Source organism: Pseudophryne corroboree, chromosome 7, assembly GCF_028390025.1.
Source record: "Pseudophryne corroboree isolate aPseCor3 chromosome 7, aPseCor3.hap2, whole genome shotgun sequence".
NCBI classification, from domain to species: Eukaryota; Metazoa; Chordata; class Amphibia; order Anura; family Myobatrachidae; genus Pseudophryne; species Pseudophryne corroboree.
Window position 1 is genome coordinate 437,065,223 of NC_086450.1, and position 67,468 is coordinate 437,132,690.

Here is a 67,468-nt window from a genome sequence, read left to right on the forward strand (position 1 = left end):
ATGTGAATTTGGCTCATACGGTGTGGCGTAATGTGAATTTGGCTCATACCATGTGGCATAATGTGAATTTGGCCATACCGTGTGGCGTAATGTGAATTTGGCTCATACCATGTGGCGTAATGTGAATTTGGCTCATACCATGTGGCGTAATGTGAATTTGGCACATACCGTGTGGCGTAATGTGAATTTGGCTCATACCATGTGGCGTAATGTGAATTTGGCTCATACCACATGGCGTAATGTGAATTTGGCACATACCGTGTGGCGTAATGTGAATTTGGTTCATACCGTGTGGCATAATGTAAACTTGGCTCATACCGTGTGGCGTAATGTGAATTTGGCACATACCGTGTGGCGTAATGTGAATTTGGCTCATACCGTATGGCAGAGGTTCCCAAGCATGGTCCTCAAGGCATCCCAACGGTCCTGGTTTTAAATGTATACATGCTTGGCCACAGGTGACTTAATTAGCACCTTAGTCAATTTGATTTAATCATCTGTGATGAGCCATGGATATACCTAAAACCTGGACTGTTGGGGTGCCTTGAGGACCGCATTTGGGAACCCCTGCTGTATGGTGTAATGTGAATTTCAGCTCACACTGTGTGGTGTAATGTGAAGTTCGGCTCAAACTATGTGGCGTTTTGTGAATTTCGGCTCATACTGTGTAGGGTAATGTGAATTTGGCTCATACCGTGTGGCTTAATGTGAATTTCGGCTCATGCTGTGTAGGGTAATGTGAATTTGGCTCATACCATGTGGCATAATGTGAATTTGGCTCATACTGTGTGGCATAATGTGAATTTGGCTCACATTGTGTGGCGTAATGTGAATTTCGGCTCATACTGTATTGCGTCATGTGAATGTTGGTTTCATACTGTGTGGTATCATGTGAATTTCGGCTTCATACTGTGTGGTGTCATGTGAATTTCGGCTTCATACTGTGTGGCGTCATGTGAATTTCGGCTTCATACTGTGTGGCGTCATGTGAATTTCAGCTTCATACTGTGTGGAGTAATGTGAATTTCGGCTTCATACTGTGTTGCATCATGTGAATTTCGGCTTCATACTGTGTGGTGTCATGTGAATTTTGGCTCATACTGTGTGGTGTCATGTGAATAAGGGCCACTACTGTCAGTAGCTGTGTGCATTGGGACATGTGTGACAAATGCTGGTGTCCTGCATGTATAGAGAATCTGAAGGCATAGAAACAGGTAAATATGGCTCTGATGGCAAGGTAAATTTTAGACTTGTGTTATGTTAAAACTCAAATTTCTCTTATGTCCTAGAGGATGCTGGGGTCCACATTAGTACCATGGGGTATAGACGGGTCCACCAGGAGCCATTGGCACTTTAAGAGTTTGAGAGTGTGGGCTGGCTCCTCCCTCTATGCCCCTCCTACCAGACTCAGTTTAGAAAATGTGCCCGGAGGAGCCGGTCACAGCTAGGGGAGCTCTCCTGAGTTTTCCTGGAAAAAAAGTTTTTTGTAGAGTTTATTATATTATAGGGAGGCTGCTGGCAACAGCCTCCCTGCAGCGAGGGACTGAGGGGGGAGCAGTGTCCACCCTGCAGGGTTTGAGCCACTGTATTAACTGCGCTCCAGAGATGGCTCAGCGGTACATGGTGTGGCGCTATGAGGGGCGCCCTGAGGCAGCGCGACACCCTAAACTGGTCCAGAAGCCTGTTGGGGTCCCCGGATCTCAGCCAGCACTAAATCCTCAGGCCAGTATAATCTGATGAAGAGCTGGAAGACAGCATCATTAAGGGGGCGGACCCAGCAGCGTTCAGCGCCATTTTCCTGCCTGCACAGCGCTGACAAGGAGAATCAGGTCCCTCCACAGCAACTCCAGCTATCTACAAACGGTACCAGGGGGTTGTAGAAGGGGGGGGGGGGGGGGGGCTGCAATACGACTGTGTATCCTACTAAGGTGCACAGTCAGCGCTGAAAAAGGGTCTCCCTTTGGTATAAAAGCGCTGTGTGTGGGTTGGCTCCAATCTCTGTGTCTCTCTTGCCATTCTTGGGGGGGAAACTCTGTCTGCCCTCCCATGTGTGTGTGTAGAGTGTTTGGTGGTCTCCTTTAGCTATGTCCAGGGACACTGTGTCATATGCTGCAGAGGATTTGTCCTCCCAGGATGATCCCATTCCATGTAATCAGGATAGCACTGGTTTAGCACAGATACCAGCAAGGGAGCCTGAGTGGTTTTCCTCTATGAAATCTTGGATTTCTCAGATTTCTGACAGGGTTGCAAGTAATGAATCTGCAACCCAGGTATTACAGAACTCTATGGCAGTATGGCCCGATTCTGGTACCTCGGGACGCTCCGCTATATACCCCCACAAACGTGCGCTTGTACATGTCACGCAGGATGACACGGATACCGATTCTGACACCACAGACAGTGATAGGGATTTGTTGCGGGGGTACGCATCTCTTGCAAAGGGGGTGCAATTGATGATAGAGGCTATCAGGGATGTGTTACATATTAATGATACCACACCTGAGCAGGTTGAGGAGGCTTTTTTCACTGAAAATAAAAAAGCCTCGCTAACCTTCCCTGCGTCAAAGGAATTGAAAGCTATATTTGATAAAGCATGGGAAAACCCTGAGAAAAAATTCCAGATCCCTAAAAGGGTCCAGGTGGCGTTTCCTTTCCCTGAGGAGGATAGGAAAAAATGGGAAAACCCGCCGATTGTTGACGCATCTGTGTCCAGGCTCTCTAAGAAGGTGGTTTTACCTGTTCCAGGATCTACAGCCTTAAAGGAGCCAGCTGATAGGAAAATTGATAACACAGGCCATATTACGTCCCACTATTGCTAGAGTATGGATTGCAAAGGCGATAGTAAAGTGGTTTGATACGATGGATAAGGGTGATGTTTAATTATTTTTACGCAACATTCACGATTCAGCAGGTTTTATGGTAGAATCCATGAAGGACCTGGGTTCCATGGCTGCCGGAATCTCTTCCACGTCTGTTTCAGCTCGTCGGGGACTGTGGCTGTGCCAGTGGTCGGCCGACGCGGAATCCAGAAAGAGTGTGGAGTCCCTACCCTATACAGATCAGGCTCTCTTTGGGGAAGCTTTAGACGCGTGGATATCCACGGGTACAGCGGGTAAGTCTCCGTTTCTTCCCTCAGCTGCACCTGCTCTGATGAAATCATTCTCTTCATCAGCAACACAGTCCTTTCGTCTTAACAAGCCTAGAAAGGCCAGACCGCCCAATACCTTCTTTAGGGGAGGTCGAGTTAAGTCCAAGAAACCTGCCGCTGCAGGTTCCCAGGAACAAAAGCCTGCTTCAGGTACGCCAAAGTCCTCCACATGACGGTGGACCGCGCGGCCTGGAGGTAGAGCCAGTGGGAGCGAGACTCAGATAATTCAGTCACGTCTCGGTATCGTCCGGCCTGGATCCCTGGGTGATAGATATTATATCACAGGGATACAGGCTGGAATTTCAAAGTCTCCCTCATCGTTTTTTCAAATCAGGCTTACCAGCTCTGCTGGCAGACAGCACTGTCCTACAGGAAGCTGTACAAAAGTTGGTGGAGGCACAGGTCATTGTGCCAGTTCCTCCTCATTCGCAAACCACAGGTTACTATTCGAACCTTTTCGTGGTACCGAAACCGGTTGGTTCGGTCAGACCCATTCTGAACCTAAAATCACTGAACCCCTTTCTAAGGGAGTTCAAGTTTAAAATGGAGTCTCTCAGGGCAGTAATATCAGGTCTGGAAGAGGGGGAATTCCTGGTGTCCCTGGATATCAAGGATGCGTACCTCCACATTCCGATCCGGCTGCCGCATCAGGCTTATCTCTATTTCGCATTACTGGACTGTCATTTCCAGTTCCAGGCCCTGCCATTCGGCCTCTCCACAGCACCAAGGGTGTTTACCAAGGTGATGGCAGAGATGATGGTTCTCCGCAAACAAGGGGTGAACATAATTCCATATCTGGACGATCTGCTGATAAAGGCATCGTCCAAGGAGAAGCTGCTGCAGTCCATTGTTCTCACGACGCGCCTCCTCAAGATCCACGGTTGGATCTTGAACCTTCCAAAGTCACATTTGGAACCAACCCAGAGGTTGTCCTTTCTGGGAATGATCCTAGACACAGAAGTGCAGAAGGTGTTTCTTCCGCAGGAAAAGGTGTTTGTGATACAAACAATGGTCCACGATGTCCTGAAGTCAGCCCGGGTGTCGGTTCATCAATGCATTCGCCTGTTGGGGAAGATGGTTGCCTCTTATGAGGCTCTCCAGTACCACGCTCGGGCCTTCCAACTGGATCTCCTGGACAAGTGGTCAGGATCTCATCTACACATGCACCAGAGAATACATCTGTCGCCGAATACGTCTGTCACTGGAATTATACGTCCAAATCACTGGAATTATACGCCCAAATCACTGGAATTAACTGGCAAAATCACTGGATTTATATTGTAAAAATCACTGGAATTATACGTCCAAATCACTGGAATTATACGTCCAAATCACTGGAATTAAATGGCAAAATCACTGGAATTATACTGTAAAATCATTGGAATTATATGTCAAAATCACTGGAATTATACGTCTAAATCACTGGAATTATACGTCCAAATCACTGGAATTATACGTCCAAATCATTGGAATTATACGGCAAAATCAGTGGAATTAAATGGCGGTACCACTGGACATATACAGAAGTGTCAGACAGGATGGCACTTTAAAAAAATAGTCCCCAAACAGCACATCATGCCAAGAAGTAAAAGAGGGCAATGAGATAGCTGTATGACTAAGCTAAGCGACACAGGTGTGCGGCACAAACACCTGGTCCATCTAGGGTTGGCACTGCAGTCCCACTGCACTAATGGTGGATACCGGACACACGTCTAACACCAACATAGTTGTTATGGCCTCAGTAATCTGCTGCTTTGCAACTGGGTGTGTATATATATATATATATATATATATATATATACACACACGGCAGTATCACTGGACTGGAGTTATACGCCAGTACCACTGTAATTATACGGCAGGATCACTGGACTTATACGGCAGGATCACTGGATTTATACGGCAGGATCACTGGATTTATACGCCAGTACCCCTGTAATTATACGGCAGGATTACTGGAATTATACGGCAGGATCACTGGAATTAAATGGCAAAATCATGAGGCACATGTCACTTTGAAAATCGACACTGCGGTGGGCAGTGTTCAGCACTATGGCACTTTACTCATTCCTATGAAGAAGCTAGTCGAAACAGCTGTCGGAATGTTGAGTATTCATTGATTTATTTATATGCTGCTATCATCATGTGTGCCAAATGCTTGCTACTCTTTTAAAACTTTGTGTTCCTTTGTGAACAGTAAAACACTTTTTGCATTTAAGTGGTGTGCTGGTTTTTCTGGGTCTAATCCCTCTGGTGGTTACTCTTGGAATTTTTCTATATATATATATATATATATATACACACGGCAGTATCACTGGACTGGAGTTATACGCCAGTACCACTGTAATTATACGGCAGGATCACTGGACTTATACGGCAGGATCACTGGATTTATACGGCAGGATCACTGGATTTATACGCCAGTACCCCTGTAATTATACGGCAGGATTACTGGAATTATACGGCAGGATCACTGGAATTAAATGGCAAAATCATGGAATTATACGTCCCAATCACTGGAATTATGCTGCAAAATAACTGGAATTATATGTCCAAAAATCACTGGAATTATACGGCAAAATCACTGGTATTAAATGGCAAAATCACTGGAATTATACGTCCAAATCACTGGAATTAAATGGCAAAATCACTGGAATTATACGTCCAAATCACTGGAATTATACGTCCAAATCACTGGAATTAAATGGCAAAATCACTGGAATTATACGTCCAAATCACTGGAATTATACGTCCAAATCACTGGAATTAAATGGCAAAATCACTGGAATTATACGTCCAAATCACTGGAATTATACGTCCAAATCACTGGAATTAAATGGCAAAATCACTGGAATTATATGTCCAAATCACTGGAATTAAATGGCAAAATCACTGTAACTAATCGTCCAAATCACTGGAATTATACGTCCAAATCACTGTAATTATACGTCCAAATCACTGGAATGATACGTCCAAATCACTGGAATTAAACGGAAAATGGAGGTTGAGGGCTTCCATCGTCATGTGAAGCTGAACCACTAGTCATGAACATAGGACAGGGCCTCAGCCATTCCTTGCCACTCCGTGTCGTAAATGGCATATTGACAAGTTTACGTTTTTCCTCAGACTATTTCAATTTATTTTTTTGGGTCTTTTTACTGAACTTTGGCTTTTTGTTTTTCACATGCCCTCTACTATCACATTGGGCATCGGCCTTGGCGGACGACGTTGATGGCATTTCATCGTCTATGTCATGGCTAGTGGCAGCAGCTTCAGCACTAGGAGGAAGTGGATCTTGATCTTTCCCTATTTTATCCTCCAAATTTTTGTTCTCCATTATTTTTTTGGAATTATATAACACAATATGCGGCACAGGAATGACTGATGGCTGATGGCAGGAACACTACCACTGGTCTGATGCAGCATAACACAGCAACACTGTAAGGGACTTGTTGTTATTGTTGTTGTTATTATTATTATAATAGGGCAGCAGTGGACATATAGCAGCAGCAGCGTATACCACTGTGACTGCCTGGTCACTGGAATGACTGATTGCCAGGACACTACCACTGGTCTGATGCAGCACAACACAGCAACACTGTAAGGGACTTATTGTTATTGTTGTTGTTATTATTATTATAATAGGGCAGCAGTGGACATATAGCAGCAGCGTATACCACTGTGACTGCCTGGTCACTGGAATGACAGATGGCCAGGACACTACCACTGGTCTGATGCAGCACAACACAGCAACACTGTAAGAGACTTATTATACAGCAGCACTGGACATATGGCAGCAGAGGACACCACCACTGTGACTGGTCACTGGACTGACTGATGCACAGGACACCACCACTGTGACTGATGCAGCACAACACACCACCACTGAACTGATGCAGCAGAGGACACCACCACTGGACAGCACTGGACATATGGCAGCAGAGGACACAAGCACTGTGACTGGACAGATTCAGCACAAGCTACGGACACTGAGAGAACGGAGACACATCCTCTCTCTACACTCTCCAATGCCGGAGTGAAAATGGCGGGGACGCGCGGCTCCTTATATGGAATCCAAACCCCGCGAGAATCCGACAGCGGGATGATTACGTTTTGCCTCGTGTTTCCGAGTCAGATGGGAAAACTCGAGCCTGGCTCGGAACCGGACTCAAATGGTGAAGTTCGGTACGATTCGGTTCTCTGAGAACCGAACCCGCTCATCCCTAGTTTAAAGGGATAGTATGTTACGCCTATCTATGCTGAACTGAAAACACATGTCAACCATATTGGTTGACCAGATATTCGTCTGTGTGGGCAGCATTAGACAGGTACAAATATGATACATACATTGTTTTTACCCTTTTGTTCTCAATGGTGGAGGATTAACACAAAAGGTCAGTATGGAGGAAAAATGGCACCAACAGCAACACCAGCAAGTAGTTTTGTCAGTGATATCCAGAAGAGTATACAGATAAAAAATACACCAGGTGAAATATTTATCAGACTAGGTTATTTTATTTTTTTTCTTGGATGGTTTGCAAATTGCACTATTTTATTAAAGTTAAACTGCAGAAAATCCGCCATTTTCATAGCCGCTACATTGCACATCATCATCCCAATTATTGCCATGGCAGGACTGCATACGTTGAGACTGATAAAGCTACGGTTTCATAAACTAAAGGGAATGCCTGCTGGAAAAGCGCCATACAAAAAAGGTTGTTGCGCGAGCGCCCAAAGCTCAAACCACAGGCAGTTAGCGCTCCCTTGTTAGTTCGCGTGAGTACACAACTTCAAAAAATGTTGGTAATACCGCACCGATCTGTCAGTCATAATATAGATACTAAAAACAACAGTAGATAACACTGGCCTATAGTCAATAATTTTTCAGTCTTCTTAGGGAAATTTAAGGGTGCTGATTCTGAATATGACATTGGTTTTCCCAGATTGGCTCTACTTTTTGAGATAATTGGGAACCCCATGAAAAACAGTAAAACCCATATTAAGTTTTGGATATGCAGAACCGTGTATCTTAGCATGTAGAAATTACCACAAATCACTTCAAAAGAAACTCAAGACACTCAAAATGAATATTTATTTGCTGAAACAACATATAAACATGGTAAACTTTTGACATTTATTGCTGCATGTATGATTTTCTTTTATAGGAGTGATTGTCACAGTCACGTATAAGACCCCAACAGTAGTCAGCCACCAAATGCCTGTCCCATCTACCTTGATACCTCTCCTCCATCACTTATATGTCCTAGTGAAATCTCTCACCTTGTTCCTCACTGTAGTCTCCTAAATTAACTGGGAATCTGTCCAGGTGACTGTGAAGAAAGTGCACCTTTACGCTCATTGGGGGTAATTCCAAGTTGATCGCAGCAGGAAATTTTTTCGCAGTTGGGCAAAACCATGTGCACTGCAGGGGAGGCAGATATAACATGTGCAGAGAGAGTTAGATTTGGGTGGGTTATTTTGTTTTTGTGCAGGGTAAATACTGGCTGCTTTATTTTTACACTGCAATTTAGATTGCAGATTGAACACACCCCACCCAAATCTAACTCTCTCTGCAAATGTTATATCTACCTCCCCTGCAGTGCACATGGTTTTGCCCAACTGCTAAAAAATTTCCTGCTGCGATCAACTTGGAATTACCCCCATATTTGCCCCTATCTTCTGCACATTTTTTAGCATGTTTTCAACCAATAGTTGATAATTCTCTGATTTCCCCCAAAAATTCTTAATGACAAACATAATTGGTCCAAGAAGAAGATTCAACAAGATTCATAGATTTTATAAAATTAGAATCATTCACAAGTTTTCGAATTTGTGGACCATTAAAAACACCAGCTTTTATTTTTTCAATACTTAATCCTGGAAATGACCTGCAAATATACTTGAAGCAATCACCATCTCTATTCAGGGCCTTAACAAATTGCTTCATTAATCCCGACTTTATATGGAGAGGTGGAAGAATGATCTTCTCTTGATCGATCAATGCTCTTTAATGATGTTTGTGAACGAAGAAACAAGTAACTAAAAGTGAGGAGAAGGAAGATATCTACTGACCATTCTCCTACATACTCGCTAGTGCCTCCTTTCTATTTTCAGATACTTAATATTCAGTAATCTTCCTTTTTATGTTGGGATGCAAGAAACCTAATACACTGGTCTTTTGGATGTGGACATCTGTGCAATATACAATTGGGATACAGTATATGGCAACTTGTAAATAATATCAGCAGTGGGAATAATTCTTTTATGAAAATATGCATTGCATTTTTTATGCTTTTATTTTATGTGATTGAATAAAATGTTTATATAGTAATGATCGGTATCTAGCGCTCTCTTGTGATATTGCATGTTTCACAATTACTCAGTATATAGTAGGACAGTGCAGCATTTTGATGACCAGCAGTATACATATAGTACAGTACAGTAGGCCATTGCTGTATCTTGCAGCTCTGTGTCACTTCTAGTATCCTGATCAGTGCTCAATATCTGCTGCATTGTTGTGACCAGTATGTATACTGTACTGTGCAACGTGTGTTATACACCTGGTGATTTTATACATCCTGTAATCTGTACTGTGTGATGTGTGAGATACACCTGGGGATTATACACCCTGTATACTGTACTGAGCGATGTGTGATGACACTGGAATAAGTATCAGGTGGCAGAAGACTGCTGGATGTGGTACAGTTGAAGATTATTAAAGTAAGACAAAGGATAAGCACATGAGGGAAGAGGGCCCTGCTTGTGAGAGCTTACAATCTAAAGGGGAGGGGTAGACAGACATGGGTGACACAGATGGGGTACATAGAGAACATGGAACAGAGGGTTAGGCTGAGATTTGGCTGGGTTTGGTGAAGAAGTGGACCCCCAGAAGGCACAAGTCAATACTTAACATTGCAACATTTTACTTGGCTATGTAGGAGAAAATTAAAAATACGGGGAAATAAAATAAAAAAAAAAGAATCGATAACTTCTACCGCTTTCAAAAAGGTAAATGGAAGCTGAAATAATGGACAACTACCTCATGGAAGCCAGATACAGTATACCAAACAGTACTTAGCAGAGTTAGGAATGAGTGCTTATGAAATACAGTAACATTTTGTCATAATATTTCAGAAACTGCATGGCTGGTCTCTTGCACGCTTTTGCTCTAATACACCACCTGCTTTAGGATTTATATTCAAAAACATTATGTCTTCATAATCCCAAAAACGTCAGTCTTCTTGGAAAGTGGTTTGTTCCTTTGTAAGGGAAAGAGAACAAACGTTCTCAAACAACGGTTTCTCAATTTCTTTTTCCTCTGGGAAGGGATTGTGGATTCGCAGGAATATCTGAGCATTTCTGTAATCAGAAAGCAGCGACTTTCTACAAATGTTTACGAATAATTCCAGTGATTTTGTCATTTACTTCCAGTGATTTGGACCAATAATACCATTGATTAGAACAAATAGTTCCAGTGATTTTGTCATTTTCTTCCAGTGATTTGGACCAATAATACCATTGACTAGAACGAATAATTCCTGTGATATTGAGGTGTTTGTGTCGCTTAGCTTAGCCGTCCAGCGACCACAGTGCACCTCTTTTTCTCTTTTCTTTGCATCATGTGCTGTTTGGGGCCAATTTTTTTAAGTGCCATCCTGTGTGACACTGCAGTGCCACTCCTAGATGGGCCAGGTGTTTGTGCCGCCTTCTTGGGTCGCTTAGCTTAGTCATCCAGCGACCTCGGTGCAAATTTTAGGACTAAAAATAGTACTGTGAGGTGTGAGGTGTTCACAATAGACTGGAAATTTGTGGAAATTGTGGTTATTGAGGTTAATAATACTATAGGATCAAAATTACCCCCAAATTCTATGATTTAATCTGTTTTTGAGGGTGTTTTAAAAAAAAAACCACCCGAATCCAGAACACACCCGAATCCGACAAAAAAATTTCAGGGAGGTTTTGCCAAAATGCGTCCGAATCCAAAATACGGCCGCGGAACCGAATCCAAAACCAAAACACAAAACCCGAAAAATTTCCGGTTCACATCTCTACTTATTAATAATCTTTTCTCCTGTGTTACTAACTATGAGAGTAATTTGTAACCACACAGGAATATTAAGGTAAACTATTTCTTTTAGTCACATTATTTTAATGAAATAATTAAAAGTTAAATTTTACTACAGGTTGAGTCTCCCTTATCCAAAATTCTTGGGACCAAAGGTATTTTGGATATCGGATTTTTCCGTATTTTGGAATAATTGCATACCATAATGAGATATCATGGTGATGAGACCTAAATCTAAGCACAGAATGCATTTATGTTACATATACACCTTATACACACAGCCTGAATGTCATTTTAGCCAATATTTTTTATAACTTTGTGCATTAAACAAAGTGTGTCTACATTCACACAATTCATTTATGTTTCATATACACCTTATACACACAGCCTGAAGGTCATTTAATACAATATTTTTAATAACTTTGTGTATTAAACAAAGTTTGTGTACATTGAGCCATCAAAAAACAAAGGTTTTACTATCTCACTCTCACTCAGAAAAGTCTGTATTTCGGAATATTCTGTATTTCGGATATTTGGATATGGGATACTCAACCTGTAATAACGTTTACAAGAGTACCCCAGCACAGAGTCTTTCTTTCTTCTCTTTTTTTTGTTCATGTATTTCTACTGACTCTGGGAGCACCAACGACACTTTACTATCACACAAAGTGAAAATTATGAGTATGGTCGGTAACAGACTATCATCAATTATAGGTCTTAGTCTGATATGATAACCTGTTGCGGAACTATCCAATTTGTGTCTAAGTAACTAAAAATATCAGATGCAGTAAGTACACAATGAGGATCAAACCACAGCTACTAAGACAAGCAGGTCTAAAGCGCTTATGGGAAAAATGCAATTTCCGGGTATATGCAATAGCTCACAAAATAGAGCCAATCTGGGAAAACCAATGGCATATTTGGAATCGGCACCCTCAAATTACCCTAAATTCATTCAAATATCCTTGACTATAGAATATATTTTTTTGAGCAGTGTAATAGATGGGACAATCCCTATTTTTTATCACATTGGTGGTGCGCCCAGAGTCAGTGGGTAAACTTGTATAGACAAAAATGAGAAAGAAGACTCTTGTGTGGGCGCACTCTTGAGGTTAATCAATGATGTTGATTAGTAGGTGAAATTAATACAAATATGTTTTATTAGATATCATTAAAAAAGGGAATACTTAGGTGTATCCAAAGAACAAACAAACAACATGGAGAAGACTACACATATGATTAAAAGTTAAGTGTCGACGGTCTATAAAATTATATGAATATCAGTATACTGAGTTGTGATTTACCACCAATTATTGCGACCAAATAGACAGATATTATCTTTAAGACCAGTTAGGTCTAATAATAACTCACGGGTATAATTTGGATGAATATCTGGTAATCAGATGGATGAATATCCGGTAATCAGATTCCACAGGTTGTATAAATACCCGGATCAACTCTACAGGTTATCTGTGTACCTCTTCATTTTTAATCACATAAAAAAGGATTTACATGACACATGGGTGCTTATTTGTAAAGTGAATGAATAAAGGAGAGTACAAATGGTGAATCTGCTATCAGTGTTAGGCACAGAGAATACCTTTGGCTCCAATTTCTACTAAACTGGGTCTTCCCAGGAGGTATCCCATCCAAGTATTGACCAAGCCCAACACTGCTTCGCTTCCAAGATCAGACGGGGTCGGGCGTTGACAGTGTGGTATGATAGTAAAAAATGTACTCTCTAACTCTGGGATCATTAATGAGAGTTCACCTAGCAGGTAGGTGGAAGGAGTAAGAGGAAGAAAGTCGGAAGAAGTCAAGAATGGATCTGCTGCCAGCGTTAGGCAAAGGAAAGAAAATTTGAGGAGAAATACCGGGTCCTACTTATATACCAATGGATCGCTGGTGAGAGTCCATTGAAATAGACAGAAGATAAAGTTGAGAAGTGAAAAATCCTTTGTGATCTGTAATTATGCTTACTGGATACAGTTTTTATCTTTACAAGTAAATACCAGTCATATTCAAGAAACTAGCAAAAATTGCCTTGTTATTTGAACACTGATCAAAATAGGGTGTAGTATGTTATACCGGCGCTTGGGATCCCGGCACCCAGCATACCGGCGCTGGGATCCCGACCACCGGCATGCAGGCAGCGGGGTGAGCACAACAGAGCCCCTTGCGGGCTCACTACGCTCACCACGCTGTGGGCACGGTGGCGCACTATGCACCCCATGCTATTTGTTCTCCCTCCAAGGGTGTCGTGGAAACCCCAAGTAGGAGAATAGTTGTCGGTAGGCCGTCTGTCAGGATTGGATTCCGGTATCGGTATGGTGAGCGCCGGGATCCCGGCAAGCGGCATATCAAATGTCTCCCGTCAAAATATGCTGACCTCTGCAAGAAACAGCAGTACCAACAATTCAATGTACAATAATGTTCCAATGTGATATTTCAACAAAGAGGTATGCCAATATTTAGCCAATGGTCTAAAAAAAGGGGTGTCAGTCAATTATTTCTCACAGATAAATGTTCTCTTACCCTTAATTGATGAAAATGGCAACAGATGCCTAATTGTGTGGTATTAATACGTATTGCCGGAAATAATAAAAATCCTCCGAAATTTGTTAACCTATGCCAACAAAATGTACAGTGTCAATGGATAAGTTGAAAAACAGTGCTAGGGTAAAGTGACCCAACAATTAAGCCGATGTTTTGCCGATGTTTCAGTACTTTTTAAAGGTTAAGCAACACTTGTATGAAATCCATTGCAGGTACCAGTAATAATTCAATCCACTAAGTAAACTGCATTCACATAGAACATTGTGAATTCACTTTGGACCGTGGTCTGATGCACCCTATATTACCTTATATGGATAATTATCACATAGTATATACCTGAGAATCCTTAATCAGAATGATATCCCTGGTAGTGAATAGCATAGGAAGAAAATGAGTGCTTCTCATGTTAGGGAATTCCCTGAAAAAAAACATGATATAACCAAAGTCTACATTTGCTTTAGACACGGTGCTGCAGACACTTAGTACAAGTTAACTAAGTATAATGAAGAGATCCCTGATTACCACAGTACATGAATGCCTGTGATGAATAGGCAGCAATATTACCCGTGGTTGTCAGTAGGGAGATGACGGAAGACGCGTTTCGCACGTGACGTGGGCTTGATCACTTCCTGAATGTTCGGTCCATCACCCAGGGGCTTTCTGAAACTCTCTTCAAATGGCCTCCGGCCAATCAGAGCAGTGGGCATGGGTGGTTAGCAATCAGAGCAGTGGGCATGGGTGGTTAGCAATCAGAGCAGTGGGCATGGGTGGTTAGCAATCAGAGCAGTGGGCATGGGTGGTTAGTCTCGGTTGCTAGGCAACCAGGATTCCTGCTCCAATCCGAGCCGTGGGTGCCGTTAGTAAGTCTCGGTTGCTAGGTAACTGGAATTTGTGTCCATGTGTGCTACCGGAAGTTAGTTTTACATGCTCACCGGGTTCCCGGCTAAGAAGTTCCCTATTGTCAGCAGCCATATTATTAGCGGCTGCTAGGGAATCATGTTCCCAGCACATACGGCTTAATAAAATATCGGTAAAAAGATACGAATTCATAATAACCCATGATCCTTCAATCGGCCTACGGCCAATCAGAGTGGTGGGCGTAGTTTATGACTCTCGGTTGCTAGGCAACTGGGGTCCGTATCAATACATATTGCCGGAAATAATAGAATTACTCATAGAATTCATAGTTATGAAATTACCTTATTGTCCGCAGCAATATTCATAGCAGCTGTCAAAAAATTAAAATAATATTAAAGGGGTCAGGGCCGGCTCTACCATTAGGCAGCTTTAGGCGGCTGCCTATGGGCGCCAGCTCCTGGAGGGCGCCATTGAATTCATCTAGCAAAAAACTGAGGGATGTCTCTGTATGCGTCCTCTTCCGTTTACTCTGCGCTGGCTGCTGCTGCGGGTCTAATCAGGTGCAGCTACCACTATCAGGCTGTACCACATAGTGTCTCAGCTCTTCCTCTGCTCTGTGCGTAGCATCAAGTCATATGAAGGCACATAGGAGGCGGATGTAACTATGGCTCCCGAGGTGTGCCCCCACGCCTGCTTCTCATAGCCCTGATGCACCTCCTGCAGGGGGGTTGCAGGTTAGGGGGCATCAGGTTTAAGCTTTGTCTAGGGTGCATAGAGACCTTGCACCGGCCCTGAAAGGGGTATATATCTTAGTGAAACTGATTGGTGTGAGTGAGCGTTGATGCCGAATCAGTGTGTAGGTGTGTCCAAATCCTGAATAACAAACTGATTCCGGTACCATCAGTAAAAAAGTACCAGATTCGAAAGATATTTGGGACTAGGTCTCAAGTAGGGTGTAGATGTAATAACACAGTTGTTTAGGAATCAATTGGTAAATTAGATATTATGAATAATACACAAATAAGTAATTATAAATAGTGAGTAACAGATATTGTGAGTGTTTATCAGATTAAAGTATGCTATTGCTAGGATTGCGCCTATACTGATTATTATTCTATGATATATCCCTAGTAGATAAAGATATATCTCCTACATAACAGACCAGATCTGTGACTCTGTGCCTGTGCGTATAACGCTGGGCGTGGCTAAGAGCTCTCATTGGGTTAGCAGCAGGTCTATCACACCCAGTCCACAGTTGATTGGGTGAGAAACGCCCTCCCACTGTTAGGCGCCGGGGTCCGCTTGTCTGCGCGGCCCGGCGCCTAGCAACTAGAGACGCCGTGCGCGTACAGCCGCCGGCTCCCTAGCAACGCTAGACGCCGGGCGCGCTGAGCCGCACGGACCCTAGCAACGGGGACGCCACTGGCGGACCGCGTTCCCCGTTACTAGGCTTTAGGAAATTAAGATATTCACCTGCTCTCTGGCCGTGCAGCAAGGCAGCTGCACGGCATTTATTCTAATCAGCCTTTAGCAGCTGATTGGAGGACTCCTTGTTAAATACACTCCCAGGGCTTCTCACAGACGCCGGTAATAGCTTCCTGCATGCTGCCTTTGTTTGCTGAGAGTCTGTTTCCAGTCCTGCTGTATCCGGTCATTCCAGTCCTCAGAAGTCCGGTATTCGGGAGTTGTCATCTCATCCCAAGAGGTCGTTTGGTTCCCTGGAGTCCTGACTGATCACCGTTTTATATCCAGTGGTGTTCGTGAGTTGCGGCTTTGCCGTGTGTTGCGGCTCAGCCGCTTTACCTTTTATATTTTGTGTTTGGAGCATTTGCGGAGGGTTCCGCTTCCACAAGTCCTCTCTGGTACTCGGCGGTGCCGGGTAGGAGAATTGGACAAGTGGATATTTTGGTTGTCCTTTTCCCTGGCGGTTTCTCCGAACATATTATAGTTTTGAGTTTGCTTAGCCCCTGGCCTGGTTGTTTAGTTAGAGGGCCTCTTGTTATCACCCTGTCTCGGGTTTCCCTTTGTCTCTCATTAAGACCGGGGGGCATCGAAATTGGGCAGACATAATCCGCCCTTCAAACGCGGCTGCCAAGGGCTCAAGAAACCATAGTCTCGCAGGGGATTTCTGACAACACGGGTGAGACAACAGAGTTAGGGCGCCAGGGGCTATTTTCCTGTCCTGCTCCCTTCCCCAGCATTCCGTTCCAGTGTTCCGGTCCTTGCCATAAGATCTCATCTGACCAGAGTGCTGGAATCATAACATTATTACCGCCCATACCAAAACTTAAAATTAAACGGGGTTTAATTTTTTCTCATTCAGTTTTGTGAGAGTTTATCGGCCTCATGAATCCAACAGGTTTAGGGCCAAATCCTGGTCAGCTCTTAGTCAGCCAGATTCAAGAACTTACTCAGATGGTTCAGGATCTTTCTCTTCGGGTGAAGTAGCAGGAAGATCTTTTGCGAGCTTCCCCAAGGGTAGTCCCTGAACCAAAGATGCATTTGCCTGACCGTTTTTCTGGTGATAGAAAAGAGTTTTTTAATTTTAAAGAATCCTGTAAACTTTATTTTCGTTTAAGACCGACTTCCTCGGGTACTGAATCTCAGCGGGTCGGGATTATTATTTCTTTGCTCCAGGGGGATCCTCAGACCTGGGCATTTGGTTTAAGAGCAGAGGATCCGGCATTGTTGTCAGTTGACGCTTTTTTTGAGTCTTTAGGGCTCTTGTATGATGACCCTGATAGAGAGGCGTCCGCTGAAAGTCAGTTGCGCGCTCTCAGACAGGGTAGAAATCCTGCGGAGGTTTATTGTACGGAGTTTCGCCGTTGGTCGAACGACTGTGGCTGGAATGACCCAGCCCTGCGCAGTCAGTTTTGCCTCGGCTTATCAGAGTCTATAAAAGACAGTCTCCTTCAGTACCCCGCTCCTGAGACTCTCGATATACTCATGGAGCTTTCTATTAAGATTGATCGTCGTCTCAGAGAGCAGAGGGCTGAAAAAGGAGCACCTGTAAGGTCAAGTCCGTGTGTATATTCCATTCCTGAAGACGTAGAGGAGCCCATGCAGATGGGTCTCTCCCGGCTGTCTCCTGAAGAAAGAGCCAGAAGGCAAAATTCTGGTCTTTGTCTGTACTGTGGGGGTAAGGGACATTTTGCTCGTAATTGTCCGAACAAGTCGGGAAACGCTTTGACCAGGTGAATTGTGAGGGGGTTCACCTAGGTCTGCAGCTTATCTCCTCGAATAACTCCCTTTTAGTCCCAGTTAAAGTTTCCTTTGGCAACCTCAGTTCTTCGGTGTCGGCTTTTGTTGACAGTGGAGCTGCAGGAAACTTTATGGATTTAACTTGGGCTAAGGCCTTAGGCATTCCTCAGTTACCTTTGGGTAGGTGTGTCACCATGCATGGCTTAGATGGGAGTCCGCTGTCTAATGGGATTATTTCTCTCCATACACTCCCTGTACTACTTACAGTAGGAGCTCTACATTCCGAGAAAATCGAGTTCTTTCTTACACATTGCCCAGCAGTTCCAGTTGTTCTGGGTCACCCTTGGCTGGCCTTTCATAATCCCACCATTGATTGGCGGTCGGGGGAGATTTCACAATGGGGTACTTTTTGTGATAAGGAATGTATCACGTTTCCAGTCAGAGTAGCAGCTATCATTCCAGAACTCATTCCGGTGGAATACCAGGAGTTTGCTGATGTTTTCTCCAAAGGCAATGTGGACATTCTGCCTCCCCATCGGCCTTATGATTGTGCTATTGAATTAATTCCTGGTGCCGCATTGCCAAAGGGAAGATTATATGCATTATCCGGGCCAGAAACTGCGGCTATGAATGATTATGTAAAGGAGAGCCTTGAGAAAGGATTTATTAGACCATCAAAATCTCCTTTAAGTGCAGGCTTCTTCTTTGTGGAGAAAAAGGATGGCTCGCTTAGACCTTGCATTGATTTTAGAGCCCTGAATAAGATCTCAGTTAAAAACACCTATCCTTTGCCGTTGATTTCTGTACTCTTTGATCAGTTACGTTCTGCTATGATTTTTTCTAAAATTGACCTTAGAGGAGCGTACAACCTCATCCGAATTAAATCTGGAGATGAGTGGAAAACGGCCTTCAGTACTCAGTCGGGTCACTACGAATACCTGGTGATGCCGTTCGGCCTGTCCAATGCTCCGGCAGTTTTTCAAGACCTCATTAACGATGTGCTCCGTGACTTCCTAGGGAAATTCGTGGAAGTTTACTTAGACGACATCCTGATTTTTTCTGAATCAATGGAACAACATGTTACCCAGGTGCGCCTGGTTCTTCAAAAGTTACGTGAGAATCATTTATATGCCAAGTTGGAGAAGTGTGAGTTTCATGTCACGGAAGTATCTTTTTTAGGGTACATAATTTCCCCTCAGGGATTTTCCATGGAACCAAAGAAACTTCAGGCCATCCTTAGTTGGGCGCAACCCACCAATTTAAAAGCAATTCAGCGCTTTTTAGGGTTTGCGAATTATTATAGGAGGTTCATTCATTCTTTTTCTGACCTGGTTGCTCCCATTGTAGCTCTGACAAAGAAAGGAGCGGATCCTACCAACTGGTCGCGTGAAGCTGAGTTGTCCTTCCGGGCCTTGAAACAAGCCTTTGTCTCGGCTCCAGTCCTCAGACATCCTAATCCAGAATTGCCCTTTGTGGTGGAGGTTGATGCCTCGGAGGTTGGAGTGGGGGCTATCCTTTCTCAAAAGGATCCGGAGTCTCTGGAGTTACATCCTTGTGCCTTTATGTCCAGGAAATTCTCCTCCGCTGAATCCAACTATGACGTTGGTAATCGGGAGTTACTGGCGGTAAAGTGGGCTTTCGAGGAGTGGAGGCATTGGCTGGAGGGAGCAAAACATACTATTTCGGTATTGACTGACCATAAGAAGCTGCAATACATTGAATCGGCTAAGCGGCTTAATGCCCGGCAGGCACGTTGGGCATTATTTTTTACGCGTTTCAAATTTATAATCACTTTCAGGCCTGGTTCCAAGAATACTAAGGCTGATGCCCTGTCACGTAGCTTTCTTCCGGTTCACAATAACAATCCTGTTACCCCCATACTTCCATCTTCGGTCATCTGGGCGGGCCTCACACAAGATTTATTTACCCAGTTAAAACAGCTTCAACACCAAGCTCCTAGAATTACTCCTGCTGGTCGTCTTTACGTCCCTGAGTTTTTGAGAGCTACTGTTTTAACGGAATTCCATGATAACAAAGTTTCAGGGCATCCAGGAGTCTCTAAGACATTGGAGTTAGTCTCTCGCTCAGTATGGTGGCCTGGTCTTTCTAAAGACGTCAAGGAATTTGTTTATTCATGTCAGGTTTGTGCACAGCATAAGGTTCCCCGTTCCTTGCCCATCGGGCAACTTATGCCCTTAAATGTTCCTCTCAGGCCGTGGTCTCATATTTCCATGGATTTTGTGGTTGACCTTCCCCTTTCAGCCGGATTCCGAGTCATATGGGTGGTAGTAGACCGTTTTAGTAAAATGGCTCATTTTATTGCTCTTCCCCGATTGCCTTCTGCCCAAGGATTGGCAGTTTTGTTTCTCCGCCATGTATTCAGGCTTCATGGGTTGCCTACTGATATTGTTTCTGATCGGGGTCCACAATTCATCGCACAATTCTGGAAATGTTTTTGTGCCTCATTGAAGATGAAATTGTCGTTAACATCCGGTTACCACCCACAATCCAACGGGCAAACCGAACGAGTTAACCAATCATTGAAACAATATTTGCGCTTGTATTCAGCCAAACTCCAGAATGATTGGTCCGAGTTTCTTCCGTTGGCTGAATTTGCTTACAATAATTCTTGTCATTCCTCCACTAAAGAGTCTCCATTCTTTTCAGTTTTTGGTTTTCACCCCAGAGCTAATTCTTTTTTTCATCATTCCTCAGTCTCCTCGCTAACCTTAACCTCCCATCTCAGAGCCATTTGGAAAAAGGTGCACCTTGCTCTCAGAAAAGCGGCCTCTCGAGAGAAGAAATTTTCTGACAGGCTCCGACGTCCTTGCACTTTTAAGGTGGGAGATAGGGTGTGGTTGTCGACTCGCAACATCAGGCTTCGACAATCCTCGGCTAGACTGGGACCCAAATTTATTGGGCCATTTCTTATTATTAAAAGAGTCAACCCAGTTGCCTTTCGGTTACGTTTACCAAGATCTCTCACGATTGGAAATACGTTTCATTGTTCCCTGTTGAAACAATACGTTTCTTCCAGTAGATTTCCTCGGAAGATCTCTCAGGGTAGATCTCCAGTGGATGTACAGGGACAACAGGAGTTCTTGGTAGAGAAGGTTCTCGATTCCAAATTGTCCCGGGGTCGGCTGTATTTTCTAGTTCACTGGAAAGGCTATGGTCCGGAGGAAAGGTCTTGGGTCCTGGATAAGGATCTTCATGCCCCGAGGCTCAAGAGGGCATTTTTTCGGGAATTTCCTCAGAAACCTGGCTTTAGGGGTTCCTTGACCCCTCCTCAAGGGGGTGGTACTGTTAGGCGCCGGGGTCCGCTTGTCTGCGCGGCCCGGCGCCTAGCAACTAGAGACGCCGTGCGCGTACAGCCGCCGGCTCCCTAGCAACGCTAGACGCCGGGCGCGCTGAGCCGCACGGACCCTAGCAATGGGGACGCCACTGGCGGACCGCATTCCCCGTTGCTAGGCTTTAGGAAATTAAGATATTCACCTGCTCTCTGGCCGTGCAGCAATGCAGCTGCACGGCATTTATTCTAATCAGCCTTTAGCAGCTGATTGGAGGACTCCTTGTTAAATACACTCCCAGGGCTTCTCACAGACGCCGGTAATAGCTTCCTGCATGCTGCCTTTGTTTGCTGAGAGTCTGTTTCCAGTCCTGCTGTATCCGGTCATTCCAGTCCTCAGAAGTCCGGTATTCGGGAGTTGTCATCTCATCCCAAGAGGTCGTTTGGTTCCCTGGAGTCCTGACTGATCACCGTTTTATATCCAGTGGTGTTCGTGAGTTGCGGCTCTACCGTGTGTTGCGGCTCAGCCGCTTTACCTTTTATATTTTGTGTTTGGAGCATTTGCGGAGGGTTCCGCTTCCACAAGTCCTCTCTGGTACTCGGCGGTGCCGGGTAGGAGAATTGGACAAGTGGATATTTTGGTTGTCCTTTTCCCTGGCGGTTTCTCCGCACATATTATAGTTTTGAGTTTGCTTAGCCCCTGGCCTGGTTGTTTAGTTAGAGGGCCTCTTGTTATCACCCTGTCTCGGGTTTCCCTTTGTCTCTCATTAAGACCGGGGGGCATCAAAGTTGTGCAGACATAATCCGCCCTTCAAACGCGGCTGCCAAGGGCTCAAGAAACCATAGTCTCGCAGGGGATTTCTGACAACACGGGTGAGACGACAGAGTTAGGGCGCCAGGGGCTATTTTCCTGTCCTGCTCCTTTCCCCAGCATTCCGTTCCAGTGCTCCGGTCCTTGCCATAAGATCTCCTCTGACCAGAGTGCTGGAATCATAACACCCACACAGGTTACATCCAATGGGAGGCTCTGCCCTTTGGCTGCTGTGTGTGTTCCCAGAGCAGGATTAACAATGGGGCTGATGGAGCTGCAACTCTAGGTCCACACCCCAAAATAGGCCCTCTGCATCTGCAGCAACATACCCTGCAACAGTGTACACATAAAAATCACTACAAACTCGAAAAGGGGGCGTGGCCATGCCCCTTTTCCTATACTTTCAATGGAAGTTTGGAGAGCCAAAAATCGGTACAGACCATAAAAAAAGGTCCTGTACCTGCCAAAAAGATACGACTGGCGGGTATGCCACTTCACCTGCAGCAAGTCTCTGCACTGTAGATAGGGGGGAAAAATCCTTTTACTGCAGCGTCCTATGTCCTGCTGCCAGTCCGCCTGCCCCTCCGGCATCAACAATCCCCACTCCCTAGCTCCCCACTCAAAGCTGCTGTGGCCACCGGCATAGATGTGTATGAAAGCAGCGCAGCAGAAGGCTTTCATAGCCCTCCCTGCGCCGCATACTCTCTGAGTCCTAGAGCCTCCTCTGCGCATGATGTCACAGAAGTGCCCCCCCGCCACAGCCGTGCCCATATCTCCAGAGGCCCTGACTCTGCAACACAGCACCTGGGCTGCCGACCTGGAAGCCCCGAGATGGCTAATGTAACGGATAGAGTGGGTGATATCGCGGGGGGTAATGTCTGGACGCTGAATCTTTTCACCCTTTACACTGATTCAGCCAGTCAGTCAGTTCTGCCAGCCAGTCACTATTGTTAGCGCCGGTGTCCCAATGTGCCGCATTACAGGGAAGTAGACGCACTAAATAAACTACAGTATACTGAATGATGATTTATCACCAATTATTGCGACCAAATAGACAGATCTCATTAGGGGAATCTCGATGTTTGGCATGGTAGTGTCTGGCTACTGATGCCAATTTTTTACCGTTTAATAATTTTTCATTTTTACCTTTTGATAATTTTTCCTGTCTTTTTCATTCAGGAAGTGATCAAGCCCGAGTTGCGGGCGAAACGCGTCTTCCGTCATCTCCCTACTGACATCCACGGGTAATATTGCTGCCTATTCATCACAGGCATTCATGTACTGTGGTAATCAGGGATCTCTTAATTATACTTAGTTAACTTGTACTAAGTGTCTGCAGCACCGTGTCTAAAGCAAATGTAGACTGTGGTTATATCCTGTTTTTTCAGGGACTTCCATAACATGAGAAGCACTAATTTTCTTCCTATGCGGTTCACTACCAGGGATATCATTCTGATTAAGGATTCTCAGGTATATACTATGTGATAATTATGCAAATGAGATAATATAGGGTGCATCAGACCACGGTCCAAAATTAATTTACAATGGGGGTTATTCCGAGTTGATCACTAGCTGCCGTTGTTTGCAGCGCAGCGTTCAGGCAAAAAAATTGGCATTTCTGCGCATGCGTATGGTGCGCACTGCGCACGCGTGTCGTAATTTCACAAAAGCCGACGTAGTTTCACACAAGGTCTAGCGACGCTTTTCAGTCGCACTACTCGCCGCAGAGTGATTGACAGGAAGTGAGTGTTTCTGGGTGGCAACTGACCGTTTTCAGGTAGTGTGCTGAAAAACGCAGGCGTGCCAGATAAAAACGCAGGAGTGGCGGGGGAAATGGAGGCGTGGTTGGCTGAACGCAGGGCGTGTTTGTGACGTCAAAAACAGGAACTTAACAGTCTGAAGTGATCGATAGCTAGGAGTAGGTCTCGAGCTACTCTGAAACTGCACAATCTTTTTTTGTAGCAGCGCTGCGATCCTTTCGTTCACACTTCTGCTAAGCTAAGATACACTCCCAGAGGGCGGCGGCTTAGCGTTTGCACTGCTGCTAAAAACAGCTAGCGAGCGAACAACTCGAAATGAGGGCCAATGTTCTATGTGAATGCAGTTTACATAGCAGATTGAATTATTACTGGTACCTGCAATAGATTTCATGCAAGTGTTCCTTAACCTTTAAAAAGTACTGAAACATCGGATAAACATCCGCTTAATTGTTGGGTCACTTTATCATAGCACTGTTTTTCAACTAAACCATTGACACTGTGCATTTAGGAACATTATTGTACATTGAATTGTTGGTACTACTTTTCAGACTCAATTATTCTTATCTTGCACAAGTCAGCATATTTTGATCAGTGTTCAAATAACAAGGCAATTTTTGCTAGTTTTTTTTGTACTGAATATGACTGGTATTTACTTGTAAAGATAAAAACTGTATCCAGTAAGCATAACTACAGATCACGAAGGATTTTTCACCTCTCAATGTTATCTTCTGTCTATTTCAATGGACTCTCACCAGCGATCCATTGGTATATAAGTAGGACCCAGTGTTTTTCCTCAAATTTTCTTACCTTTGCCTAACGCTGGCAGCAGATCCATTCTTGAATTCTTCCCACTTTCTTCCTCTTACTCCTTCCACCTTCTATCATACCACACTGTCAACGCCCGACCCCGTCTGATCTTGGAAGTGAAGCAGTGTTGGGCTTGGTCAGTACTTGGATAGGAGACGTCCTGGGAAGACCCAGTTTAGTAGAAATTGGGGCCAAAGGTATTCTCTGTGCCTAACACTAACAGCAGATTCACCATTTGCACTCTCCCTTATTCATTCACTTTACAAATAAGCACCCATGTGTCATGTAAATCCTTTTTTATGTGATTAAAAATGAAGAGGTACACAGATAACCTGTAGAGTTGATCCAGGTATTTATGCAACTTATGGAATCTGATTACCGGATATTCATCCGAATTATACCCGTGAGTTATTATTAGACCTAACTGGTCTTAAAAATAATATCTGTCTATTTGGTCGCCATAATTGGTGGTAAATCATCATTCAATATACTGATATTCATATAATTTGATAGACCGTCGACACAACTTTTAATCATATGTGTAGTCTTCTCCGTGTTGTTTGTTTGTTCTTTGGATACACTTAAGTAGTCCCTTTTTTAATGATATCTAATAAAACATATTTGTTTTAATTTCACCTACTAATCAACATCATTGATTAACCTCAAGAGTGGGCCCACACAAGAGTCTTCTTTCTCTTTTTGTCTATACAAGTTTATCCACTGACTCTGGGCGCATCACCAATTTGATAAAAAATAGGGATTATCCCATCTATTATCTACTGTTGGTTTCAGTATCTATATTATGATCGACAGATCGGTGCGGTATTACCAAAGAATTTTTATGTAAACTCCTACGCTGACGTCAGTTTCCGATACCTTGCACGATCACTGCTATTGTTGTATAGCCCCAGGAGATATCTCTTTCTCCCATTATCTAAGTGTATCCATTATCAAAAAGAGAAAAATAAAAAATAAAAATTACCAAAGCTCAACAGTACTATCATCAGGACATACCTGAGCATAGCGGCATTTTCATTAAAAACTGAATTGCTTTCTTAGAGCAAAAACTTAGAGAACTATGAAGATATCTTTTCAGATACCTACGTCATTCAATATATGACTAAAGATTGGAAAATGGACCTCTCCAAACTTCAGAAAGCACTTTAAAAACAAATTAGATTAACATGGGATATTACCATATTGGAGAACTATAACAAACAGGAACTGTCTCCTCGAGGCCTAAGACCTAAAGTTTTTCCCTCTTTCCCACTAGCAACAGATAATCTCAAAATTTAGTTGGAATCTACTTTATTAAAGTGCTCACACGAACTGATCCTAATATTAATTAAACATGACAATCTGATGATGGACCGAACAGAAAAAGGAATAGAGGAACTGGGTAAAGATCTAGAAGTCTGGGAGAAAGATGTAGCTTTCCAGGCAACCTTTGAGAAATACAAGAAGGACTTGGACACCTATGAAAAGACCATCATAGATTGAAACCATAATAAATTCCACAGAGATAAAAAGGACTTCACACAGGGTAACATTTTCAAATGGAATTACCATTCACCATGGGAAACAGCAATACAACCCAGGGATGACATCGGGTCATCAGAAATAGAATCCTCCTATAGTGAGGACTCGTCTACGGAACAACCTGATGCAGGACCCCATGGGTACGGACGTGATGGTAGTGAGATCCTTTTTTAGGGAGAGGCAGGAAAACGAGGCCATATAAGAGGAAGACCAGAAGAGGGGGGACGAAACCCTAAAAGAACCAACCCAAATTGGGACGAACATCCCATTATCCAGTTCAGAAGAACAGGAAGAGATAATCAATACCAACCTCCAAATTATAAACCTTACCAACAGAGTCCTGACAACAGAACAAATTGAGGCTTTGAGCAAGGGACTGTCTTTTTCCCCCACCTTTCCCTTTAATAGATTCCTTTGGGAAAAGGATCTGAGGGTATTTGGCAGAAAGTTACTTTAAAAAAATTATTTGCCAGAACACAAACCACAGACCTCCCTGATAGACTGGAATCTTTACTGTCTGAGGAAGAAATAATGGGACTGGAAACACTAGAAAGCCTACAAATGGAATCATGGGTGGAGGGTATCCCCATAGCCAAAAAGAGGCCCAGTTGTAAGAGCAAATCCACCTTTTTCGCACCTGAGACTAACAGGCCTGATATCAAGATATTTTTGGACATGGTGTCCAAAGAATTGGATATCATCCAAGCTAAATCCAAAACCCAACCTCATCATAAAAATCTTAGATTCAGGGCACATCAAGCTGTGAAAGAAATTGGATCTTGGAGTGACACTGTAATAAAACCTTTGAACAAAGTGCGCAACATTGTCCTATGGCCCACCAAGATGTATGTTTAAGAGGCCCAATGACAACTTTTGGATACCACATGCTACTGCAGACTCCCACTAAATCCTTTGACCAAGTTTCACAAGGAGTATATCTGTTTAGTAGAAGAAGCCCTATCTATGGGCATTATTACAAAATAGAAGTCCCAAAATCTCACCATTACTAATTCCATAACCCCTACTTTCTATCTATTGCCGAAGGTCCACAAGGACATTAACAAACCAACCGGTAGACCAATTGTCTCTGGGAATGGAGGTCTACTAGAGCAGTCCAGTAGATTTTTGGACCTACATCTCTGAGATCATGTGCTCTCCCTACCTTCATATCTTAGGGACACATCTGACCTTCTACAGAAGATAAATGGCATCAACCTCGAAGATGGAGTTCTCCTGGCAACATTAGACGTAGACTCGAGCATTGATCATCAAAAAGGTGTAGAGGCTACCAGATTTTTCTTGGACAGAGGGGAGAAGAACAAATTCAACAATTTTCTTTGTGATATGTTGAAATTCATTCTACACAGAAACTTCTTTACCTTTGGGGATCAGTTTTTTTATATAAATTAGAGGCACAGCAATGGGGGCAGCCTGTGCCCCCACATATGCCAATGTTTTTTTGGGTTGGTGGGAACAGGTTACTGTCTTCAATGAGGAAAATGAGAGATATACCCAACATGTCATGAGTTGGCTATGGTACATTGATGATATTTTTGTATTATGGGATGGTGATGAGGCATGCTTATTTGATTTCATTCATTCGGACTCTGAACAGCAACAATCTTAACATCAAACTCACCCATATGATTAGTGGAGAAAGAGTCTCTTTCCTGGACTTGAGTATTTACAAAACTACAGTGGGCACACTAACCACTGAATAATTTTGCAAAGAAATGGCAACCAACAGTATCCTTTTTCAAACCAGTTCCCACTTCCCACCAACAATTAAGAACATACTCAAAGGTGAATTCCTGAGACTTAGATGCAATTGTACTAAAGACCGGGTTTTCAAACAAAAGAGTCACGAATTGACGGGTCGTCTAATAGCACCAGGATACAGTAAACAATCTCATAAGTGAGCACAACATCAAGTCTCTGGAATAAAGAATCACTGATTTTCCAGAAATCTGATAAAAGTAAAGATGACACCAAAATCAGATTTGTCGGCTCCTTCTATTCAGAATGGCGGTCTCTTAGAGATGCAATACAGAAACATCTGCCAATTTTACATCTGGTTGCTGATCTCTCTCCTTTTCTGGATTCCAATTTTCAAATGAGTTGGCGTAAAACCAAGAATATAAAGGATCTATTGGTACGCAGCCACTTCATTAAAGAACCATCTAGGCCCAACAAGATAACAGGCTCTTTCCTATGTGGGCATTGTAAAGCTTGCCCTCAGATTCATTAAACCAAATCAATTCAGGACAGAATGGGACAGGATATCACTATCAAACTTTTTTTGTAACTGTGATACCCAGGCTTGCTTTATTGCATTACATGCAGCTGTAATTTAAGATATGTGGTGATGACCATCAGGAAATTTAAACAAAGAACCCGGCGAGCATGTTCAACTAACTTCCGGTAACACACATGGACACAAATTCCAGTTACCTAGCAACTGAGACTTACTAACCGCACCCACGGCTCGGATTGGAGCAGAAATCCTGGTTGCCTAGCAACCGAGACTAACCACCCACGCCCACTGCTCTGATTGGTTGGAGGCCGTTTGAAGAGAGTTTCAGAAAGCCCCTGGGTGACGGACTGAACATTCAGGAAGTGATCAAGCCCAAGTCACGGGCGAAACGCGTCTTCCGTCATCTCCCTGCTGAAAACCACGGGTAATATTGCTGCCTATTCATCACAGGCATTCATGTACTGTGGTAATCAGGACTCTTGCCACTATACTTAGTTAACTTGTACTAAGTGTCTGCAGCACCGTGTCTAAAGCAAATGTAGACTGTGGTTATATCCTGTTTTTTCAAGGACTTCCCACTCATTTTCTTCCTATGCTATTCACTATCAGTGATATCATTCTGATTAAAGATTCTCAGGTATATACTATGTGATAATTATTAGAGATGAGCGGGTTCGGATTTAACACCAGAATTAACGCCAGTTCGGTTTTATCCGGATTTTTTCTATTGGCTATCCAAAACACGTGACACCCGTGAGCCAATAAGATGCCGTTTTGAGAACCGAGTAAATCCGAGTAATACCGAGTAAAACCGAACCCGCTCATCTCTAATAATTATGCATATGAGGTAATATAGGGTGCACCAGACCACGGTCCAATGTGAATTCACAATGGCCTTCATTCCGAGTTGATCGCTAGCTGCCGTTGTTTGTAGCACAGCGATCAGGCTAAAAATCGTCTGTTCTGCGCATGCGTATGGGCCGCAGTACGCACGTGCCAAGTACTTTCACACAAAACTATGCAGTTTTACACAAGGTTGAGCGACTCTTTTCAGTCGCTCGGTTGATCGGTGAGTGATTGACAGGAATAGGGCGTTTCTGGGAGGTAACTGACCGTTTTCCGAGAGTGTGCTAAAAAACGCAGGCGTGTCAGAAGATAACGCAGGCGTGCCTGGGGAAACGGGGGAGTGGTTGGCCGAACGCAGGGCATGTATGTGACGTCAAAAAAGGAACTAAACTGTCTGCAGTGATTGCAAGGTAGGAGTAGGTTTGGAACCACTCTGAGACTGCATGAAAGATTTTTCGAGCAGTTCTGCTAACCTTTCGGTTGCACTTCTGCTAAGCTAAGATACACTCCCAGAGGGCGGCGGCCTAGCGTTTTCACTGCTGCTAAAAGCAGCTAGCGAGCGATCAACTCGGAATGAGGGCCCATGTTCTATGTGAATGCAGTTTACTTAGTGAATTGAATTATTACTGGTACCTGCAATAGATTTCATACAAGTGTTGCTTAACCTTTAAAAAGTACTGAAACATCAGATAAACATCGGCTTAATTGTTGGGTTACTTTACCCTAGCACTGTTTTTCAACTAAACCATTGACAGTGACACTGTGCATTTAGTTGGCATAGGTTAGGCATCTTTTGCCATTTTCATCAATTAAGAGTAAGAGAACATTTATCTGTGAGAAATAATTGGCTGACACACCCTTTTTTTTAGACCATTGGCTAAATATTGGCATACCTCTCTGTTGAAATATCACATTGGAACATTATTGTACATTGAATTGTTGGTACTGCTTTTTCAGACTCAATTATTCTTATCTTGCACAGGTCAGCATATTTTGATCAGTGTTCAAATAACAAGGCAATTTTTGCTAGTTTCTTGAATATGACTGGTATTTACTTGTAAAGATAAAAACTGTATGCAGTAAGCATAATTACAGATCACAAAGGATTTTTCACCTCTCAACTTTATCTTCTGTCTATTTCAATGGACTCTCACCAGCGATCCATCGGTATATAAGTAGGACCCGGTATTTTTCCTCAGACTTTCTTACCGCTGGCAGCAGATCTTTTCTTGAGTTTTTCACACTTTCTTCCTCTTACTCCTTCCACCTACCTGCTAGGTGAACTCTCATCAGTGATCCCAGAGTAAGAGAGTACATTTTTACTATCATACCACACTGTCAACACCCGACCCCGTCTGATCTTGGAAGTGAAGTAGTGTTGGGCTGGGTCAGTGCTTGGATGGGATACCTCCTGGGAAGACCCAGTTTAGTAGAAATTGGGGCCAAAGGTATTCTCTGTGCCTAACACTGACAGCAGATTCACCATTTGTACTCTCCTTTATTCATTCACTTTACAAATAATCACCCATGTGTCATGTAAATCCTTTTTTATGTGATTAAAAATTAAGAGGTACACAGATAACCTGCAGAGTTTATCCAGGTGTTTATACAATTTATGGAATCTGATTACCGGATATTCATCCATCTAATTACCGGATATTCATCCGAATTATACTCGTGAGTTATTATTAGACCTAACTGGTCTTAAAGATAATATCTGTCTATTTGGTCGCAATAATTGGTAGTAAATCACCATTCAATATACTGATATTCATATAATTTGTTTGACCGTCGACACTTAACTTTTAATCATATATGTTGTCTTCATGTTGTTTGTTTGTTCTTTGGATACACTTAAGTATTCCCTTTTTTAATGATATGAAATAAATCATATTTGTTTGAATTTCACCTACTAATCAACATCATTGATTAACCTCAAGAGTGCGCCCACACAAGAGTCTTCTTTCTCTTTTTGTCTATACGTGAGTATACAACTTGTCAGTCAGCGTGAGTACACAACTTGTCAGTCAGCGTGAGTACACAACTTAGAACCAAAGAGGAAAGGATGTCTCTTTGTTGGCGCACAGAAGAATAATTAATGCAAATATAACTTTTATTACATTCTTAACCACTTGCCTGGCATGGTCGCATGCCTGCAAGTGCTCTATCTGACCTGGTTGCACAGGATGCAACCAGTCAGATAGACAGTGTAAAGGGCCCCATACACTAGAACGATATGTCTAGAGGCTGAAGTCGGAGGCGATTTCCCTTGAACTCTCCCAGAGCTTCCCGGGAGTGGTTCCACACGATTCCATATGATTTGGTACATTTTGCATGCGATATATCGTATGTGATCCCAGCCATGCCTGCAGGAACCAACATTTCACGAGTGCAGCACTAACGATCTGGCGGATCCGATCCGACGCTCACGGGGCCGCGGATCGGATAGGATCGGATACACAGCCAAAATGCCCGATTTCACCCAATATATCGGCCCGCATGCCCGAATTGGGCTGATATCGGGCATTATCTAGTGTATGGGGCCTTTTAGCAGCGGCAGGGAAGAGAAACTTCCCTCCGCTGCTGCTGTCAGAGGGACCTTACGGTCCCTCTGCCTCCCTGCGCTCTCCCCTACTGATTGCCATGCTGCCGATCACTGGTGATCAGTCAGCACGGCAGGATCCCCCCCTCCAGCAGCTGCAGACAATGGCAGCCGCTAGGGAGTGTGAGTTCACCCTCCCAAGCCACCCCCAGAACCCCCTGTATACCTGGAGGCTGTCCCGACTTTCCAAATGAAAGCCGCGATGGTTGCGATGTTTCAGATGGTCATGATGTTCCCGTTCGATGTTTCGATGTTTGAAAAACATTTATTTATTTTTTACTAAAATCATTTTGCATAGGGTTAAATTCATGTTCTTCACCTAATTCACTCATAAAAAAAAACCTGACAATTTCGCAGCGGTTTTTGGCGAAATAAATAATCAGTTAAGTGGTTAAAACTCGTCTATTCATGAAATAAGGACAATACATACAGTACATACGATGAGTGAAGTGTACAAAAAATGATCTTAAAATCAAGGTACGCTACCCTTCTGCTGTGCTTTAATTTTGTCTAATTATGTAAATGAGGATACAGCACAATAATTGATTGCTATGGGTAAGGGGGGTCATTCCGAGTTGTTCGCTCGTTGCCGATTTTCGATATACTGCAATTTGTTGCTAATTGCGCATGCGCATGGTACGAAGTGCGCATACGCTTAGTTATTTAACACAAAATTTAGTAGATTTACACAAGCTCGAGAGACATTTTTCATCGCTCGAGTGATCGTAGTGTGATTGACAGGAAGTGGGTGTATCTGGGCGGAAACTTGACGTTTTCAGGGAGTGTGCTGAAAAACGCAGGCGTTCCACGTAAAAACGCAGGAGTGTCTGGAGAAACGGGGGAGTGGCTGGCCGAACGCAGGGCGTGTTTGTGACATCAAACCAGGAACTAAACGGACTGAGGTGATCGCAATCTAGGAGTAGGTCTGGAGCTACTCAGAAACTGCAAAGAATTATTTAGTAGCAGATTTGCTAATCTTTCGTTCGCTATTCTGCTAAGCTAAGATACACTCCCAGAGGGCGGCGGCCTAGCGTGTGCAATGCTGCTAAAAGCAGCTAGCGAGCGAACAACTCGGAATGAGGGCCCAGGTTCTGAGGATATAGTATCTGTTGGGGATACGGTTGCAGGTAAGTACAATGGGAAGTATGTAAATAATGTGCTTATAAGTGTATTATAATCCTTAAATACCCACTTTTGATTTATATTTCTGACAACTTGTGTCTACTAAGAATCAAATAGTAAATATCCATAATAGAATGGTGAGTATTTATGGTATATAAGTACTGTAAATATAAATGTAATGTGATATCTATGCAGCAAGTGCTAAAACTTCAATTGAATGCTGTTGGTTTTTATCTATGGGCCCAATTCAGACCTGATCGCTAGGGTGCGTTTTTTGCATCCCTGTGATCAGGTAGTCGCCGCCTACAGGGGGAGGGGGAAATCGCTGTGCAGGGGTGCGATCGTATGTGCAGGACAGCTGCACAAATAGAAGATTGTGCAGTCTCTGCACAGCCCAGGACTTACTCTTCCAGTACGATGATCGGGGCCAGAGCTGACGTCAGGAACCCTCCCTTCCAACGCCTGGTCCCTCCTGCGTTTCTCTGGACACCCCTTAAAAACAGTCAGTTGCCACCCACAAACACCCTCTTCCTGTCAGTCACCTTGCAATCGCCCGTGCGATCGCTTTTTTCACACCATCCGTCGCTGTCCGGCGATCTCCGTCGCTGCGGAACCAACGCGTCTGAGCATTGCGGTGCAAACGCACGCGCAGTTCAGACCTGATCGCAGGCTGTACGAAAATGCAGCCTAGCGATCAGGTCTGATTTAGGCCCAATATGCAGCTGTTCATTATTTTGCATATAATCATATGTTAATTGAATTAACTGTATGGTACTCTGTATTTATTTCTCAATTCAGTGCTATTATTTACCTCATAATTATATGCTGTCATGCACCCATACAAATGTGGCAGTATGATATACATTGGCAATATACATTGTGCCTATGTGAGAATAATAATGTATGCAATGTAATTTATGTGTACTGTTCATAATGAAAATGTCAGTATAACGCACTCTGTGGACCTGAGACGCCAATAGTGCGTATGGTGTGTGAGATACATACAAACCAACTGTAATACAACTCTCATATACTGTATAGATAGTGCAAAGTGTGCGTAATGCATGAAATCCTATATGGTTTAGGATCAATGGGGGTCATTCCGAGTTGTTCGCTCGCAAGCTGCTTTTAGCAGCTTTGCACACGCTAAGCCGCCGCCTACTGGGAGTGAATCTTAGCTTATCAAAATTGCGAACGAAAGATTAGCAGAATTGCGAATAGACACTTCTTAGCAGTTTCTGAGTAGCTCCAGACTTACTCGGCATCTGCGATCAGTTCAGTCAGTGTCGTTCCTGGTTTGATGTCACAAATACACCCAGCGTTCGCCCAGACACTCCTCCGTTTCTCCAGCCACTCCTGCGTTTTTCCCAGAAACGGTAGCGTTTTTTCGCACACACCCATAAAACGGCCCAGTTTCCGCCCAGAAACACCCACTTCCTGTCAATCACACTACGATCACCAGAACGAAGAAAAAACCTTGTAATGCCGTGAGTAAAATACCTAACTGCATAGCAAATTTACTTGGCGCAGTCGCACTGCGGACATTGCGCATGCGCATTAGCGACTAATCGATCCGTTGCGAGAAAAAAATAACGAGCGAACAACTCGGAATGACCCCCAATGTGGAGGAAACAGCTCTGTAGGAAACATTGCAAATCATTTTGCAACAACTTAGTGAAAGGCAACAATGTATTAAGATACTTTCCTTTCACTGGAGGATTTGATTGTTTGGGAAAACTCGTTAATTCAGCTACATTTATGTAAGGCTCCAGTAAGTAACTATAGAAAGTACCAGCTGACCTCTTTATTAACATCAAAATGTATTATGAGATTTGATACAGTTTAAAGACATATAGCTGCAGTAATAGTGCGGTGTTCCCCCAAAGTAAAGGATTAAAGGATTCAGTTATGTACTGAGTGCTGTACTTGAATCATAATTGTATACTGCCACAATAACAATTAAGCAGAAAAACATTTTGTAATAGTCTTAAGGGGGGTACTCACGGAGCGCTGGGTGAAATGAGTGCCCCTAACCCCCCCCCCCCCGTACGCGTCCCCCCGCACGCTCAGCACACATCGTGCTGTGCTGAGCGGGAGAGATGTGTGCTGAGTGGTTCGCTAAGCACGCATCTCTACCCACATCTGCCCGTGAATACAGCCCTTTACTGTATGAAAAGCAGAGCACCTAACTCTGTCAACAGCAGCCTTTCCAATTACAGCCGAGTTAAGTATACAATTGCGAGAACATATACTGGAATATAAGGCTGATATTGCTTATATCAGAAAATGACATGTTATATTAGGAGTTACTTCTGCTCATTACTCAAAAGTTGTGGTTAGTTTGAAATGCTGTAACCACTGTATGAATAGGCTATTTAGCCAACAGTGGGGATTCATTAGAGATACTAATACTGCTGTATAGACCAGTGGTTTTCCAAACTTTTTGGAATCATGGCGCCCTAGAGTATCAGAATTTTTTTCACGGCACCCCTTGGCCAAATATTTCTTATTGAGAGATTTAGAATAAATATTAAATGAAGCAAATTGTGTTTATATCATACTTGCCTACTCTCTCGGAATGGCCGGGAGGATCCCGAAAATCGTGTGACACTCCCGGCCCCCCGGAAGAGCAGGTAAGTCTCCCGATTTCCCCCCTGTTTGGCTGCCCTCTTAGCAAATAAAGTGGGCGGTCCGGGCAGTCGATGACACGGTTCTTGTTGAATCGCGTCATCATAGCCACGCCCCCTGCAGTATAATGCCAATAATAGCGGCATTACACAGCAGGGGGGGGGTCTTACATGATGCGTACATCAGCCACTCCCCCGTTCCACCTCTGCCACGCTCCTGTTCCACCTCTGGTCCGTCCCCCTCTGCTCATCACGTCACTGCTCCGCCCCCTGCTGAGTCAACCCAGAGGGAGCAGCCATAAAGTCGCCAAGTATTGTTTATATGTCACCCTTAGGCTCAGTTGTGTGGTGAGGGACAGGAATTGCTTCTGTTTGTCCCCATGTTTTATGATTGACAGCCACCAGCACTGGTTTTGCCTATTACATTGGTCATAAATAATTTAAATTGGTCCTAAGCGACCAATCCAAGGCACCCCTGCAAGTGTCCCAAGGCACCCCAGGGTGCCTAGGCAGACAGTTTGGGAACCACTGGTATAGACAATTGAGCAGTGAATACTGCCAGCAGCAATTATCTGATATTAATTTGATCCATATACAGTGCTCAAAGAGACCAATATATGGAGTGACAGAGGACACTAGCCAGCAGCCCATAAATTTAGAATATCAGATAGAGACAACTATATTAAGGAAGAGATCTACATTAATAAAAGCAATTTACTGTTTGAGAGAGTGAATTAAAGAGTTATCCCCTCATTTACACATATTGGAGCCACATATTGCCCAATGGTACATATGGATATGGGTGAATAATAGCAGACCCCATTATAGCCTGGAATATTATATAGAATATGAGATAATTTAATACTGAACAACAATTAACAAGAAACACACAGAGAAACAATCACTAAAATTTATTTGGAATATACATTCCGGAAGTACACAAGTGAAATTCATTGAGAGTCATAGGGGGACATGTACTAAGCAGTGATAAAAGTGGAGAAGTGAGCCAGTGGAGAAGCTGCCCATGGCACCCAATCAGCATTGACATAACATTTATAATTTGCATACTATAAACGTATACAGAGCAGCTGACTGGGTGCCATGGGCAGCTTCTCACTGGCTCACTTTTCCACTTTTATCACTGCTTAGTACATGTCCCCCATAGGACCCAAAGACAGAAATTATTGTATTGACGCATTGCTAACACAGTAGGTACAGTTTGTGTTTTTAAACATTATGGGGGATATTCAAATGTTTGAAAAGTCGGTTGGTTGTCTGTTTTTTTCCTGTCTATTAGATAGGAAAAAACAGACACCCAACTGACTCTTAAAACAATTGAATGTCCCCCTATATGTCACTTTGTCTTGTCACTGTGTATCAGTTTTTAATATTTTACAGTTATTGGCCTTTTATATGAAATCAATAAGTTATATTTTACGTGTACAATTATTATTATGTATCAGTGCGCCACTACAAGACCAATTCCTTTCCCCCCTTCCTTTTGAATATAATATACATTGGGTAGGTTGCACTTGGATACAGTATATCGTTATCACTGCAGTGATGTTATTTCAATGCAAGACGCAGCACATTCCATATACAATCATAACCTGTGCATATGTATATAGCCACACAGGCTTGTCCGAAAGTGTCCATTCATAAATATGTAGTCCGACATATACAATCGTTGCCCATTCAGTTCAATAAACTTTATTTTCCAAACACTGTGTTACTGTTACAATGATTTTGTTTGCACACTCATAATTATCCAGGTCTGAAATCTCAAATCTCAATATAGTTCGATCTATCTTTGATATGGCTGCTAACAGGCTTGGACTGGCCCACAGGGGTACAGTGGAAACCACCGGTGGGCCCTACTGTCTGGGCCCCCACTTCCTGCTCTAAGGATCAGGTTCCAGACTGTGCACTTGAATTATACATTATACATATGTTACCTTATACTGGACTAGGGTGTATTTTCTACAGTGCATTGCTGTTATGAATCTGGTACATTATCATGCATGCAGCAGCTGAATTTACTGTATATATTTATGAAGGGGCCCAGACGTTGCACTCACTAATAGTTAGTCAAACCAATGAGGTGGCAGGACACACCCCCTCTGCAGACTGGCCACACCCCTAACATGGGCCCCTATCACTGCATTCCCCCTGTGGGCCCTACATGCCCTAGTCCGACACTGGCTGCTAATCATGCACTTGCGTTTATATAGAATCACAGGTAGTTACAGTTCTAAACATACCATCTGTACAACAGTAGGTGCTTGTATTTTCAGTATAAATCCTGTTAGTTCACACCTATATGTAGCTGTTTGCTATTTCTGAGTACACAACTTGTCAGTCAGCGTGAGTATACAACAATATAAAGCAATACACCAAAAATAAAATCCCTCCCTCTGACTGATGAGAGACTACTCCTGGTTGGAAAGAAGAAGAAAACCTCTGCATATAATACTGAACAATGGGGGTCATTCCGAGTTGATCGCTAGCTGCCGTTGTTCGCAGCGCAGCGGTCAGGCTAAAAATCGGCATTTCTGCGCATGCGTATGCACCGCAATGCGCACGCGTGACGTACGGGTACAAAATACAAATACAGGTACTCTACTGTGTGGTGAGAGGGCTGGTGTCTCACCACAATTGCCCACATTCTCTTGGAATCGGCTCCCTCCAACGGAGAAGAAAACAAGGCCTGCACATTCTGCACATATAATGGAGATTTATAATTCCAGGCTTTCTAAATTACACTGCTGCAGCTGGAGAAACAGAGGTCCAGGTTTTCCAGCTCACCCAGAGACAGCAAGAAGTCAGGTGAAGGAGAGGGGTTTAAAAATCCCTCTTACCCACAATACATTGCGCTGGTGCCTGTTAGAGGCCAGTGAGCAGGGCTGAGTGTATAGCGCCAGAGACTGTGGACATTGGCCGTGCCAGGAGAGCATGACATGTGTAGCTGCAAGCCACTGCAGCAGAATGACTTTTGAGCACGGGAAGTGTTAGGACCTTTTATGTTTGCCTGTTTATTTTCTTTATATACTGTAACTATGTGACCAGGCCCAAGCCTGCGTATGCTGTGCTACAGTGTCTGATGCCAGTAAAGACACTGGTTGTAACCGGAAATCCTGGCTGCGAGTCCTTATTTCAGTACCAATGTTACAACTGGTAGAGCAGATATCTGGTAACCAAATGTTAAGGGAGGTACACACGGAGAGATGTGTGCTTAATTTCTAAGCAATCTGACTAGATTGCTTAGAAATTAAGCACGGATATCTTTGTGTGTATGCTCCATAGTGATAGCGATGCGCGGCGCTATCGCCGGTTCTAGATTGGCCTTCATGCAGGTACAATCTAGTTACATAGCTCACTTCACGCCTGGGTGAAGTGAGCGCCCCCCCTCACTCAGCACACATCTCGCTATGTGCTGAGCGGGGGGAGAGATGTGTGCTGAGCGTTCTGTGATAGATTGCTCAGCACACATCTCCCCCCTGTGTACCTCCCTTACATCTCAGTGTCTGTTCTATGTCCATTTCTGTGTCCCCTGGGTGTGTCTGTCATTGCCTCCCTGTCTGTGTATCCCCTATGTGTGTCATTGTGTCTGTGTGTCCCCTATGTGTGTCTGTCATTGCCTCCCTGTCTGTGTGTCCCCTATGTGTGTCTGTCATTGCCTCCCTGTCTGTGTGTCCCCTATGTGTGTCTGTCATTGCTTCCCTGTCTGTGTATCCCCTATGTGTGTCATTGTGTCTGTGTGTCCCCTATGTGTGTCTGTCATTGCCTCCCTGTCTGTGTATCCCCTATGTGTGTCTGTCATTGCCTCCCTGTCTGTGTGTCCCCTATGTGTGTCTGTCATTGCCTCCCTGTCTGTGTGTCCCCTATGTGTGTCTGTCATTGCCTCCCTGTCTGTGTGTCCCCTATGTGTGTCTGTCATTGCCTCCCTGTCTGTGTGTCCCCTATGTGTGTCTGTCATTGCCTCCCTGTCTGTGTGTCCCCTATGTGTGTCTGTCATTGCCTCCCTGTCTGTGTGTCCCCTATGTGTGTCTGTCTTTGTCTCCTTGTCTGTTCCATTATTTTTTCTGGGAGAGTGTGTGACCACGCCTCCCAGATTTGGTCCCACCCCTTCAGTATTTGGGTCTTATTATTGGGGGATATTCATAGCCTCGAAATACCCCCAAATCAACTTTTGCGTTAGTTTATGCACCACAAATTTAATTATAGTGTTTATTTCAATTAAAAATAATTGCTTTTTATAATTTTTTTACAGTTAAAAAAATTAAAAGTGGCCTCAAATTACCCCCAAATCACCTGTTTTTACACTTTTTTTTTTTTGCCTCTTTCGTTAAATTCCTTTTCAGTTGAATGAAATTCTAGGCTTTTTACATTATTTTACTTTTTAGGAACAATAAATGCACAAATCAGCCATCTGACAGGACTTTTCTTAGGGTGTGGTATACGTTGCCGGCATAACACACCCAGGATACTGGCAGCGAAATCCCGGCTGGGGGAAGAGGGGATACGGCATTCCACGCCAGGATCCTGGCAGCGGAATCCCGGCGGGGGGAGGAGGGGGTGCAGCAAGCCACGAGTGGGAAAAGTCCTGTTGGTCGGCATGGGATTGTGAGGGGGTGGGATGTAGGGGGAAGTTATGTGACCGTCGATCTTCTGACCGCTGGTCACATGACTACATCTTCTTTCCTTATGCCCGCTAAACATGCTTGGGATAGACATAAGGATATCCTTTCAAAGAAATAAGGATCAAATAAGGTTTGAGCAGTGACGTGAGGTAGCAATATGGTTAAAAAATGGGCAGACTAGATGGGCAAAGTGGTTCTTATCTGGCATCAAATTCTATGTTTCTAACAGTCTTCTACATGATGCTGCTAACGGAGATGCCACGTTTTCGGGGTCTAGGGAGGTCTCCCCACTTTTTAATGCTATTTTTACACTTTGTTTTTTGGGCAAAATTCGCAAGAGTAGTGTGTATTGTCATTTCTAAAAGAATTGCGTGACTCTCGGGTGCGCACATGAAGGCGTAGTGTGCGAATTTATAGGTGAAGTGTGCGAGTTTAACATCTTTTGACAACTTCAACCTACAGTAATTGAATTCCCACCTATGAGGTAAATTTAATAAGGTAGGAGTTTTTATTAGAATTGGTGATGTTGCCCACAGCAACATCAGATTCTATCTATTATCTTCTAGAAGCTTCTAGATAAATGTTAAGTAGAATCTGATTGGTTGCTGTGAGCAACATCACTAGTTCTAAAAAGAAACCCACCTTAGTAAATTTACCCCTATCTATGAGGCCCTAGATGCAGTTTCTAGTGTACTTATTAGCCACTAGATGGCACTGCAGGAACAATGACTGATAGACATGAACGTCTTATCAGCGATGGACTGTTTTATTAATGTGTCTGTTATTATGTATGTGCATATATTATGCAGCGCTATCAAAGACAGAACGTTAAACATGTAAAAAGCAGATGCTGTTTCTGGCTTGTATCAGACAATGGTTCCATACATGAGAGCAAGAAATCTTTTTACTTGCTGTAGACATGAAACTGTAGTGGGCATCACTGCAGTATTGATCTCACTATTACTTTATTTTTTATTATTATTATTATTATTACTACTATTATCATCAATAATGTATTTATTTACTTTATGCGCAGTCTCACATCCTTCCAATGCAACATATACACCCTTCTTTACAGTGGCGTAAGTTCATCCCCGTCGCCGGGAGGCAAGTTAGAGCTTGGTGCCCCCACCCCTCGAAAAAAAAAGTGCCAGGACAGAGGTGACAGGGCCAGTACTGAGATGAAGGGGAAAGTCCAGTGGGGCCAGGACAGACTAAGACAGAGGTGACAGGGCCAGGATGGAACAGAGGGGCAAGAGAGATGGGTGACAGGACCAGGAGAGAGGGGATAGGAAGACTACAGCGATGACAGGGCCATGACAGAATAGAGGGGACAGGAGAGAAGGGTGTCGGGGACAGGACAGAGGTGACAGGGCCAAGACAGAACATTGCGGACAGGAGAGAAGGGGTCTCAGGGACAGAACAGAAGTGACAGGACCTATACAGAGATGACAGTCCAGTGGGGAAGAACAAAAATGACAGGACCAAGATAGAGAACCAAGATAAAGGTGACAGGGACAAGAAAGAGGTGATGGGACCAGGAAATAGGTGACAGGGCCAGGACAGAGGGGACAGGGACAGGGCAGGGGTGACATGGGCAGAACCAGGACAGAGGTACCAGAACTGAAGGGATAGGAGAGAGGGTTAACAGGGCCAGGACAGAGATTACAGGGTCAGGACAGGGACAGTGGTGGCAGGGACAGGACAGAGGAAACAGAACGGAAGGGTCAGCAGAGAGCGATGGCAGGGCCAGCAGCACAGAGGTGCAGGGACAGGACAGGGGTGACAGTGACAGGAGAGAGGGGAGACAGGGCCAGCACAGAGGTGGCAGGGATGGGACAGTACAGGGGTAGGAAAGAGGAGTGACAGGGCCAGCACAGGTGTGACAGGGACTGGACAGAGGGGACAGGAACAGAACAGAAGGGTCAGCTGAGAGAGATGACAGGGACAGTAAGAGATGACAAGGACAGGACAGGGGTGACAGTGACAGGAGAGAGGGGAGACAGGGCCAGCACAGGTGACAGGGACAGGAGTGGGGAGGCAGGGCCAGCACAGAGGTGACAGGGATGGGACAGGACAGGGTGACAGGAACAGGACAGGTGTGATAGGCCAGCACAAAGGTGACAGGGACAGGGGTGACAGGAGAGAGGGGAGACAGGGCCAGCACAGGGGTGACAGGGATAGGACAGGACAGGGGTGACGGGGACAGGAGAGAGAGGAGACAGGGCCAGCACAGAGATGACAGGGACAGGACAAGGGTGACAGTGACAGGAGAGGGGAGCCAGCACAGAAGTGACAGGTATGGGACAGGACAGGGTGACAGGGACAGGACAGGCATGATAGGCCAGCACTGAGGTGACAGGGACAGGACAGAGGTGACAGGAGAGAGCGGTGACAGCAGCAGGTGTACATGAGCAACAGGACAGAGGACACTCAGCCGCTTACCAGCCACGCACCCCATACCTTTGCCTCTCTGCTCCCCGCGCTGCTCTTCTCTTGTTTCCAGGATCACTTGGTACAGCAGCAGTAGAGGCCGGGAGGCAGGAGGGAGCGGAGCATTCAGACGGGCAGCTACAACGCTGCCTGCCGCCCTGCTCGCTAATTGTGCTGTGGCAGTGTGTGAAGATGCCGCTGTTCCCCACCGCTGGCAGTGCTGCAGCTAGCGGTGGTGGCGGCGGAGAAGCCGTGCTGGGTGATAGTGTGGTGCAGCCAGTAGACCCTGCGCTGTACACACTTCCTCAGTTGACACGGCTGGCCTCCACTTGGCAACTGCTGTATCTATTATAGCAGAAAGGGTACAGAACGGCAGGGGAACAATGGAGGAATTGCCCCCTTCAGGGCTGGAGCCCGACGGCAAAAGACTCCATTGTCTCCGGCAGTTCCGCCCCTGCTTCTTTACATGATCCATCTGAATAGATGCCATGAAACCTAGTTATCTCCTATATAATAGCCCAGAGTGACTGTGTGTATAACGCTGGGCGTGGCTAGGAGCTCTCATTGGGTTAGCGCAGGTCTATCACACCCAGTCCACAGCTGATTGGGCGAGACGCCCTCCTACACAGGTTACATCCAATGGGAGGCTCTGCTCTTTGGCTGCTGTGTGTTTCCAGAGCAGGATTAAATATGGGGCTGATGGAGCTGCAGCTCCAGGCCCACACCCCAAAATAGGCCCACTGCATCTGCAGCAACATACCCTCCAACAATTTACACATAAAAATCTGAACAAATTCGAAAAGGGGGGCATGATCACAGGCAGCCCCTTTTCCTATACTTTCAATGGATGTTTGGAGAGCCAAAAATCGGTACAGACCATAAAAAAAAGGTCCTGTACCTGCTAAAAAGGTAGAGTTGGAGGGTATGCCACTGCGTCTGCAGCAAGTCTCTGCGCTGTAGATAGGGGGAAAAAAATTTTTACTGCAGCGTCCTATGTCCTGCTGCCAGTCCGCCTGCCGCTCCGGCATCAAAACTCCCCACTCCCTAGCCACGGCGCAGCTGCGGCCACCCGCATAGATGTGTATGAAAGCAGCACAGCGGAAGGCTTTCATAGTCCTCCCTGTGCCGCATACTCTCTAAGCCCTGGAGCCTCCTCTGCATGTGATGTCACAGAAGTGCCTCCCAGCCACAGCCGCGCCCAGATCCCCAGAGGCCCTGACTCTGCAACACAGCACCTGGGCTGCCGGCCTGGAAGCCCCGAGATGGATAATGTAACGGATAGAGTGGGTGAGATCGCGAGGGGTAATGTACGGACGCTAAACCAATGTAAAAGGTGACAGTGATGTGCAGTGCAGTGCAGTGGGTGTGCACAGCACTCTCACCTTTTACATTGATTCAGCGAGTCAGTCAGTTCTGCCAGCCAGTCACTATTGTTAGCGCCGGTGTCCCAACGCGCTGCATTACAGGGAGGTAGACGCACTAAATAAACGACAGCTCCCAGCAGCCCTTAGCGCCGGAGCATTCCGGCGCTAAGGGCTGCTGGGAGCTGAAGTTTATTGAGTGCATCTTCTTCCCTGTAATGCGGTGCGTTGGTACACCGACACTAACAATAGTGACTGGCTGCTTGGCTGCTGTGCGAGTCTCCGGGAGAGCCACTGCCAAGAGGAGGACAGCAGTTTAGCTGCTTCCAGGAGGAGAAGCATTACCCGCCCCTCTCCCAGTCACAGTACCTCCGGGCCCTATCAGCGGTATCCCCACCCCCCCCTCCACCACCCGCGGTGGCTCCATGTCCCATCCCCCACCCGCAGCACCACCCCCGCACCCGCCCCTACCCCACCCGTGGCACCACCGCACCCTCCCCTTCCCCACCCGCGGCACCCCCGCAACCGCTGCACCCACACCTGCGGTGGCTCCGGATCCCCTACCCCACCTGCGGCACCACGCACCTGCCCCCCCCCACCTGCGGCACCACCGGACCCCTTCCTCCATCCACATCTCCCCCGCACCCGCCACTCCCCCAACCACAGGAGAAGCATTACCCGCCCCTCTCCCAGTTGCAGTACCTCCGGGCCCTATCAGCGGTACCCCCACACCCCCCTCCACCACCCGCGGTGGCTCCAGGTCCCATCCCCCACCTGCAGCACCACCCCCGCACCCGCCCCTACCCCACCCGCGGCACCACCGCACCCTCCTCTTCCCCACCCGTGGCACCCTCGCAACCGCTGCACCCACACCTGCGGTGACTCCGGATCCCCTCCCCCACCTGCGGCACTGACGCACCTGCCACCTCCACCTGCGGCACCACCAGACCCCTTCCTCCATCCACATCTCCCCCGCACCTGCCACTCCCCCAACCACAGCACCTACTAGGTGATTCATCAGGCCCTGCGTGCGCTGTTCACGCCGTTGCAAGGGGCTATGACCCCTTAACCATTGCACGCCCTTTGTCCGTGCAATATTTAACCACTCACACAATTATGATTAGAGGTAATACTCCATATAATAAAAATATTGCACGCCACAAGGGCGTGCAAGGGTTAAAGGGGCGTAGCCCCTTACGACGGTGTGAAGAGCACCCGTAGGGCGCAATGAATCACCTAGTCATTTCATATTTGCAGTATATTTTCCAAAAACACACATTTTGGTGGGATACCTGCAAATATTAAGTATCAGTCGGTTGTATGACAGCAGCTGCAGTCCCCATCGATTTCTATGGGGGATGCGATGCTGTATGCCCCTATATGATGTATTCAGGGGAATTTGTGCAGTGGGTGATATATTTTTGTTTCGTAAAAGTATTGGATCACTGCAACACCATCAGACAGATTGCGGCACCCATGGGGTCAAACAAGCTGCCCGTCGCACATCCTTGTAAGAGGCCAGGAAATCTCCATCCAACAACGGAGATCCTGGCCTCTTACCTCCCACTAAACAACGGCGGCACCCCTCCGTTTTCACAAATGGAGGCCGTCGCCACCCCCTTTCCGTCCACAAACGGCACAAGTGAGCCGCTTTGAGAGGTGTAGCATAACGAGTTCTGTTGCTCCCGTTTGTTTTGTTTATGTAAATAAGATGGACATTTTGAGCAAGAAAGTCTCTCAACGTGGCTGAGACGCTCGGTACCCGCATCGCTGATAGGGGCTGTTTGACGTGACTGAAGTCGCCGTGTATATTGAAACTTCTGTAATTGCTCATCATGCTGTCAGCTAATCATCTCACTGCGCTAAGCTACACACTACTAAGGAGGATATCCGGTGCAGTGGTGCCAAAGCGTTCATCACAGTACAGGAGGCAAAGACCTTTTCCCCCGACTAGGGTTTTCTGAATGACTTCCATGGAACCGCTTAACATTGGGGGTAATTCCGAGTTGATCGCAGCATCAAATTTGTTAGCAGTTGGGTAAAACCATGTGCACTGCAGGGGGGGGGGGGGGGGGGGGGGGCAAATATAACATTTGCAGAGAGAGGTAGATTTGGGTGGGTTATTTTGTTTCTGTGCAGGGTAAATACTGGCTGCTTTATTTTTACACTGCAATTTAGATTTCAGTTTGAACACACCCCACCCAGATCTAACTCTCTCTGCACATGTTATATCTGCCACACCTGCAGTGCAAATGGTTTTGCCCAACTGCTAACAAATTTGCTGTTGCGATCAACTTGGAATTACTCCCATTGTATTTATCCTTAACATGCTCAAATATTATTACATTCATTAAAACAGATATATGTTCGGCCCTGGCATCAAAGGGGGCACGTGGACACCATTCACGTAGGTGTGGACTCCCAGCACGCCCCCATATTTCAAAGAAAGAGCACTTTGGGGGGTTAGAGAGGGGCAAACAGAGAGCTGGAAGCTGCACTGCATGCAGCCTTCCCGGCTCTCCATGTGACGGACCACCGGCCCTTCTGGCATTTGCCAGAAGAGCCAGATGGGCAGTCTGGCCCTGTATATGTTGAGTTAATAGAACACTTTATGAATAATTTGAACTGTGCTCTATGATTGATTCATCTTAAATTGTCCACTTCTGTGATTTGTAACCATTATGCAGCCCTCTGATCTTTCACTGCGGCCCCCGGGTCCTTTTCACTGTATTGTTAGATCTCTCTCTCTCTCATCTATTCATTAAACGTCTCTCCCCCCAAACATCATGGACAAGCAGAAATTTCAGCATGATACATATGTACCGTTGCAGTTTGCTAAAAGATGAACGTGGGCTATATTAAAGATATCTCCTGTGTTCGCTAATGCTGGGCATACATGGTCAGATAAAATGCCTGTCAGTCAGACAGACATTTTATCTGACAGCCTGACACCCATCAGATATCATGGGTATACACTGTGATATATTTTACAGCGTATGGGCCACGATATCTGGGTTCCTCTCCTGGGCAGGAGACATTTCCCCATTGCTCCACTGGGAAGGAACAGGGGAAACGTACGTCGGCTGGCATACACTACCCGATGCGGCTGACTTGCAACTTAAAAAACAGTGACAATGCTAAATTCCTTTGTCGTATAAACAACCCTTATGAAGCTAAGAACACTGTACGCTGTTTACTTAAGAAATACCGTAATGATACGCTATATGCGTAACGATCGCTCAGCCGTAGGCGAGACGCTCAAGCGTCACGTTCGCTCACGGCCCAGCGATCACAGGACACGTTATTGGTTATGTCTAGGGGAAAGATTCGCTGTAACGTAGCGTACGCTCGAGACCACGAGGAGGTCACCAGCGGTGCAGACGCTCACAGCACAATACCTTTATATTTAAACCTTTTAACAATGTAATGCGCTATATACCTTAATGTGAATACAGGGTGTAAATGCAACTTTGTGTAGCCTGACTACCTACAAAGCTGTTTGAGCGTCACCGACGCTCAAGTGAACACTTAACACTATAGTAAATACACAGATACTGTTTTAGGGTTCCAAAGCCTATTATCTGTATTATATCTAGTATACTTGTAAAAGAGTAACACAGTACAAATGATACACTACAATATAACAAAGCCTTCCTAACCAAACACCTAACTAAGGGATAAACTACAATACTATCCTGGCCTAACACAATACAATACAATACTATAAAGTATAGTCTAGGGGAGTTACGAGAGAAAAGAGAAAATAGAGAGAGAGAAATAGACACAGAGGGAGAGAGAGGAATTGGCTCACAGAAAGACAATGATTACGGAGAGAACTTACGCACAAAGGGTATGATCGCCTGCGCCTCGATATCCAGCTCCCGATTATCAGCAGATAACCGTTGATGAGAGAGTGAGAGCTGGATGTGGTCGGCCTGCCTATTTATGCCCCACACACAATGCAATCTCCTGGTCCTACAATCCTTCAGTTTATTGGACACAGGAATTCGGCCCTGTACTGTAACCAAAGGTCATAGGTTGATTCATACAGGTGGGCTGTGCTGAGTTTAAACGGCTCAGGTGGGTGGGAAACTGGGTTTCCCGCCGCATACCTGAGTATGGGTAAATAATAGAAATGAACATAAACTTCTTATGTTCATAACTATTCGCACGAGCGATTAATACGCTCCAAACCAACACCGGAATATTGCTAATTAAATACTCTTCCGATGGGTATCAAACACTGCTGTATGACTCCTGTTAGACCCTTCGTGCAATACAAAGAGGGATTCCTCCGCTCAGGGACATTCTATCTAAACCAAACTTACAGAAACTATTGAGGGGAACATGATCTATAAACGACATTAATTGTGAACCTTTGTAACGAATGAGTCGCACGCTACGATCACATAAACTCTACCGTAAATGCGCATACTGCGCGTGCGAGTGCACGCTATTGCGGGTATGCGCTTCCACGGGAGAGCGTACGCATGCGCAGCACGGACCAGTGTGCGGTGCAAATATGGCAGTGTGCATTGAGACATTTTTCTGACTTCGACAGTCCACCCTTTGGCAGTCAATAATAACTGCCACAAAATATTTAAGGAGAAAAATGTAAGTCAGGGGTTAATTGATTTCCATGGTGGGGAAAGGAGGAAGAATGGAGTAGGTGTGAAGAGAGTATGACCTAGTGAGAAAGCAGGAGCATGTGTGTATGAGTCCATGTTTGGGGGGGGGGTCATGTATCATCGTGCCGTACGTGTGGTAAATCAAGCTTCGAGGTATTGCGAAGTATACATTTGAATTCCTTCTTATCCTGTGGTACAGGTCTGTGGATGGGCTGTCAAACTCTACCGAGCTCATTTCGGCTGTGGTTGTAACACAATGGGGATGCACATTTTAGTTGATGATACATGAATTGGGGGGGTATGTGGTTGCTGCTATCTGTACCTGTATTCCCTATCGACTATGTGTGTTATTACCTGAGGGTTGCAGAGATGAAGATAAAGAACACTTACGAAAAATGCAATGATATTCTATGTCAGGTTTATGTACGTTCGTCGATTGAGGTCTTGATTGGTGTCGTTTGATTGCAGTCTTCTTCTTTGTGCTTTTGCTCATAAATCGTGAGTAAAGCAAACAACGTCCATGGATTTACAAAAAAAAAATGTTGGGCTAGCGTGATTTTAAAGTTCCTAGGGAAACTGGGGTACCCATGGCATTGTCCATAAAATCTTGTATATCAGGTCGTCTGCTCTTCTTCTTTCCATCTTTCCGTTGTCGGCCCCTTGGCTCATCAGGTCCTTCGTCTACGTGGGTCTTTGTACCTCGGAGGAAAACATAGAAATGGGTGAAAGACGGACCGTATACTCATTACATCATTACGTCATGGTTTCTAGCATTGGGTCATAAATCAAATCCAGGTTAATTACAGTTTCCTCACTCCTCAAGCTCATCACTTTCGTACTTTGTTTACACCTCATCAAAGCCTGCCCGCATCTAAATATCAATCCAATAGATATAACGACACCTAAGATACACAGGAGAAACTTTCCAACATCCATTATGATTCCTTGAGCCCATTCTCCCAAACCGGAGAACCAATTTCGCGGGTTCAACCATGACACCCAACCAGTCAGCTCATTACCTACAGCAGCAAGGGTGAGATTGTGTTTCCGACGAAATTCCCACTTTAATTGCAGAATATCATCCATCTTTTGGTCTATGACCTCTACCGGATCCTCGGTACTATTTGTGATGTACGTGCAACACTTTATGCCGTACTGTGTTGCCAATGTAACACAATATCCGCCTGTTACTGCTGTAAGGTAATTAAGAACCATCCTATGCTGAACTAGTTCTGTTTTGTAAGCTTGAAGTTCTCTTCCAGTGTATCTAAACGTGTCATCATACATTTCAGTGATATTATCTAACAAATTGGCGAGTGCGGAAATGTATTTATAATTCATCACTCCTCGAGCGGTACGAGTGAAATCTAACGCTACCAGAACCTGAATCCCGGTGGATTCATGGATAAGATCAGAGGCCGGATGCTCTAACCTTTCTGACAGTTGTCTTTTAACTCGGTGTTCGTAGTGAGTGTGAGTATAAGGAGCTTGGGCACCACGGTGTATGTCCTTCATTTTGTCATGTGTTACAGTCATCACTTCAGGCAATACTTTTCCAATATAACACAATCCTTCAGAGTTTGGGGCAAGCCACTTGTACGCCTTTCTCCCGCATATGAAATATGCATCATCGGGGAGAACATAAGGGACGGAGAAGGACATGACCATGTTACAAACCTTCCAGGTGAAATCTCCTGACCCTAATTCTTCCATCTGCCTAATGCACGTATCGGTCTGTACGATATGTGCACAGTATCCTGGTGATACCTCTCCAACTCTAGTAATCCTATTTCCTAAGGTATATCGATACCGAAAAGATTTTCCTCTACTGGCTATGTGGCGTACGAGCTCTGTATCTGTAGGCATTCTATCTGCTCTGTGTGAAAAGGTCATGGAAAGGTTGCTCCATGACACTTCCCAATTTCCCGGTTTTCTAGGATTGGAGATGTTAAAACATAGGAGGGACCTATCCACATGGTATTGGTGGAGCTTCAAACTAGGAGGGCTGGAGATGTTAAACCTCCGGTCCACCGGTCTCCCACCACTTAGCTCAAGTACTTCCCCTAACGTTAAAGGAAATGGTACTAGCCCTGATTTGCTGTGACCCTGAGGTACTTGAGAGCATACCCAACAATCTGTTTGGTTCAACACGTTACCCACTAGAGAGTGATAGTCACTCAATGGATGCCGGTCCATATGGATATTAAAACTAGATTGGCATTGCTTTATGCATCCATCTTCAACCAGATTACCACAGAGCCTACAGATACAATTTTCCTCAGCTAACAATCCATCACAATTTCTTCTATCGGATCGTTTTCTGATACTCGCCTTTGCTTGTTGGATTGGTTGATCTTGGAAAACTACGCCTCCATCATCATAATCGGAACCCATTCCAGAACCTCTCTCGACCTCTATGGTACTCTCGCCGGAACAGACTGCTCTGGTCAACATCATGGTTAACATCAAAATCCGGATCACAGTCTCTTTGGGCAAGTCCATCTTTGAGGAGGAAATGGAGAAGAATGAGAAAGGGGAAAAAGAAATATCAAGGGAGAAGGGATGGGAAGTGGAGAAAAACAATAAAAGGGAGAAGGGAGTCGACAACTGCTTTCGATCTTCAAGGCTCAGGTGCCGCCTCAGTCCTCCTGGAACAGACACTCCAGTGATACAACCTCTACCGTCTGTTCCTTATCACGGGACTTCTCTGGGTCAGCAACCTTCTTGCAGTGGGATGAATGGACCCAAGTCTCTCTCTCAGCAACCTTCAATGCTGTGGTGCTAGTCAATAAGACCTGGTATGGTCCTTCCCATCTATCAATAAGACAACCTGAGCGTAGAAAATTTCGTATCATTACATAATCCCCAGGTTCAATGTCATGACAATTACTATCTGGTAAATCAGGAATCACCAACTTCAGATTATCATTTTGACTCCTCAACTGCTTACTCATGTTAATCAAGTACTTTACAGTTACTTCATTGTTACATTTCAAATCATCCTGAGGGTTAATCATGACATGCGGTTGTCGACCAAACAGAATTTCAAAAGGAGACAGATTAAGAGGGGACCTGGGAGTGGTTCTGATGCTATATAAAACAATGGGTAAAGCTTCTGGCCATGTCAATCCTGTCTCTGCCATTACTTTACTCAATTTATTTTTAATAGTGCTGTTCACTCTTTCGACCTTCGCACTCGCCTGTGGACGGTACGGAGTGTGCAGCTTGCTATCAATTCCCATCAACTTACACATTCCTTGAAAGACATCACCTGTAAAATGGGTACCCCTATCACTTTCAATGATTCTAGGGATACCATATCTACATACAAATTCCTGCACGATTTTCTTAGCTGTAAACATAGCAGTGTTTGTAGCTGCTGGAAAAGCTTCGACCCAATTCGAGAAAACATCTATACAGACAAGTACATACTTTAAGTTTCTACATGGGGGCAATTGGATGAAGTCAATTTGTATTACTTGGAAAGGGCCGCCGGCAGGTGGGATATGGGAGGGTTCTGTAGGTATTGCCTTTCCAATATTCTTTCTCAGACAGGTAAGGCATGACATTGCTCTTTTACCAGCATGAGAGGAGAATCCTGGGGCGCACCAGTATGCTCTTACCAATTTGCACATCCCCTCCTTGCCTAGATGAGTCAGCCCGTGAGCTGCTTCAGCCAGACATGGAAGGTATGCCCTGGGGGCCACTGGTTTACCATGTCCATCCGTCCAGAGCCCTGAGGGCTCCTGGCCATATCCCTTTGCCTTCCAGACTGCTCTCTCTTGAGTGGAACACAAATTCTGCATCTCACACAACTTCTGTGTGTTGATGGTATTAAATACCATCAACTGTGTGGTGTCTGTCCGTATGGGGGTAGCAGCTGCAAGCTTTGCAGCTTCGTCTGCTCGGCTGTTACCAAGGGATACTGGGTCTTGGCTATACGTATGTGCTTTACATTTGATAACAGCCACTCTGTCGGGTTCCTGTATCGCTGTTAGAAGCCTTTTTATATACGCTGCATGCGCTATCGGTGTGCCAGCTGCCGTCATGAAATTTCTGAGCCGCCATAGGGCTCCGAAATCATGGACTACCCCGAACGCGTATCTAGAATCGGTGTAGATATTGGCAGACTTACCCTTAGCCAATTCACATGCTCTGGTTAGGGCGACCAGTTCAGCAACCTGGGCTGAGTGAGGTGGGCCTAGCGGTTCCGCTTCTATGGTGTCTTGGTCATCTACGACTGCGTATCCAGTACACAAGTCTCCCGAGTCTGACTGTCTGTGACAACTACCGTCCGTGTAGAACGTGAGTTCTGCATCTTCTAGTGGATTGTCACTGATGTCAGGCCTTGCGGTAAAATTTTGGGTCAAATATTCCATACAATCATGTGCATCCTCCTTTGTATAAAATCCTCCTTCCCCATCACTCTCACCTCCCACCCTTTGTGCCTGTCCAGGCACACCTGGGAGAAATGTTGCAGGGTTTAATGCGCTGCATCTCCTTATGGTGATGTTTACTGGGGCCATTAATGCCAATTCCCATCTCGTAAACCTTGCTGATGAGACATGTCTGGTTTGGGCAGAATTTAATAAGGCAGATACTGCATGTGGTGTATGGATTGTGAGGTTGTGGCCTAGCACGACATCTTCGCTTTTCGTCACTAGCAATGCTATCGCCGCAACGCTACGCAAGCATGTGGGGAGGGACCGCGCTACCGTATCTAGCTGAGCGCTGTAGTATGCAACTGGCCTGCTGGCGTCACCGTGTTTTTGTGTTAGTACACCTGCTGCGCACCCAGCACTTTCTGTTCCGTATAGTTCAAAGGGTTTCCCATAGTCTGGCATACCTAGTGCAGGTGCCTGCGTTAGACACTGTTTGAGTCTCTCAAATGCCGTTTCAGATTCGTCTGTATGCGAAATCCGATCAGGTTTGTTTGAGGAGACCATTTCCTGCAGAGGTAGTGCCAATATGGAAAACCCTGGGATCCAATTACGGCAATACCCACACATCCCTAAAAACGTTCTGATCTGTTGCTGGGTTTGTGGTAGTGTCATGTCTCTAATGGCTTGGATTCTATCAGCGGTCAGGTGTCTCAGTCCTTGTGTTAGACAGTGTCCCAAATATTTTACCTTAGTCTGGCATAATTGTAACTTGTCTTTGGAAACCTTGTGACCTGTGTCTGAAAGGTGAAACAGGAGTTGTTTCGTATCTTTCAGAGAGGCTTCCAGTGAATCTGAACACAGTAGTAAATCGTCCACATACTGTATCAATACTGATCCACTTTCTGGTTGAAAAGACTGTAAACAATCATGCAAAGCCTGAGAAAATATACTTGGACTATCTATGAAACCTTGGGGTAATCGAGTCCACGTGTATTGGACTCCTCTGTATGTAAATGCAAACAAATATTGGCTGTCAGGGTGCAGAGGTACCGAAAAGAAAGCGGAGCAGAGGTCAATGACAGTGAAAAATTTGGCAGTGGGAGGAATTTGCATTAGGATGACAGCTGGATTAGGCACTACAGGGAATTGACTCTCAACTATTTTGTTAATCCCCCTTAGATCCTGCACTAGCCTGTAACCCCTCCCCCCACTCTTTTTAACAGGGAAGATGGGACTATTTGCTGTGCTGGACGTTCTTACTAGAATGCCCTGTTGTAGCAAGCGCTCTATTACGGGAAAAACTCCTAACTCCACCTCTGGCTTCAGAGGATACTGTGGGATTTTTGGAGCTATCCTACCATCTTTTACTTGCACTACTACTGGAGCTACGTTTGCCATTAATCCAGTGTCCTGTCCATCTTTTGTCCAAAGTGAATCTGGTATCTGAGATGTCATCTCTTCTACCTGGGATGGATTCCTATTTGTCATAATGGAATGTGACATTAATTTTGATGGGGAGTCTAACATATCTCGTACTTCTTGAGCGTGATTCTCAGGTATGTCCAAGAATACACCTTCAGGAGTACAGTAGATGACGCAACCCATTTTGCATAGTAAGTCTCTTCCCAGGAGATTGGTAGGTGCCGATGCAGCCAGCAAAAAGGAATGCTTGGTATGCAAAGGTCCTATTGTAATCTCTGCTGGTTTGCTAACAGGGTAATGCTGGACTACTCCTGTTACTCCCATGGCTGGAACTGTCCTACCAGTGGTTCTCATGCCCACTGTCGAATTTATCACTGACTTGGCCGCCCCTGTGTCTACAAGAAAATTTAAAGTTTTACCAGCCACATTGATTGCAATCTCTGGTTCGCTTCCAAGACTGGCAATCAATTTAACTGGCTGCAGATTACAGGTATGGCCACACCCCTATTGGGTATGGTGACCTCCCTGAATCCCAGTGGCAGCAACTACTTGTGGGGGAGTTAGCTGGGAACTACCAGAGGCGTGCCAATCTCTGTTCGGGGGGTATCTTTTTGTTTCCCCTGTATGTGGCTCAAAACTCCGCCTCTGTGGACCCTGCTCCCAATGTCGTGTGTGGTGTTGTTGTCTGGGGGGTTGAAAAGATCTTTGTACATTCTTTGATCTACATTCTCGTGCAAAATGTCCTGGTCTGTTACAAGAAAAACATGTTATTCCACTTGCCTTACCCACAGGATTCGGTGGTACATACGCAGGCTGCCTTGTGGTCAGCGCCTGTATACTTACGGACATCAACTTATCACTTTGCGACTCCCTGTGCCTAGTGATGTTTTTGTCGTGATCAACAGCAGCCTCTCTCAAAGTGGACACTGACAGACCTCGCCAACATGGTTGTGTGGTCTGTACCCTAGCCTTTAATGTTTCTTTCAAACCATCCATCAGTACAGATACTGCTACTTCTCGATGGTTTGGGTTGGTCTTTATGTCTTCTATACCAGTGTATTTTGCCATTTCTGATAATGCCCGGTGGAAATATTCTGCTGCCGTTTCAGACTCTTTTTGTTTGATGGAAAATAGTTTATTCCATTTAGCAACGGCTGGGAAATATTCTTTTAGCTGCAAATTTATCCTTTTTACATTATCCTGGTCGTACACATCTGTAAGTGGTACCTCTTTGTCTAGTCCACAATCAGCCAAGAATTTAACTGGGTCGACACTGGGGGGTAAGCAAGCTCTTAGCACTACCTGCCAATCCTTATTATTGGGCTCTAAAGTGTTTCCTAGATCCCTGATATATTTTTGGCTTGCCACTAAATCCTTCCTGGGGTCTGGGAATTCAGACACTATGGTCCTTAATTCCATTCTAGTGAACGGGCAATACATGGCGATGTTCCTGATGGGTGTGACTCCTGATGCATCTGTTTTCCCATTGGGAACTACTATCACCTTTACAGGAGCAATTCTAACAACTTCATTCTGTGTAGATTCTACAACTTGTGGTACAATTGTTTCAGTGTAATGCATGGTGCCGTACTTACCCGCTGACACGACCTCACCTATCCCTCCGCTAGGGGCCTTCACTAATCTCGTGGCTGTTGATGTGCCTACTGTAGTCTCTGAAATGGTGGCTGCAAGAGAGAGAGCTGAAATTGTTGATGGATCGTCTTCTTGATCACACTCCTGGGGAAGGTTCAAAACAGGGTACAACTTGCACGGGTTAATACTTGCATGGGTTATTTGGTTAACATCATTAACATTAACATGGTTACTAAGAGTTTTAGTTTTACAACCCAGTGCGTCTTTCTCCGTAATCAACTTCTCTCCTGATATATATGGTGGAGGAGGAGCTGTGGCTATCAGTTTCCTTACTGCCCCAGATCCTGCCGCCAGAGCCAAACCTCTCTGTATCTCACCTTCCTGGTGCCACAACTGTAAATAATCATAATGCTGAATTCGTCTCTTTGTTGGTTTTACGAGACATATCCTCCTCCTTAAATTTTGTAACACTTCCGGGCTGAAACTACCTATTCTTGGGAACTTGTCCCTGTCTTGTACAGTCATTCTCTCCCATTCATCACATAAAACCTCTGTGTGACTACCGTATTTTTCACACATAATGTATCTTGCCGACCCAACTGGTCGGTTCACAGAATCAACCTGAACCAGGGTTGATCGCCCCCTACCTGAGCAACTGGCCCCCATCGTCTGTAGGTGTTGCTTAGTCCTCCTTGGATTTTCTGTATCAAGGTTTTCAGCAAGCCTTTACAGACAACCAAATTACTCCACAGTAGGCCGGCGGTGGCGGTTTACCGAGTACCCCACTCACTCGCCCACCTCGACCAATACGACCTGATCACACCGATATGGTGCTGGCGTACTCGATACAGGGCCCCTATGGAACCTTCAGTTTACTGGAACATATGAGGGATACCCGCAGGACACTTACTCTTTCCAGTAAAGTTTAGGTTGTTGGATAGTTCCTGAGTGACCAGCGAACTTCCCTTCCAAAAATAAAAAATTACACAAATCACGTCAGAATGTACAAATAGCGTTTATGACCTTCGTACACAAATAGTACCGGTCAGGTTTACCAATGCACACAATTACGTGCGGTACAATCGTTCAGCACATAAGCAACTAATCTTATGTGCGGAGCGACCAGTGGAATCGAAAATTTCGGCTGCGAATTCCTTCAGCCAGAGCTTAATGGCCTATATGGGTTCTGCACCAACACCCCAGGCGTTGTGCCACTGGACTTTTATAGCGGACCTTTTTACCTTATGACCTCCTGGTCTTGTTACCTTATGACCTCCTGGTCTTGTTACACCTTATGGTCCGCTATACTCTAATGCTCAAATATTTATTTAACCAGAGATGCCTCCCTAGCCACCGTATATGTCACTTACACGTATGTTCCTTGACGAGTACTCGGCTTTCCTTTTGGTTCCCCCTTTAAAATTGTATAAACACACTCACTCAACACATGTACACTTTTGTTTCTACCTCTATTTCTGCGCAGAAATTTGTCTTCAGCCCAAGTGTGTTACTAATTAGGAGCAGGATCTGTTAAACTAAATTTCGGGTTTTCCAAAAATTGATTTGCGTTATTTACCGCGTCACGTTATCTACCGCTGTGCGTTACTTATCGCCTTTGCGCTAATTATCGCTTTGCGCTAAAATCCACTTTATCACAACTTGAGCTACGTGGACGTAACCAGACGCTACGTTGCGTAATGTACGCTGCGTGCGTCTGCCTTTCGGATTGCGTACGCTAGTCTTTGTTAGCGACACGTGTACGCAATGCAGAGGATCCACCGTAACACAATATTTATTTATCAATGTAGATGATCCCTGATCATCCACCGCAATCCACACTGCACACTGGCTGCCTCGTCTCTAAGACAAAACCGTGTTCTATACTTTAATTATTACTTTTACTATTAAATAACAGCAAATCTCTTTTTGCACTTTCTATCAACTATAAAAATTGGCAAACAGGAATAGTGATATACGAAAAATGAAATATACAAGTGGAAAGAAATGCAGGTATATGCGTGCGTACGCAAGACAAAAGAAAAATAAACAGTTTTAAAAGACACAAGCGTTTTGTTCTTACTTCCGGTTACCGGGTTCCTTCAGCACTCTTTACCTAAGCGAAGCAGACGCTTATCCCGTCAGCAACTGTGAGACAACCTCCCACCCTTTTGCTGGGGGATAAAGTCTGCTGATCTACCTAGTGCAGATGTGAAAAGGACCGGGCGAGCCCGCAATTGACAATGCTAAATTCCTTTGTCGTATAAACAACCCTTATGAAGCTAAGAACACTGTACGCTGTTTACTTAAGAAATACCGTAATGATACGCTATATGCGTAACGATCGCTCAGCCGTAGGCGAGACGCTCAAGCGTCACGTTCGCTCACGGCCCAGCGATCACAGGACACGTTATTGGTTATGTCTAGGGGAAAGATTCGCTGTAACGTAGCGTACGCTCGAGACCACGAGGAGGTCACCAGCGGTGCAGACGCTCACAGCACAATACCTTTATATTTAAACCTTTTAACAATGTAATGCGCTATATACCTTAATGTGAATACAGGGTGTAAATGCAACTTTGTGTAGCCTGACTACCTACAAAGCTGTTTGAGCGTCACCGACGCTCAAGTGAACACTTAACACTATAGTAAATACACAGATACTGTTTTAGGGTTCCAAAGCCTATTATCTGTATTATATCTAGTATACTTGTAAAAGAGTAACACAGTACAAATGATACACTACAATATAACAAAGCCTTCCTAACCAAACACCTAACTAAGGGATAAACTACAATACTATCCTGGCCTAACACAATACAATACAATACTATAAAGTATAGTCTAGGGGAGTTACGAGAGAAAAGAGAAAATAGAGAGAGAGAAATAGACACAGAGGGAGAGAGAGGAATTGGCTCACAGAAAGACAATGATTACGGAGAGAACTTACGCACAAAGGGTATGATCGCCTGCGCCTCGATATCCAGCTCCCGATTATCAGCAGATAACCGTTGATGAGAGAGTGAGAGCTGGATGTGGTCGGCCTGCCTATTTATGCCCCACACACAATGCAATCTCCTGGTCCTACAATCCTTCAGTTTATTGGACACAGGAATTCGGCCCTGTACTGTAACCAAAGGTCATAGGTTGATTCATACAGGTGGGCTGTGCTGAGTTTAAACGGCTCAGGTGGGTGGGAAACTGGGTTTCCCGCCGCATACCTGAGTATGGGTAAATAATAGAAATGAACATAAACTTCTTATGTTCATAACTATTCGCACGAGCGATTAATACGCTCCAAACCAACACCGGAATATTGCTAATTAAATACTCTTCCGATGGGTATCAAACACTGCTGTATGACTCCTGTTAGACCCTTCGTGCAATACAAAGAGGGATTCCTCCGCTCAGGGACATTCTATCTAAACCAAACTTACAGAAACTATTGAGGGGAACATGATCTATAAACGACATTAATTGTGAACCTTTGTAACGAATGAGTCGCACGCTACGATCACATAAACTCTACCGTAAATGCGCATACTGCGCGTGCGAGTGCACGCTATTGCGGGTATGCGCTTCCACGGGAGAGCGTACGCATGCGCAGCACGGACCAGTGTGCGGTGCAAATATGGCAGTGTGCATTGAGACATTTTTCTGACTTCGACAACAGGCATCAGACGGACACATACTGGACTATCCAGCGTATCTGACCGATCAATATTTGAGTCGGTCACTCGCATACACTGTACAGTTATCTGGTGGATCTGGTGAGATCAGGCTGATCAGATAATTGTATACGTAAAGCAGGATACCACAGACCGCATTTTTTTTTTTTTTTTTTTTGTAATGGGGGCTGTGTTATCTAATTTTGCAAGTTTGAAAGCATTAGCCAGTGTACCATGATGCCTGTGGGCTACAGTACAATTTTACAATTGTTTGGAGAAGGATCATTAGACTCTTATGGCAGAAGTTTGAACCTGCATGAATATACTGCAGGAACTCCTTGCCCGCAGCATTAGAGAAGACCACAGCTGAGGATAAATAGCAATCTCAAAACATTCCATACCACTGCGAGGGTATGGGTCATTAGGTCGACCACACTTAGGTCCACATGGTCATTAGGTCAACATGAACAAGGGCGACATGGAAAAAGCGACATGAGTTTTTTTACTATTTTTGGTGTTATTTTCTTCGTAAAGTGACCGGGAACCCCAGTTACTGCACTGTGTCCCCTTGCATTGCTCGCTTCACTCGCCATGCTTCGGGCAAGGTGCCTCGCTCCGCTACCACTGTGCTCGGCACAGGTTACTATTCACAATCATAGTCCACGTGAATCATAAAGTATGAAAAATAAAAAAAAATTGAAAAAAAATGTGAAAAACGCATGTCGACCTTTTTCCATGTTGACCTAGTACATGTCGTCCTAGTGACCATGTCAACCTAATGCATGTTGACCAATAGTGGTTGACCTAATGACTGTTGACCTAAGTGTGGTCAACCTAATGACCGTATCCCCACTGCGATGTGTGGCAATATGCAATGTTATTTTTACAATGATTTATTGGTTCTATGATTAAACAGGCCCCCAGATCAGGTTCAGGCAATCTGTAGTTCTCCAGCTGGGTGTGGATCATCAAATCGACAGTGTCTAGGTCGACAATGTTTAGGTCGACCACTATAGGTCGACAGTCACTAGGTCGACAGGGGACACTTGTTATCAGGATTTTCAGTCATCCAATGTCATAAAAAACAAGAGGTGGAGAGCATCTCGTGTAACACCGTTTTTATTCTTTTACCACAATTTTTCATAAAAAAACATCTAAAACATGTCTCCTTATCCAATAAAACCAGAGCACATGCAGCCGGTGCACAGCTAGACTGAGTGTAAGAAAGGATAATTACCAGATGGTCAGAGAAAACAAAGTCCTCAATACAGCAAAGGTCTTAAATACCAGTCAGCCTCCCGGGAAATGGCGTTCTGGATTTTGCGGCAATCACCTCTCCCACAGACAGCAAGATGTCACCTCTAACTGCGCCAACGCGTTTCAGGCCTTTCTAGGCCCTTTTTCAAGGCAGATGTGCTCACTCCTAACAGTTTCCCCCTTTTATTTCCAGACTGACCAATCACATCTTTAATCAACAATAAACCTTTTTCATATGTGTCAAGACATGGCTCCCTCCATTTGTTTTCCACTGTTGTCATGACAACCTATCATAATCGAATACTGTATATGAATAAAAACAACTCCTATATAATGTGGATCTTCACATAGTATAATAAACTTTTTCCCCCAAATCCTATGTACTGATAATATCATTATTATGTCTGTATTATTACTCCGTTTTCACCCGCGATACGTCACTTCCGGTTGTTATATCCATATTACTACTCGGTTCTCGCCCACAATACGTCACTTCTGGTGACCTCCGTTGCTAGGTGACGGTTGTGAACTTTATGAGCATGGCGTCACTTCCACTTCTAACAGGATGTTACTACGTGACGACTCGGCGGGACGTCACTTCTGCTGATGGTCTCTGTTGCTAGGTGGCGGATATAAACAGTTCTCCACGTCTTTATGTCACTTCCGCCCTTCATTGTGATGGATTCTTCGTAAATAACATATCGTTTCCATCCCAAACTTATCCATCATATGGATGCATAATGTTATAGTGGAGTAATAAATTACATGTTCATATACTTTCAGTCTTCCTATTAAGGATATTCATTCTTCCCATAGATGGTGGGTCAAAGTTCATGTGTACCCTGATCGAAGAAGGGACATATATAAATTTCTAGTTGCAGATTAAAAATAGGTCAATTGACCAGTTATCCCTGTGATTTATCTCCTCCCGAAAGTCCATAAGGATGAGAAACATCCTCCTGGACGGCCCATCGTATCAGGGATTGATTCCATCACTGCCAATCTATCCGAAATGATAGATTATCACTTGCAGCCATTGGTACTGACCAACTTGTCCCACCTGAAAGACACAAAGGATCTTTTAAACTATTTACCGACAATTATATGGGAAGAGGGCATGTTGATGGTCACCGCCGACATTAAGTCATTGTACACGATAATAGACCACGATGTAGGAGTAGGGGCGGTTTCAGAGTTTCTCACAAGAAGTAATATAGATACCAATGTTCAGAGCTTCATTTTGGAAGCAGTTCGTTTCATTCTTACTAACAACTATTTTAAATTTGATGGGGATTTTTACCTCCAAAAGGTTGGAACCGCCATGGGCACCAGGTTCGCCCCCAGTTATGCCAACTTATTTATGGGGAAATGGGAATCAGACTATGTCTGGGGTCCCAACCCATTCGGGGCGAACCTGGTGTCATGGAGGCGATACATAGATGATATCATCTTCATATGGAAAGGAGAGAAGGAGGACTTGGAGAAATTCTGTGTCTATCTTAACAACAATCCTTTCAACATCCATCTAACTTTCCATGTAAGTAGGGAGAGTATAGACTTTCTGGATATTACCCTCTATGTTAAGGAGGGGAATCTGCATACGAAGACATACACCAAACCCACGGATTCCCAAACCTACATAGACAGGAACAGTTGCCATCAGAGAAACTGGCTCCGGTCGATACCTAATAGTCAATTCAAGAGAGTCAGAAGGAACTGTACAGAAGACGCTGTATTTGAACAACAGGCAAAACAACTAGAAAGAAGATTCCAGGATAATGGCTATGATCCCGAACATGTGGAAAAAGTAAAAGAACAGACACTATCAATGAATAGAGAAGAACTTCTGAAGGACAAAGAACAGAGGAAGGATGAATCAAAACACTTTGAATATGCTTTCTTAACTAATTATAGCATACAACATAAATCACTGGAAAATTCCATTAGGAAACATTGGAAAGTGTTGGAAAAAAAAATCCAGTCTTGTCAGGAGTATTACCAGAAAGACCCACATTCATTTATAAGAAGGCACCTAACATAAAGAACAGTTTAGTTAGGAGTGATCTCCCTAGCCTTAAAAAGGAGGGTCAAATTGCAACTAAGGGATTCCATCGCTGCGGGGTATGCATGGGCTGTAAAACTATTAAAACAAATAGTGGGAAAAAATTGGAAAAACTAGAAATCAACGGACAGGTTCACTTGATAGATGACTTCATAATGTGTAATGTAAAAAATGTGGTATATGCCATAGAGTGCTCATGTCACATGTTTTATATAGGGAGAACATCTAGGCCCCTAAAAATACGTGTGAGTGAGCACTTAAGAAACGTGAAAAAGGGCCTTGAAACACATGCACTTTCTGATCATTTAAAAAAAATACACAATTGTGACCCAGGTCATATTTTGAGGTTTGTAGGAATAAAAAAGATAATAGCAAACCATCGTCAGAATAATACTTCCAAACTACTGGCCAAAACTGAAATGCAGTTAATATATAAGTATAATACACTTTTACCTAAGGGTCTTAATTCTGATTTTGAGGTCAAGTGGTTTTTATAGAGAACTGTGAAGTTTATAATTTGTCTGTAATTTTTGTAATTTTTTTAAGTTTTACCATATGTCTAGACAAACATTTGATTCTATAGGATTAAGGGTGGTTTTTAATGTAATTGTTTGTCTTGTCCTATAATAAGGTCATTTGACCTATTTTTAATCTGCAACTAGAAATTTATATATGTCCCTTCTTCGATCAGGGTACACATGAACTTTGACCCACCATCTATGGGAAGAATGAATATCCTTAATAGGAAGACTGAAAGTATATGAACATGTAATTTATTACTCCACTATAACATTATGCATCCATATGATGGCTAAGCTTGGGATGGAAACGATATGTTATTTAAGAAGAATCCATCACTATGAAGGGCGGAAGTGACATAAAGACGTGGAGAACTGTTTATATCCGCCACCTAGCAACAGAGACCATCAGCAGAAGTGACGTCCCGCCGAGTTGTCACGTAGTAACATCCCGTTAGAAGTGGAAGTGACGCCATGCTCAGAAAGTTCACAACCGTCACCTAGCAACGGAGGTCACCGGAAGTGACGTATTGTGGGCGAGAACCGAGTAGTAATATGGATATAACAACCGGAAGTGACGTATCGCGGGTGAAAACGGAGTAATAATACAGACATAATAATGATATTATCTGTACATAGGATTTGGGGGGGAAAGTTTATTATACTATGTGAAGATCCACATTATATAGGAGTTGTTTTTGTTCATATACAGTATTCGATTATGATAGGTTGTCATGACAACAGTGGAAAACAAATGGAGGGAGCCATGTCTTGACACATATGAAAAAGGTTTATTGTTGATTAAATATGTGATTGGTCAGTCAGGAAATAAAAGGGGGAAACTGTTAGGAGTGAGCACATCTGCCTTGAAAAAGGGCCTAGAAAGGCCTGAAACGCGTTGGCGCAGTTAGAGGTGACATCTTGCTGTCTGTGGGAGAGGTGATTGCCGCAAAATCCAGAACGCCATTTCCCGGGAGGCTGACTGGTATTTAAGACCTTTGCTGTATTGAGGACTTTGTTTCCTCTGACCATCTGGTAATTATCCTTTCTTACACTCAGTCTAGCTGTGCACCGGCTGCATGTGCTCTGGTTTTATTGGATAAGGAGACATGTTTTAGATGTTTTTTATGAAAAATTGTGGTAACAGAATAAAAACGGTGTTACACGAGATGCTCTCCACCTCTTGTTTTTTATGACATTGGATGACTGAAAATCCTGATAACAAGTGTCCGCTGATCCAAGAGGAAAGCAGAGGTCTCTCTACATGCTTGAACTCAAGTACTAATAAGGAATGTACCCCACTATTTGATATATGGGTGTTGCGTGATTGTGAACTCACACATTTGTTCATTGCGTAATTTGTCATTTGGGTTTGGCGCCCAATACTGTTACCACCTAATTTTACATATAAGTCTGTTTTTTTGGGGAGTGGGAGAGGAGACACCCCTTCTTGGTGGATACAGTTTAGGCAGCCATCTTTGCGCATTTGTCAGGTGTTCCATTTTTTTCATTACTAGGTCGACAGGGTTGGAAGGTCGATAGGGTTTCTAGGTCAACAAGTGCTCGGTTGACAAGTCAAAAAGGTCGACATGAGTTTTTTAGGGGATTTTTTTGTGTCGTTTTCTGCATACAGTGACCGGGAAGCCGAATTAGTGCACTGTGTCCCCTCGCATGGCTCACTTCGCTCGCCATGCTTCGGGCAAATGTGAAAAACTCATGTCGACCTAGCACATGTTGACCTAGAAACCCTATCGACCTTCCAACCCTGTCGACCTAGTGACTGTCGACCTATAGTGGTCGACCTAAACATTGTCGACCTAGACAGTGTCGATCTTCAGACTGGATCCCCTCCAGCTATTGTGGATGGAACTACAAGCTTCATCCTAATTTAACATTTTGTTGTTTTATTTTGGAATTAACTGTTCCCCTAAATGCAACCTCTAACTCTAATACATTTTCAGTTAAAAGATGGACCAGATTCTAAGGGCCGTCAGCCACTAGATGGCGTCCAATTAAGCTATTCAGTTGTAGCTCTGTTCGGGCGCGATAGCTGCCATCGTCTCCATTTCGGTTCGCACACCATGACCTATTTTGGCACCAAAACAGTACTTTTCATGATCGCACCCAGCGCTTTGGTCGGGTTTAGCTGCTTTACATGGCTAAACCCAACCATTTTGGGCGAGATCAGTGCAATAAAAAAAAATTTGAATTGCGCCCTGTAATCTCCCGTCACTTTAGCAAGGAGGTCAGGCGCGCAAAACAATTGAATACTGCCCTAAGTAGGATAGAATGTCGATGACGCAGTTGAGCAGTTTTTCTTCCAGAGTTCAAGTCGCAGTTGCGGTTTAGACGCACGGTCTTAGAAATGTCTTGAAAATGTATTGGGCGTGAGACAGAGGTTAGGTAAACATAATGATAGACCCATGGACCTGTGAAGCAAAGTCTAGAATTATACCTGCTTGTTCTCTCCGATACCCCTTACAGGCATAAACCTAAAACCCGGGTATTTGAAACATAGGAATGCGTATACACTCACACTATCGTTTTTGTATCAGACAGAAGATAAATACATCTGCCCATACTCAGTTACATTTTGCTGGGGCACATGTCAGCACTAAATGCTGCTGTAATGTACTGTAAGTACTTGCATGGCAAGCGTTGTATAAGATCCACCAACATAACACACGTCAGATGTTTCTGTAGCTCTAAGTATATGTGCAGCTCAGGGGAGGCGTTATCCTGGTACGCCTATCCTCTACTGCGTTTGCCGGTGAAGGCCCGTAGATTCAACTCCTGAAGTGCGGGAGTCCGCAAGTATTAGACATGTGCAGCTTAGAACACTGGGGCAAGCTGTATGTGCGGCGCGACACACTTTATGAACATGCAAAATGACTACACACGACAGCAGATCCTGCCCCTGTCATCTGTACATAGAGTCATCAGCAGAAGTGACAGCAAAATGGCCGCCAGCCTTGTGTCTAGGGGGGCAACGTCACTGACAGGGGGACTTTACTGATGTATACTTTTCTAAACATGGCAGTAAAATGAAGGTCTTCTAATTGTCCTGCAGAGAGCACTGTACAATGGGGCCGAATCACATCTGATAACTGCTGTGTGTTTTCGCATAGCGGGCGATCAGCTATCAACTGCATAAGCACTGCAATGCGCATGCGCATCAGAAAACAACAACAGGAATCGCTGGTCAGCAGCAGGCTGGTGCGAAAATTCTAATCGCACAGCCATTCGCATGCTGATTGACAGGAAGAGGCCATTTGTGGGTGGTAACTGACTGTTTTCTGGGAGTGTCGGGGAAAACGCAGGCGTTCCCGAGCATTTTCAGGGAGGGTGTGTGACGTCAGCTCCGGCCCCGATTAACCTGTTCTCATCGCACTGTAGGAGTAGGTCCTGGGCTGCACACACACTGCACACAGTGGGCAAATCATTCAATGGTGAGTGAGGTGCGAATGGATTTACCGCTGTCCGGTGATTGAGGAGCTCGGTGTACACATGCTATCGCACACTTGCACGGCAAATATACACTCCCCTTGGGCGGCGACTTTCTGAACGCAGGACTACAATTTTAGCAGCCTAGCGATCAGGTCTGAATCACCCACAATGCTGGATCATCGGTGTGCAGGCAGCAGCTGTATACGGACAGCCTACTGAATACATAACACGGTATCACCAGGTTCCGCAGCACCTGCAGGTTGTACCTGGACAGGCCGAGGCCAGCATACAACCCCGACAGCCGGCATGCCAACTAGCAGAATCTATTCCCATAGATTTCTATAGGGGATGCGATGTTGCCCATTGTATCAGTATCGGGAATTCTTCACATTCACGATATTGGACCCCGCAGCTAACACAATCTCCTGAGGGGGTGCATGCAGTTCTAATTTGACATTTGTGCAGAATGAGTAGAGACCTTTATGGGTAAAAGCGAATTCTTGAGTAGATAATGGGATGAGGCTGGCACTGCATGTGAGGCTGCAGGTACTGTCAGGTCACTGTCCTCCTGGTAA

At 44.6% G+C, this 67,468-nt stretch overlaps 3 pseudogenes; 2 read left to right on the plus strand and 1 right to left on the minus strand.

Annotated features, from left to right (window-relative positions):
• Positions 1–12,825: 12,825 nt before the first annotated feature.
• On the minus strand, positions 12,826–12,944 carry LOC134946446 (5S ribosomal RNA; annotated as a pseudogene).
• Positions 12,945–24,561: 11,617 nt separating this feature from the next.
• Positions 24,562–24,680, plus strand: LOC134947214 (5S ribosomal RNA; annotated as a pseudogene).
• A 5,771-nt stretch (positions 24,681–30,451) lies between these two features.
• On the plus strand, positions 30,452–30,570 carry LOC134946445 (5S ribosomal RNA; annotated as a pseudogene).
• Positions 30,571–67,468: the final 36,898 nt, after the last annotated feature.